At 35.0% G+C, this 72,089-nt stretch overlaps 4 protein-coding genes across 6 annotated transcripts; 3 read left to right on the forward strand and 1 right to left on the reverse strand.

Annotated features, from left to right (window-relative positions):
• The first annotated feature begins 12,894 nt into the window (after positions 1 to 12,894).
• Positions 12,895 to 18,113, forward strand: LOC141622956 (uncharacterized). 3 transcript variants are annotated; one of them, XM_074438992.1, is made up of 3 exons: positions 12,895 to 13,049; positions 16,124 to 16,285; positions 17,359 to 18,113. In XM_074438992.1, the coding sequence occupies exons 2-3, from the start codon at positions 16,202 to 16,204 to the stop codon at positions 17,818 to 17,820; spliced, it is 546 nt and encodes a 181-aa protein (XP_074295093.1). In that variant the 5' UTR covers positions 12,895 to 13,049; positions 16,124 to 16,201; the 3' UTR covers positions 17,821 to 18,113. The 3 variants fall into 3 exon arrangements, with proteins under 3 accessions (XP_074295093.1, XP_074295091.1, XP_074295092.1); XM_074438990.1 differs by lacking the exon at positions 12,895 to 13,049 and adding an exon at positions 15,084 to 15,390; XM_074438991.1 differs by lacking the exon at positions 12,895 to 13,049 and adding an exon at positions 15,084 to 15,299.
• Positions 18,114 to 27,616: 9,503 nt separating this feature from the next.
• LOC141621235 (17.4 kDa class I heat shock protein-like) lies at positions 27,617 to 28,423 on the forward strand. Its single transcript, XM_074437886.1, has one exon. It carries the CDS (start codon positions 27,755 to 27,757, stop codon positions 28,232 to 28,234), a length of 480 nt encoding a protein of 159 aa, XP_074293987.1. The 5' UTR covers positions 27,617 to 27,754; the 3' UTR covers positions 28,235 to 28,423.
• A 3,167-nt stretch (positions 28,424 to 31,590) lies between these two features.
• LOC141622957 (U-box domain-containing protein 13-like) lies at positions 31,591 to 35,851 on the forward strand. Its single transcript, XM_074438993.1, has 4 exons — positions 31,591 to 32,103; positions 32,736 to 32,852; positions 33,406 to 33,858; positions 34,393 to 35,851. The coding sequence occupies exons 1-4, from the start codon at positions 31,822 to 31,824 to the stop codon at positions 35,509 to 35,511; spliced, it is 1,971 nt and encodes a 656-aa protein (XP_074295094.1). The 5' UTR covers positions 31,591 to 31,821; the 3' UTR covers positions 35,512 to 35,851.
• A 387-nt stretch (positions 35,852 to 36,238) lies between these two features.
• LOC141616904 (uncharacterized) lies at positions 36,239 to 36,715 on the reverse strand. The gene has a single exon (XM_074434066.1). The coding sequence runs from the start codon at positions 36,713 to 36,715 to the stop codon at positions 36,239 to 36,241; it is 477 nt and encodes a 158-aa protein (XP_074290167.1).
• Between the last annotated feature and the right edge of the window lie 35,374 nt (positions 36,716 to 72,089).

Raw genomic sequence — 72,089 nt, forward strand, 5'->3', positions numbered from 1 at the left:
CACAAACACTAAGCTAAGAAAAGGGGGCGGGATCATTTGTGGCCTTGTAGCCTATGGGTGTTATTATTGAGTGACAAGAGGATAATAAGTTATGTGGATGATTAAACTTTCATTTAAAAATATATCTAATATGAATGAGACGCATATAAATAGAATATGTAAACAAATGACTACAAATTTGAAACAGAGGAATGAAATATGTAAACAAATAAGTGAAAGGAAGCAATATGCAACTATCTAGGCATGCACTCAATTATTAGAAATGAGAAATAACAATCAATTAAGCATCATATTCATTGACATTATTCTAAGTTTGCATCTAAATTATTAGTAGTATCTTTGACTTTAACATCATGCCTTGTACATCATGTTCAATCACTCCCAAACAAATAATGTGTGCTCCTAATTACATGCATAATATGGTGAACCTAATCATAATAGGAGTTGAAGTATCAACACCATAGTCAATTAGTCATAACGTAAAATCATGACATCTAATTATATTCTTAACCATGCATATAATTAAGTCTTATTAATTTTGTTGTATAACCTAATTAATTATATAGATTTTGAATTTTGCCTAATCTCATCCACCCAACTATTTCACATCACTTTTTTTTTTCTTAATTGTAATTAACACCTACCAACTTAGGCAAACACAAAAGTAATGGAAGATCTTTAATTAATTTTGCATCACAAGTTCACAATAATACCAAACAAGAAGAAGATTATGCACTAATTATTGTGTACGACCGAAGAAAGTGACCCTTTATTATAGTAATAAACAATCACCATTTCATGTTAAAATAAATGTGATCATTTTTTAACATATAATAATCCATCACTTATTAAAAAAAATGGTCATTTTTTATGTCCTCGAATTGTACAATTGCGGTATAGTATAATTTGTGAAGATTATGTAATTAAGTGACTTGATATTACCTTAAATCTTTCCATTTATTACTTTTTTTTACTATTAACGTTCAAATGTAGTAGGCCACCACGTGCATTGTTGCCTCAAAGTGCGTAAAACGCAAGGGTTAGTAGTAAAGGTGATTAAGAGTTGTCACTTGCCTAAAGTTGTTCTTATATACTGTAGCATACTTACCCTCCTTTATAAAGTCATTTTTAAGTTATCTTGTTTATCAATTACAATTGGTCTCCCTTGTGACGGGTTACCATTTGTGGCGGATAATTTGTGAGTAAAAATGGTAACAAAATGAGTTAGTGGAGAAAGGGGACCACATGAACAGTGTTGCAGAGAGAGAAAAAGTGGGTACTTTATGAGGTAAAATGGTATCCGTCACTCCAAAGTGACGGATATTGCATGTCACAAATGAGAATTTGTGTATCAATTAATCAATTTCTATTTACATGAACAATATACTCATTAAGAATAAATTTAATGAGCAATTTGATCATTCACATTCGATTTGATTTACTTGTCATTTAGTAATTGACCAATTTCTCTTTCCTTGGTCTTTGTGCCAAACCAAATGACAATAATTGACCGGGACAGAGGGAGTATTCTAGGATAAATGTTCTTTTTTGTGTATCTCGTTCGATCCGTCTTAGTCTGAAGTTGAGTCGGATAAGACCACTAAGGCAGTAAAACTCTCCCTTATGAATTTTAACACTACCGTATTCTCAGGACTCGAACTCAAGAAGTCGAGATCTTTGATTGAACTAGACTAAGCATTTATCTAATGATCTTATAAAACTTAAATAAAGAGTCATTTCTTTTATTTCGGAGTATTTCTTATCGACAGTTAGAACCGTCTACTTAATCTTTATTGATCTTTAATATGAAAAAGAAGAGAGTAGTAACGTGACAGAATAACTATAAACTCAAGTTAGTTTCTCTTTTGCATTGGATCCATCGCCAAAAGGGTAGTCCTTACTATCCTTCGGGTTTACCAAATCCTCACTCTTTTAATTCCACCTCCTCCTCAGCTTTTCTTTACTTTTTCCTCTTCCTCCTCCATAAATATTACCTTACCAATAATATTAACCGCACCCATTAATTTTCTTCCATTCCTTTCACCTTTCATTTTCCGATATTAAAATCGCATCATATCATTTATCATATCGTATCATAAATCGTATATTACATCATGGGGCATTCCAACAAAATGTTACGTATCTCAGATGATGATCGCGTTTCTGCTACTCCACCGTCAATTCAAGAAGATCAAGAACGTTGTGAATTAGGTAATTTCGAGCTGGTTAAGGTAAAAGCTTTCGTTAATGATGATACTCATGGTAATACGACGGAGAATACTGATGAAGATAACGACGGGTTTAAGACTCCTACGGGTATACAGAACACGATTACGGTGAATCATTCGTCGCCTCCTCCAGCACCAAGAAAACTCATGCCGGTCACGAAGCCAATGAAACGACGTCGTCTTCATGATAATAAGTCGTCGTCATCGATGATGAAGTTTCTTCAAGTGTCTCATGAAGATTTGGAATCGTTGTTTCAACCTCGTTCTGTTGTTCTTCTCAAGGACAAGAATAATGTTCTTGGCGGTTTTGCTAGTTCGTCATCATCGGGTGGTACCAAGAAAGTCGATAAGCCTAAATTCGGCGGTCTTATGTCTTTCAGGTGATTAGTATCATCAAGGATTATCTTTTTTGCTTTTCTTAATTTTGACTTTTAGTTTTCTCTAATAATAATTAGTTTTTTTTAACATACTCCGTATGTTATTTGATCAAATTTGTCAGAATTGTTGAATATAATTCCACTACTGTACTTAATTAGCCTTGAATTTGATAAATTTCTGAATTTTAGATATTTGGTTTTTTTGATATTCGTCTTCATGTATGTTAATATTCTTAATGTTGATTAATATGATGTTGATGTTAAATTTGAGTATAAGTTTAATTATTTTTCTGCGGATTCTATGAATTTTATCTTTTCTTTCACCAAAAAATAAATCGTAAATATATTGTTATGAATGTGAATAATAATGTGTCATCGTGTGATATTGAATTCTTAGCCATATTTGTGTAAACATTGTAATTAATATTGAATTTACCGTATGTGATAACTTGGTAAATATAACTTAATTGGTAGTAAATTAGTAACGCAAGATCTATTTTGTAGATTTTTGTGAGACGTATAGTTCTTTGCAAATGGTCACAACAATTATGCGTATGACAGTATTTAGACAATTAGAAGTCCAATGCATACAATTTTTTTAGTGTATAATCAAGTACACAATATTAGCAGTTCATATACAATATACCATCGTCTTAACGGTTCTATAATCACTTGTGTAATTCACAAGTTCTTTAATATAAAAATTAAGTTTTATTTAAAAATTATGTGTTTTACGTTAAAGTTTATGAGTTCGTTCACTACTTACACATGGACTTAATAGTTCACAAGCACGCTATTTATTTAATCTTAACCACAAGAATAAAACCTCTATGGCTCTGAAAGTATTTAGATGCTGAGAGTATAGTTATACATAGACATATGTAGTTATTTAGTTTGGTGACGTATTAAAATTACCGGCTTAATAATACTTCTTATATGACAGTAGTGAGACTATGTAATTGCAATCGATAGAATTTTAGTTTATATACTTATTCAATATATATGTGAGGTTTATTTTAATTAAATGCATCATGTAATTCAAGAGAACAAAAAAAGTATGGTATTTCGTAGTTGTTAATATAAGATTCTTTGTTTGATGGGTTGGTAATATATGCATGATTGGGAACCAACTTTAGTCTTAGCTAGGCAATAAGAATTGAATTCGTATAATTTTAGCTGGTTGTTACGAAAAAGGCCAAACCAAATGTAATGAACAAGCTATATGACCTAAGCTAAGGTTAAATTAAAGTTGTTCCTTTTCTTTAATATGAAGGTGTATGTTAGGTTTCAGTTTTACGTGATTCATGCATGTGTATGTGACATTGCTTCCATAACAAGATTATTCAGTGATCTCTATGATTCTCTACACATTATTTTCATGTTCTTCGTCTACTAAAGCTCAGCACCATATTAGCCGGGTCTCCTCCATAAATTTATTAAAAGAAAAATTCTCCGAAATTGCAAAAACGCATAATGCGAATCCTCTGTCCCATTTTCATGTTCCAAATGTACATCGCTTATTATTTACGTGTTTTTAAGTTTCGATATACATTATCAACTAGGTAATCTCACCTAAAATATTACTCCATTTTCACGTTAATATTAAGACCGCTCTTATATTTAAACTTACCCTATATACAGAGTATATAACTTCACTAGAACACCTTTCAGAAACTTCAAATACAATTGTTTTGTGCTTTATTGTGTCATTCTGTTCATTTCTTTTCCTCTCTATTTCCTTCCATTATCTCTCAATAGCCAAGATTTAGTCCCAAAACGATCGCAAGGTTAATTATTTTATGAGATGGAGAATGAATAATGATTTATATTCATATTGTAATATAAGAAAAAATAGAGATCGAGAAAAAGAAATCGACAGGATTCATACTCATTGTCATTGCACGTTGCACTGAGTAAACTCCAAGTATTCATAATCACCCTTTTTATTTGGGTGACAGGCTCGAAGTGAAGGCAATATAATAGACATCATAGAGTGGTTATTAAGAAAAATTAAGTTGACTATTTTTTTTTTTGGCAACAAGTTTTACAGATAATCGACTGTCATATTTAAAAGAGATGCACACATGCTTTACTAATTATACTTAATTCTCTGCTGTAAAATTATAAATAACTCAACTTTTACTTTATTTAACTCAAAGGTGAATATACCTTCGGATCATATGGCAGAAACTATGATTCACACACTGAAACATTAGCAATTTTTTTTACCATTAATTAAATCAGTCTAGTACGGAGTACAAATTTTGTGATTATGTTAATTGATCATTTGTAACTTCAAGAAAGAACAACTCTTGGAGTCATCACTACATCCACCCACTTAATTTGGTCCCTTCCACTACAGTTACATTCGATTATTGAAACATTTTTAAAATGACAATATAATTTGAAGACCGTAAAGGCGCAAATTCTTGTTTAAAATGAAGGTATATCTGGCTTAAACCTAGAATATGATAAGATGAATTGTCCAGAAAATATCAAAAGTTTTGTTCTTACTGTTACCATAAGTTACTATTTAAATTTATTTTATAGATAAAACAATACGTTGATCTTAAGCAAGACCTATCGTTTTATAACCTATGAAGTTATGAGTCTATTATTGAGAGTATATAATATACATAAAAAGCAGTAAAATACAGATTATAGATTACTCCGTATTATGTAGCGTGTGCGTGTCTGCTAAAAGTTTATACACGTATGTAGTAAACCTTGTGTTTAAATTTTTTTTATTTTATATAGTTACAAAGTTGTACTCTCTTATATGCAAGCGAAACTCAACAAGATCAATTAGATTATCTTGAAAAATGTTAAGAAGGCACAAAGACATTACAAATTTACAATAGAGTAAATTATCAATTACACCCACGCCAAATACACATTTTTACATTTACTCCCACGTCAAATTTTTTTTTTAAATTACACCCAAATTAATAGCTCCGGTTATAATTTGCACCCAAGGCCATTTTCAGGTGAAAAAATTAATAAAATGACAATTTTGCCCCTGCATCTATTCTATCTTCTTTATGCTTCCCTTTCATTTTCTCAGTAACCACCATCATTTTGTATTTTCGTTGCTCCCTCTACATCACCATGGTTGAACCTCCAATTAGTAGTTGACATGGCTCGCACACCACCATAGTACTATTTGAAATTGGAGTAATCGGTCCACATATATCGGCATGAACAAGCTCGAGTTTCTGAGATGCATGCTCTCCAGGTACTTCTCTTAGGAAAAGAGACGCAATGTTGTTTTCCTTTCAAACAGTCATTTTGTAGGTTGAGAAAGGCGTGTTCCAGACGCAATATTTGAAGAGTTATTAATCATAGCGTTTTACATCCTACAGCTTCGAGTGAAGTTCGTAGATTGAGAAAGGCGTGTTCCAGACAACCCCTTTTTAAATCCAAACAACATTGCGTCTCTTTTCAAACAGTCATTTTACATCCTCTCATCATTTCTTTCGGTTGTAGTGTTTTCAGGCCTTTGTATTCGAGATGGCCATACCTCTTATGCCATAGTTCAGTGACATCTCCATCTTTAGTTGTTGTACGTAGACAAAAGTCTGACTTCAATTGCACTTCCGGCCAATTCCGCCGGTCAATTGCACTTTCGAATTGATTGCTAATTTCTGGGTTTTATAATGGTCTGGCATTAACGGACATTATTTGTAATGTTTATAAATTGCTTGGCATTAAACAATGGGAGACTTACCTTGAGGAGGGGGAGGTCATTAAATTAAATTGGGGAAGATGAGGGAGAAAGATATAGAAGAATGGATGAGAATGAGGAGAAAAAACAAGGTGGGTTCATAGAAGAAGAAAGAGGAAGGAAGGGCAAAATCGTCCTAAAATCAATTTTGTTTAAAAAAAAATTGAATTTTGACGGAAAAGTGGCCGGATTCCGATATTGGGTGCAATTTGTAAACTGAGCTATTAACTTGGGTGTAATTTAATAAAAAAATTTGACGTGGGAGTAAATGGAAAAATGTGTATTTGACGTGGGTGTAATTGATAATTTACTCTTTACAATACCATGAGTAAAAGTTTACGTATCACAAGCCTTTCTACTGTTTGATGTTGACTATGGACCTAGAACCCATCTATCCCCTAACCCGCCCCCCTAATTTGTTGCAGCTAGTCTTACTATAGACGGATAGCTAAAGACGGACCAAATAGTTTAAAAGTTGTGACATTTTTTGCCCCTACCACTCCATTTGTTGCTTGTCATATTAGGAATGTGGCATTGTATTTGACTCGTCTTTAGTTATAGACGAATATGTACCGTCTATAATGAGATTTTGTGAATTTGTTGTTTGAGCTCTCGGTTTTTTAATTTATAATGCACCTCTTTTGCCAAAAAAAAAGCAAAAGAATTTACCTGTTTAAACTAACATCTCCTTACTACTAAGAGAATATCCTTACTGCGTAAGAGAATAAAAATTCTCTTAGTTTTCACGCCTAAAAAACTTTTACTCAGTTGGACCTATTTTTCTGGATACTAACCTCACAACATTACATGAATTGTAACTTGTGGATTCTATAAGTAACCTTTTTTCGAGTCAAGATTCTCTCCATTTCCTATCAACGGATCGGATTGCATGCTGTTAATATCGAACGGTTCAAGATTTATGTAAGGAAATAAAGGTTTAATAGGGTGTAGAGAGGAATATATTATTAAATGGATTGTGAGAGGAAATGGAGATAAAGAAATGGAGAGAATCCTAATTGCCTTTTTTTCTATCTCACATGTCAAAGTAAAAGCTATTAATAGCCCACATTTTTGAATTAGCCCACTGTTTTTACCGATTTTTATTGTAAGGTCAATACGTGTTTTAATTAGATAATGCAACTAACTTAATTGTATTATTAATGTCATAAATTAGTTGATGTAATCATATAACATCATTTTAAATAGTAATAAAATAACTTATTTAAAGTGTTTTTTGATGGTAGTAAACTTTTTATTCTAACTCTCTTATTAATATTATATTTAGTAGATTATAGTATTATTTAATTAAAACTACAGTTTATTTATGCAAATAATTTAATTGAGAACGTCTCTTTATAAAATAAATCTAAAAAATGTCGTGCTTTAGCACGGGAATTACAATAATGATTAAATATATATGTGTATAAATATCGACTCCCTTGGCATTTGAGATTTAACATTATAAAATCCGACTTTTTTTTGGAAAACGAGGGAACCCGTAGCTGGCAGCTCCGTTATCTTTAGTAATAGACTCCAAACTACGTATATCAGGTTAATTAGCCATCGAGAGTAACACGGAAAAAGTCTAAAATGCATAATCTGAAGCTATAAATCCGACTTTTGTTGGTTGTACTTGTTAATGGATAAATTAGTAAATTAAGTATGGAGTATATAGTATAAAGTCAATGGATAAATTAGTGATGTTAGGGTAAGGGAAGCACGCTAATGAGTAATGATCATGGTTGCCACTCTTATGTACATCGACACCATTACCTTTTTAACATCGTGATTCCCAATGGATGGTGCATATGTACTGTTTATCGGCTGCACTTATTAATAATCTAGTATCATTAATTTTATTAATTAAAAAGAAAATATTATTTGAAGGAGATATTTGTTCATCCCTATTAGATTCCAATCACTTTATCAATTCAAAAAAGAATGAACTTACAATAGCATCTTAGGCTTTGTTTGACAAGACATTTAAGGTACTTGATTTGGTCAAAGTAGCTTATTTGACCAAAATTTCAGGTATCTTATTTTTTTTGTAAGCGTTTGACAAGCATTTAACCAAATAAGCTGTCTGAAATGAAATGCTATCTAGAGTAGCATTTGAGATTTCAGGTATCTGATTTGATTTGATTTTCCCTTCTTACCCCTTAAATCTATACTATTAATTAATTATCATATCCTTTTACGTCATTTCATTAAAATCAGTTATCTTTTTAGTTAGTTTGCCAAACATGTTTGTATATAATCAGTTACCTTACCACTTCCTAATTTTCAGCTACCTTATCAGCTACCTTTTCAGTTTTCAATTAGCTTTTCAGTTTTCAGCTACCTTATCCGGTTTCATCTACCTTTTCAGTTAGTTTTATCAAACAAAGCCTTAGAGCCAATAGAGTGAGTGGTTATTTGGATTTTGCAATGTCATTAGGACATGTTCTTCTCGACTTAAATAGAACTGAGTTTGAATTGAAACTGAATTGAGACCCGCTAAGTTTACCTGACCAAAATGAACAGTGTTAAGCTTAATTGAATGGGGCTAATAAACTAATGGTTTAAATTTAATAAAGATGCGCTAAACTAAGCTCAAAAGAAACTTAACTTTATAGAGCTGAGCCGAACTAAAGTAAACTAAAATTGAGCTTGGAAGAAAACTACCTTAATAATTATGAACGATCGATCAGTCACAATCTTGATCAATAATATGTAGATTTTGTATCTATTAGATTAAATTATTATATTTGTGTTGTATCTCTTTGAAACAAGTTTGTGATTATATGCTCTTTTATAAGGTGACTTGAAACTAATAAATATGATTCCATAAATTAGGTAATTAGCTAGCTTGACAATTCGGACAATGCATTAGTCACCCAAATTAGGTATTTCTACCTCGAAAATGGCCCAACAGAAAATAACTAACTAAAATAAACTAGCTATAATAGTACTCAAATAACACATCCCAAAATATCCCGACTCGTATCTGATTCAGATAAACTGTTTGTCTGGATATACTAACTGTTGAATCCTTCGCAACGGGGCTTATCGAAATAGGTGCAATAGTACTACTCAAGCTATGGGTTGAGACCCCTAACAAGACTTCTCAAGGCCCTAGTAGTTCAACCAATACATTCACCAAACTTTGGAATAAATACTCCATTTCTTTTGGTTCTTCTATATCCATCCACATTCAATACCATGCATTTCTTTTGTAAAACTTAAATAAAAATAAGATTTTATTAGAGACATGGAGGAACAAACATAGTACATAACAAAGTAGTGAATCTGTATGATAAAAGAAATAGAAAGAATCATGGCCGGGTCAGACTCAGACGCGTTAATGGATGATCATCATTCATCAACAACATCTGTGCATCATTTTCATCCTCTATTAAAGTTATATGTTCTTTTCTGCACTAGAATATCTTTAATTTGTTGGACCACTAATTATATCCTTCCATAATCGATTCAATATGAACTTGAGTTCTTGATTCGTTCTTTATTTGATATAATAAGTTATTAGTTTAGATTCCGCGCAATGAATGCGCGATATTTATAAAATTACTAATATAGACGACCCCGTGCAATATATGCACGATATTTATAAATTTTTACTTTTTAGTGCATTATTTATAGAATTTAAATTGACAATTCACTTATTTTTCATGTTTTTCCTTAATGTATTTTGATTAGAAAATAAATAAAAATTTAAATCGTAAGAACTAATAAAATGAGCATTTTTTGATTTTTTTTTTTGTTTTTTTACTGAGAAATTAATGATGTTAATTTACAAATATTTACTAATAACATATTTTTTAACTGCAAATTTTTATCATAAAAAAGTCAATGAATTTTAACAAATATTTACTAATACCATATTTTTTAGCCACAACTTTTTCTCATAAAGAGTCAATAAATTTTTATCAATAAGTTCTTTACAAAAAGAATTTCCTTATCGTAAAAAGGTCGAAGATAAATTTATGCATAATGTAAAATATTAAATGTTAAATATAAAAGATTATATCCATTTATAACTTATTATGTCCACACCTATAGTATAATGCTAAAAATACCAACCACTATTCTAGAAAATATGTTTTAGGCGGGAAAAGTTGAAGTTTCGCCTATTCATTTAGTAAATAGGGGATGACTAGTAACTCGTAAAGTCATGAGATGTGGTATTTATTTGGGTGTAAATTTATGTTCTACATTGGTGATATAAGATGGAAGGTCGTTTTTATAAGGTCAAAAATAAATATTTTTGGAAGGAACCTAAGAGTGAATTCGGAAGGGCTTGATACAAGGCGGAAAATATAGTATTATTATAAATACTGGACATGGTGTAGCAGGGGCCCACTCGAGGTATCGACGCTTCCGCATAACAAGTGGTATCAGAGCTCAAGGTTCGACTTGAGTTAGGCACAAGAAGAAAAGCACATTCGGCCCAATACTTGAAGGGTGGCGCACACTAAAAAGCGTGAAACTCCTAAAGCGCAAGGGAGAGCTTATTTGTTTGTGACAGGCGACATGGGTCTCACGGTGATGAGATAGGTCGTCCAAGAGAAGACCGTCAGCCACTCTAGGAGCCCTTTGATGCTTAATGGAGGCAACAAAGGCAGTCCATGCTAAGTTTAAAGGTGGTCTGGAGTGGCGCTCTAAGGCACTGGATGCAGACCCAATCCAGGGTATATCCACTATAAGATCCCCTTGATGCTTAATGAAGGCAACAAAAATGGTTCATGGTAAGTCGAAAGACAGTTTGGAGTGGCGCTCTAAGGTACTGAATGCGGACCAAGTCAAGGTATATTGGAGGCAGAAATGTTTGGCACACATGTGTGTAGTAAGTCCCGTGAAGGGACATATAAACCCTTGGGGAAACACAGGGTGTGTCGGTTAACCAATTTATTTGATCTTTTTTTTCTTTTGTGATGAGGGAATCCGCTGCCGCTATCTTCGGTGCATACTGGGTAAATCCTAGGACATATATGATAGCTTGCAAACTACGTTCACCGAGTAAGACACTTGATGGTCACAGACTCGAAATCTAAAAGGCATAGACTTATGCCATAATCGCTAAATATATTGAGCTAGAACTGGGCTCATATTTGTGCACGCGGCCGACTAGTAATAAGTTCATTGACATAATCGTTGTACTCCCGGCCCATCGATAAATTTTAAAAGCCCATACAAGGATTTTTAAAAGCCCGTAAATGCCTCTCAACTCTCAAGTCTCAACCTGTCGCGCCCAATAAATTAGATATTTCCCGCAATCTCACCGGAGCCAAATCTCCAACGTCCTAAGGTACGTTCCTGTAACTTTTCAAATTCTCACTTCTTTCTTGTTCACGTGCTTTTATTAGTCCCTCCGTTTCCAGTCATTTGTTCATTTATTACATTTTTTTTTGTGTCTTAGTCAATTGTTTACGTTTCTATTTTGAGAATAATTTTGATTGATAATTTGGTGCATTTATCATTAAATAATTGGCCCACTCTTATTTTTTTATTTTTTTTTTTGTGCCAAATCAAAGGTAAACAAATGAACGAGACGGAGGGAGTATTATTTTTCGTTATTATTTGTCATCAATTTTGCACCCGTAATTTCATGATTTATCTTTACCATTGTTTTCACGAACCCTGCTAATAATTGCAAAATTGATTTGGAATGCTTGTGTGCCGAATTGTTTAACTACGATTTTATCGATTCAAAAGTGTTTTGCGCTAGACTTGAGAGTGTTTACTTTGGGTACTTAGCAAAAGTGTATAAGGGTACGTAGTGTAGGGAAATTCGATCTGAATAAAGGTTTATGGTAACATATTTTGCGAAATTAGGTTGATTTTGAAGGTTATTATACACGCGTACGACATGAGAATGTATAGTATAAGAATCGAATGAAATTGTCGGAAAGCATCCTAGCGATAAGGTTCTGCACCCCTAATCTTTGACATGGCCGAATGAGAAGTAGTTAAGTCGGTCAGGACACGGGAAATGGCTAAATCAACACACAGCGAGACATTATATTGGTCCTAGGGTTCTAATGGAGACAATTTAAATCAACACACAGAGAGACATTAGAAAAAAAATAATCTAGTTAATTGATCTATTAGGGGAGAAAATATGAGAGATGATCAGAATGAGAAGGTCCTTAGCAAAACTCGGGTTCTATGAGTTTATGAGCTGATTCTAATACCATACGTCACGTGCCTGGTGGTCAAGAAAGCCAATAATAAATGCTCTACACGGCTTGTGTTGTGAACTAATTTTGAATTGATGGTCACCTAATGCTTCATGGGTTTGAAATATGTTAACAATGGCCTTAAATCTCGATATGGGACTTGATCTCCAAATCATAGTTCAGTCTGATCTTCGTTGGGTACCTTCGAAACCCTGATAACACAATCGTGATTGGGTGTGGAGGCCTAGATTTAAAATTGTCGGTCTATTAGACAAACCTATCTATCTTATTATCTAAAGCGTGAGCCAATGACAATCAACCCATCTCGGATGAGGACAAGAGGTTAATACTATTGTCTGAAACTTATTTTTGCAGTCACTGACTCACTGCTGAAATTCATGCCGCCATGGGGAACAAGCTGCCAAACAGGACGAAGAAAAGGTAGAGGTGGAACAGAGACCAAAGGATAACATACCCAGTGGTCCAAGGATTACGCTATAAATGCTTGCCGATATACTGCCTTAAAAGTTAAAATGCTGTTGAGGTAACCTTCAAAACCTTAATAACTCGGTCATGATTAGGTGTTGAGGCCTAGATTTAATATTGTGGTCTTTGTTGCCTGCATTGTTCTGCACTCTTCAGTTATCAGTAGCTAGCTTCTATTTGCTGTCAATTTCAGTTCCAATTATTCATTTATCTAAAGTCGCATGTTCATTCACTGTGTGTTTGCAACCAGTTCTACCCTGTAAGCATCCTACAGTTCACTGTAATCACAGTACAACTTGATGCTTGCTCTCATTCGACGTGTTTATTGTCCAGAAGAGTAGTCTGATAGTCTGATTAACAACTATGCCATTCTGGACTGGTGCATTTGCAAAGGCAGACATTTTCAAGCATTCTATCACACATGTTATCATGAGTTCATGACCCCTGTGTGTGTAATGTGTACTGTGTACTGTTCAATAGAAATATAGAACTCCATCATTAATGGTTAAGAATAATGGCATGTTTTCAGCTTTCTTGTCGAGCCACGACACTGTAGACCGGTTCTTTGTGATTGTGTTGGTCAAATTTGGGGGTTGGATAATTTACATTCTAATTCTCAATCTTACAAGAAGCTTTTCGGTTTTCCCTCTTTTTTTTGTCATGCAAATAGACCCATCTCAAGTTCTCAACCACCAGCTTTCCGTCTAAAGTGAAATTTTGTGATAACATTAATACAACCCTTTCCGAATTCACAAATTCTTACCTGTTACGGTCACAAGTTATGACAGCACTTACAACCGATTTAAATAATATTAAAAAGTAAACAGGATTGCGATACATCATAACTTGTGACGGTTACAACTCACAAGCAATGCTGTTCCGAATTCTACCCCAACTTTTTGGTTTGTGGCCATATGGGTCCCTTCTTGGTAAAGACTAATCATGCATAGCCATGCCACCCACTTTAATTGGGTCAAACAACAATGGCCCATATGACCCATATCTATTCATTTTACCTACAACTTTTTCTCAACTTCTCACCTGGCTTCAATGCTTAACTTCTGCCTGTTTCATGTGACTTGAAGAAGTGTGTATTAAACAAGCATCAGCATCTAATTCACTTGTATTTATGATTGACAATTTCGTGACACTGTTGTTTCTATTTATTCCCCTATACTTGAGTAATCAACTAATCACCAAATTTGCATGTCCCACATTCCACATTTAATTGATGTGGGAACAGGAACTTTTGACTCCCTTTTCTCATGTACCTTGTTAATCCCTAACCGACACAAAACCAAGATCCCAGTTGAGCTAAACAAACACGGCAACTCTTACTTAAGACCGTCTTAATTTACCACCTCTCATAGCCTTCATTGCATTTTATCTTTATTTTACATGGTTATGAGTGCGTCTTAAGTTAAGACGGTCTTAAGCAAGAAGAGCTTATGAAATTTTTTTTTGATGAATACAACTTAAAAGAGGTTAATATTTAAGGAAGGATTAACTAATTATCCGCCGTTAGCATAAACAAATAAATAACGCTTGTATAATGCCCAACTGCACTTGCATCAGAATGTGTATTTTAATTCGAGTAATTTCTTTCCATGATTACTTTGTTAAAAGCTATTCCCGAGAAGGTCGTGATTTACCTTTAAGTTAGAATGCTACTCACCTATTGTAATTTACTTTCACTTGTATTGTCGTGGCTCATTTTCCTCTGATAATACTTCACTCTAAGCAAAATCAGTTACCCAACACAGCTTTCAATATCGGTTGCACCACCGATACACGACCGAGTCATGAATGGTTTTGAAGTTTACGCGACCGTGCCACAACCGATACCTTAGTGGCGACCAAAACCAAGATTTAAATACAATGTTACCCAAACACAATGAAAGAAACTAACATATGCACTTCTTTATCACTTTTAACAGCATCTGCACTTATGCCTCTTTTTCTTTTAACTCTGTTCAATTAATAAGTTTTTGTCTTGGGTAACCAAATTATTCTGTTTCTTCTTTTCAGTCAACAAATGATTTTGTACATATGCTAATTGGCTACTTACCCTTTTTTTGTTTCCTTTTTTTTTTTTTTTTTTTTTTTTTTTTTTTTTTTTGACTCAAACACTTGTTTTATTTCCCACTCTTCCCTCTTACTTCTTTCTTACTGTAAAGAGCTAAAATAATGTTCTTGAGAGAGTGAAAAATCTGCAGCACCCATACCATCTTCACATTGTTGACTAATAATAAGAAATGAAATGACAAGATCTTCTCCTCTTCTCTTCTCTTGAGCTTCATTCATTGAGGTGACCATTAATTTCATGCATTTTGCTCAAACATTTGCATTTCTCACACTCCATTCTCTACTTGTATTGTGCAGCTATGTCTGCTCCTCAGGTATTTGTTTACATGCCCTTTTCCTTTTTTGTGCTCATTCTAACTCTTTACTCGTGTACTTGTTCCGTCCCAATTATTTGTTTATTAGAATACCTCTTACACAACAACAACATTACCTCAGTGCCTCCTCAATAGTTTCTGCAAATTGGGGGGTAAGGGGGGTCAAATGTACGGAGCCTTACCCTTGTGTTAACAACACAAAGAGGCTGTTTTCGAATCACCCAATATGAAAAAGGTAAACAGATGATTGGAGCGGATTTAGTATTAACTAAAAAGAGGTTCCCCTAATTAGCCATTAAGTATAATCCTTTGATGTTTTTGGGTTCAGGCGGCTGACTGTAGCAAATGGGCTGTATATTTTAATTGGTACTCGAACCCATTTCCTGAATGGAATCAAACACCGAACTATGTAACATTGTTCTAATGTACATGGGCAAATATTTCCTTTATATGCCATTATTGTTCTTAATCTCTTATATTCTCTGATATTTTTATTTTTCTTTAAATGTGAATAATTTTGAGGCAACCTAATAGAGGAGATTACAGTATACTATAATAAGCAAGGCTTGGTTATGACGGTCACAAGTTTGTGACATCTTACAACCCCTTTCTTTTTTAACATTATTCGAGTCAGTTTTAAGTAAGTGTTGTCATAACTTATTGTAATATACCGATACCGGAATAATATCACCGACACAAATTTAGGAGGTTGATAATGATATTGGTGGTGCAGGAAGAAGGTTGGCCTCTAGGATTGCAACCATTGAATGTGAGAATTGGGTTAGGAAGAAATCGTGATTATTTTGGGTCAATGTCATTCAATACAACTCGTACAAATGTGCTTACTGCTTCTCCAACTTCTTCTACAGATTCTTCATCTGATTTAGACACAGAGGTCAGTTAAAACATTTTTTTGACTTTTTCTAGTATTTTTAAGACATGACAGTCTTTAGTTACTATAACTGCATCAATATTCTAACTTTTCTCTAGCTTTCACATGCTAGGTGCAACTTCTATGTACTTTGATTGATGTGATTTGCATGTACCTAAGTTTTTGGTTTCTTGCTCTTTGTTTTCTATTTTCAATATGTTTAAAATTTAAAATTTAGAACTTGAACTAGAACAACTTGTATCTTTCCCGAAAGTGCGAGGTCTACCCTTCTAAACTTCGAGTCTGCCTTTTTGGTAAAAATGGTGATTCACCTGATGTATGTGGTTTACACGTTACAAGCTATAACTATGTTGGAATTTTACCCATTGTGCTCCCGTTAAAAAGCTACTGGTCGCGGATTTCTTCATCCGGGAAAAAAACAAAAAAAAATGTATCTTAAATCTTTTTAATTAGAAATCTAAATCAACTATATTTCTCATTTCTTCAGAGCAAGCAGAACTGACTGAGAGTCATTTCTGCTTGATTGTGATGAAGTTGTGGTGTCTCTGCAATCTCATAGTAATACATTCGCAAAATGTAATCTTAGATGATCTTATTGCAAGAATATACCTCTGCACAAAATTAGAATCCTTGCAGCATACAGCTTGATCTGCACATGTAATAATGTAATATTATATGATCTGTACATGTTAGTTTTCATTTTTACCGGGTCAAAGACTCATTGTTCTTTGGCTGTGGAATATGAATATATGATGGAATACAGTAAAATTGTTCGCAAAATTCCCTATATTTCTTATTAAAGAAGTGCCGGAGTGTATTTTCATCGTGGTTCATTCAAAAACCTTCTCTATGTGTTTTTAAAACAAGGGTACATTCGATTATTCCTTATCCGCCAAAGGTTTGAGCCATTGAGGCACTGGTGTAGTGTAGTAATGTTTTTATATGGGTAAATTTTCATTATATGCTTAAATGAACATTAAGCTTCTTCAGTTCTTACTGTGCAATAGCATTCTGTATAACCTTACACCCAATTTTAAGGTGCACTCTGACATATCTTATGCTGTTATTCCAACCAGTCTACAGGCTCCTTCTTCCATGACAGGAGCATCACACTGGGGAGCCTTATAGGAGTTTCAAGCATTCTAGAATTTTCCAGAAGGTCAATCAGGGGAAGAAGACCCGAACCGCTGAAAGTCAAAAAGCCATGTAAGACAAGACCTTGGATCTTCTCTCTGTGCTCAAGGGACAGTATAGATGTCAAGACTACCACAACTACCACCCCTTCCCTTGCTCAATTTCTAGCAGTCGAGAGGCGGAATCAGGGCCCTCAAGCCTTCGTGCCTGACGAAATTTCTCTAGGTCAGCCTATCTCCGAGCCCAACTCATTGTTCGAGAATGGTCGTGTGGCCCCACCTCAATTAAGCCCATGGCCAGGCTCAGAAGGCGAAAATGGTCATAGTAGAGGAATGGAACCAGGAAATAATGGGTATGGAGTTCCTGTATTGTTTTCATGCATGTGTGGTCAGGATAGTCACTAAGTGAGCTTTATCTACTCAACACTTTGTATAACAACCCGGATTTTCAGGACTTTATTTGATAATTCCAAAATAGGAAACAACGGAAGATAATTACATATCCGAGCCATTACTATTTTTATCTTCCGTTGTTTCCTATTTTGGAATTATCTAATAAAGTCCTGAAAATCCGGGTTGTTACACTTTGTCAGTTGTTTTTGCGTAGTTTTATGTTCAATATGTTGATTGGGAGTTCATGATTAAGCATGCAAGCCTATTCCTCTATATATAAATGCAGCAATATACTTGGTCTTTAACTTTGAGTTTGTATACCAAATTTTGGGTAAGATGGTTCAACAATAAGAGCAGGTGGACATTTAAGATACCGGGAACTGTTTTCAACTCGGAAACATTGAAACTCCACCTCGTCCTCCCATAGTCCCATAGGATTATCTTACACGAGTTTTGTTAAGGGCTTTCTTTCGAGGAAAATGAAAGTCTTCAACTTTTTTTTGGTGTATATTATCCGGTTTACTCCTGATTTGAGCTCGGTAGGACCAAATGCAAGCCTTAGTTAATGGCGGTTGACTTAGATGCATAACTATAAGACATATGACATCAATAGAGTTCATATCCTTCCTTATATCTATTTGACTTTTTGGAGTTTTGGACCACCCTCACTTTACCTTCCAATTTCCATTATACCGTACGATTTTAGGATGTCCTTGTCCGTTGTGAGTTGTGAGTTGTGACCGTCTATGCTAAATCTATAGAGATGGTTGTGGGCTTGTGGCATATCCACAGTGGGGAAAGATAATGGAGAATTTCTAATTTGATACTCCCTAGTCCGTACTAAGCCTTTCGGACAAATTTAAATTTGGTGTTCCGGAGTACCGATAACTTTTATACTTCCCCATTTTCACAATGATCTTTCACATTACTTTTGCGTAGCTTCCAATACTTATTTTGAAATCTTCCAAGTCGGATTACCTGAAGTTATAACTTAATAAGGTAGCCAAATTTACTCATGATCGACATGATATTGAATAAACATGTCACATTGTCACATATAGTAAGACCTTTTCCATGAGCTACATGTAAGATATTTTATCCATGAGCTGTTGTTTTATTGAGGATGCAATCGATAGTAACCGATGAGAATGCAATAATGCATTAGGTATCCAACGAGCAAAAAGCTAGTTTCGCAATGTGTAGTGCTTATCAAAGCAAAAGGCCATCGTCATTCCTTCTCTTGGGTCCTTGTTGAAAGGGAACAAAAACTACTACTGCTTTTTTCTTGACAAAATTTTTCAATCAATCGACTGTATGTGCGAGGAAGACTGTCTCGAACATTTCACTTTCATATGATATTAATTGTTCTCTTTTTTTTGGATACTGATTAGCACGGTTAAGATGGGAGAATTGAGTCTCAAGAATCAAAATCGAGTTGCTGTTTAGTTGCTACATCTTTGCAACTCTAACATGTTCTGAAATATTGACGAGAAAAGATGCAAGTGTTTAGCTATGGCCTATGGATGATAGAGCACATCCTTTTGTTAAATTGTACGAAGTATTATTTATTATAATAATCATAATCATGTTTAAGCTGATACTTTCATGAATAAAACAATGCCTTTGTCCTCTCCTATCAATCAATCAATCAATCAATACTATATATTAATTTTAGAAATCAAGGGACTTCAATGTAATTAAAGAATACTATAGTTTTAAATCGATAGCACTGTGTGATGGACCTGATAAAGGGATCTCAATGTAAATATTATATAGTTTTGGTTAAAAGTATAATATAAATATGCCTTGATGAAGAATATTTATGAAAACTACATTAAATTAAAGTAATTAAATTTAGAAAACACAATTATATAGTAATTTTCCTTAAAATTAACATGCCCCACTTATGGAATTAATTAGTATCATCGTAGAATTATAAATTAAGTTAAATGTAGTAAAAGTAATAGTAGCAGCAACGAGATTAATAAAATTAACGGTATTAATGTGGGAGTAGTGAAAGTTATAAGAATGACAGTGAGAGTAGTGAATGTAACAACGAATGTAGTGAAAATAACAGTGGTAACAATGAGAAAAAAATATGAACAATTAAATAACCAATCGACTCAAGGAAATATTTTTATTTATTTAAATATAGGCCGGATAAAATTAACGGCAATAATGAATTTAACAAAAAAAAAAGAGTAATTAGTAAAAGAAACAATAGTAACCACGGGAGTAGTCAACATAATGATATTAAAAAAAAATGCCGTGAAAGTAATAATATTAATAGCGGGATAGTGAACGTGTCTCATAATTTGAAAATAAATTTTACATTTCATTATAACTAGTATAGAGCCCGTGCTAAAGCACGGTATTTTAGAATGTCATGTGTAGAGAACTTAACAATTAAAGATAATAATAATAATATATAAATAAACTTTGAATTTTATTTGTAATTATCTACAATTACTAATGTGTAAAAATACTAAGAATTAAAATAGAACGAATTTTACATTTTTACTCGGAATAAGTTTATGATTACAAAAAAAGATTGTTAGTTTAATTACAAAAACTTATGCTTATTTTTACGCATTTGAAGCATATAACTATTTTTGTAATTTTTGCTACAATACGCGGAGTAACAATTTAAACGGAGTAAAAAATTTAAAGAATAAAAAAGTGAAAAACACACACTGATTTTAATAATATGAGTAAAATCTGCATATGTTTTAAATATAAAATTTACGACATTTAAAATACATATATTTGACTAATGAGATAATAATGAATGAAATAAAATTGGCCCAACTATAGAAGTTGCAGTGTTTGATAAGATACTTTGAAACATAAAGACCATATATTAGGTCCAATACATATCTAGATAAAATTAGGCCCAATTTATAGTTAAAAGCATTTAGGCGGGAAAATTTTCAGTTTTCTTATTCTTTTAGTATAAGGGGGATTGCAAGATATGTCATAGAAAAATATATTACTAATAGTAAACGTGTGAGTTAGACAACTCCAACATAGTTTATTTCATTGAAAATAAAATTTAACGGTAAATAGAGGTACCCGGGCGAAGCCGGGCACCAAACCTAGTACTATATATTAATTTCAGAAACCAAGGGATTTCGATGTAATTAAATAAATCTATACAAATTAATTATACTATATAGTTTTTAATCATAGCACTGTGTGATGGACCTGGACATGGGATTTCAATGTAAATATTATATAGTTTTTGGTTGAAATATAAATTTAGAAAATATCAGAATATGGTAAGTTTCCTTAAAATAAATAGGCTTCACTTATGGTATTAATTAGTATAAAGATGTTAGTTATTTAACATACACAAATATAATATAAATATGTTATATTTTGGAAACAATTAAAAGGTAAATAAATAAATCTAGATTTTCAAAAAATATAATACTTCATAATTCATTAAATTTGTAATTTAATTAATAAAAAATAATAATTGCTCTTTAATAATACTATAATTTAATATTTCAGATTGATTTAAATATATAAATCTAATAATATTATATTTTTTGAATCGATTGGTAAGCTAATCGACGCATTGTGAGTAGTAAAATCAACAATAATAGCAGCGGGAGTAGTGAAAGTCATACTAGCAATAAGGGAAGTAGTGAAATTAACAATAATAAATGCGGGAGTAGTGAAAACAATAATGACAGCGGGAGAAATGAAAGTAATAGTAGTTACAACACATGTAATGAAAGTAACATAGTAACAACGGGGAAAGCATGAAAAATTAACTAACAATTCGATTTTAAGAAAATACTAGTTGAAAAGCCCGTGCGATGCACGGGGCTCCCATTAGGGTCATCTTTATAAATATATTTTATAGTTGATAAAATAAGTTCGATCAATTATGTTTAAATCATTTATAAACAAAAGTTCGTGGTTGGTATAGTTGATCAATGAACTATTAGTGCTTTTAGCATAGGAGTTTTGTCATTTAGTAGTTATCATTTCAGTTATAAAACATCAAGTAACATAGTAAGAGTATGTAATTAGTTTTTCCATTATTGTCATATAAATCACGGGTTTTAATTAAATACAAAACATTATATCCATAAATATAGTGCAGCTCACCAAATAAACTGCCCTTAATAAGACAGGCCTTTATGAGTTTTGCAAATTATTTTAACCTATAACAACTACGTAAAACTAAATGATGTTAGGTAAAGCAACAAGTATCATAAATAACTATACTTAGTGTGTTTAGAGAAATGTTAGATCTCCTATAGCAAAAGTTTACCTTGACTATCTACAATTAAGAGAGTGTTTTGCTCTTTATATACCTTCTCGTAAAATCAAATTCATACTAAATTCCAATAAAATTAGTAGTCTCTAAACAACAGAACAAAAATATATGTGATTCTGTTACATAGAATGCATGAGGCTCCCATTAGGATCATCTTTAACATTATGCATGTTGAATGTTCTAAGAATTTGTTGAACAACAGATTGCAAACATTGGTTTACATTGTCATGGTTTGATAGTAGACGTCAATTAAGTTGATAAAAGAAAAAGTCCAACTATATTGAAAATTGGAACACAAAAAATTTTTGGGTTGATGATTATTGATGGATCATCAGTCTCTTTAACTTCAAAGCTACTCCTTTTGGTATTAATTATATCAGTTGTATAGCATCCGAAGACACAATTGTGTTATGTAATTACCTATTTTTATTGTTGTACGCGCCACCGATTTTAGTTAATTTAAAATGTCATTCCCAAAAATGTGGTTTAATTCCATAAAATGAACATGTGATAACTGAGGCCGATTTTATAAGATTCACAAATTAGATTAACTTACAACATTTACGAATATTCCATTTTGTAAGCATACAACCGTGTAAATGTTGAATGGTGGTACGCAAAACAACATGTATCTCAATTATATATGTAGCATGTTTGGAGGATTTTTGTTAGATCTCTAAATAATAAAAATTTGTTTTTGACTATTAACCATTAAGGCTGGTTGTTCCCTATGAACTTCATGTAAAATATATAATACGAAATTTAATTTTTTAGATGTGAGATATATTTTTAATTGAATTAACGGTCAAATTTTGCAAAGTTTGAACTCCAAAAAATAAATCACGGGTTTTATGTGAATTCGAGGGAGTAGGATATTATGTTACTACTCTTAAAGTCGATTAATTTTAGATTAATTCTATTAAAGTTATAATATAACTCATTTTTGTTTATTTGAAATGTTATTGTTCCGGGTGTAATTCCAGAGCAGTTATTTGTTACCACCCGTGCTTGTAGAATGACGTCTTTGGTTGAATCATCCTTGCGGTCTCCTGAAACAATGAGCAAACTGAGGGCTCGGCTTTGGGCCGAGCGAACTCACTCCGACGCTCAAGTCAGTAAACTTAGAGAGATAAGTTGTTGTTACTTGGCGAAGTATATATTGTAGAGAGATAAGGAAGAAATTACCAGATGAATAGTGATTCTTAGGTTAAATTGTGGATCCCCTCCTCAATGAGAGTTGAGGAGTATATAGACTTTCACCTTTTGTCACGTAGTGGCCAAGTGGCCAAGTGGCTAGAGTGGAAAGATCGATCTACCCTCGGCCGAGGGACCCATGGCAGGCGGCGGGCCCTGTTGACTCACCGCCGAGGGGTCTTGGATATGAGTTCGCGGATGTGTGCCTCGGTGGCGGATGCCCCGGTGGGCCAAGAGACAGCCGACAGGCTGCGTCGGTTAGGGTTGTCTAAGCCGTTGACTTCTTGTGGATATCTTTGACCTTGCTCAATATGTTGATTGGTCGGGTGCGAATATGCCCCATCAATTTGCCCCAGCGTAGTCATGCCGTGGTATGGGCCCGATGTATGTTGAGCGTATATTCTGCGCAAGTGAAAATTTTGCCCGGCTTCTTCTTCCCGGCATGGCTTCGCTTAGGCCGCACCATATCCCCCTCCACATGGGTGTGTAATGGACATCCGATGTGGAAAAAGGCAATGATTTGGCCGAGACCAGGGTGGAGAGTGCGGTTGTTTCTGATTGCCCCCTGGCCGGTGCTTTCTGGCTTGGTTGATCATGTGGCCGGCGGAGAAACGGATACTTAGGAATTTGTTGAGGAAGATGAACAGGCAGAGAGATATTCACAAAATCAAGTCTCATTATCTTACATTGTTATTCTACTCTTTATTTATAATAACAAAATGAACAAATTTTCAGAAAGAGTTTCAATTTTAAGAAAATTGTTTCAAATTACTAAATATATACGTACATTCGTTTTACTTCTTAACGAATATATATATGCAATTAGGTTTAGTTTGACTTAATTTATTACACTAAGGAGTGCTTTAAATTCAATTAAACCGTTATGGGATACCCACCCCATAGTTAACCATTAACAAAAAAATGATTATTTTCACTTTGGTTCCCTAAGGTTTAGCCTAATTTCACTTTAGTGCCCTGAGGTTTGCATAATTACACTTTGGTGCCTTGAGGTCTACTTCCCACTTAAGTGACCTATACATAACATTCTTAATATTTTATACTCCCTCCATCATCTTTTATCTCCTTGGTCACTTCTCTAATATATGTGAGAGAATTTTATTGAAATGAGAAGATAAAAGATAATGGAGTGAGTACTAAAAAAATATTTTGAACATAACAAATCAAACATTTTTTGCAATATTACTATGTTGCATGCAGTTTAATATCCAATTTTGCACTTCATTTTATTGAAAATATAATTACTTAAGATAAAAGTTGACTATTAAATGTTTTAGGCCACCAAAATGAAATTTTATTCAAAACTCAGGTTAACAAAGTGGAAGTAGTCGAAACCTTAGGACACTAAAGTGGAATTATGCAAACCCCATGGCACTAAAGTGGAATTAACCCAAATCTCAGGGACCAAAATGGAAATTTTCTCAAAAAAAACACCTTTGAAAAGCTACCGTAAAAACTATTGTACTTTTAAATATACAATCAGTACATGAGAAAGTAATAACTAGTCATTCGCAAACCGCGGTAAATAATAAATGAATAAAAACACATATAAGAATTGGAATTTAAAAAGTAAAAGTTGATCTAACCGAATAATTTTGTATATTTGGCAGTTCAATACATTTTTAACGTCTATTATGGATTTGAGATAAATTTGAAACCAGTTTGAAAAAAAATTTCGGTGATATAATAGTAGATTATATATAGTTCTCACAATTTGTATATATATTTACATTGACTTATTCATAGTTAGCTGGTTCTTGAATTATTAGTCCGCATAAAATCGAAATTCTTGACTTTGTTCATTTGTATTTAATTTTTTGGCTCATTTGACATAATCTATATGAGACTTATTTAATATTTTTAAATGGTAGCTCAATTTTTTTTTAATCTTATGTGAATATTATTGGTAATCTAATCATACACATTTGACACGCTATAGAAAGTCAGAGTTAAAACTATTTCATGCCATCGTTGAAGTTGTTTATTTCTACTATTGTCATTGTAGAAAATTTTCTCTGTCAAATGCTAAGTAAATATCATTCTTTACCTCATTTTCCTATTATGACATGTTACTTTTTCATGAAGTATTTTTTTTTTAAATAAAGTTTAGCTTTTTCGTAAGGTTTTTGTGTAAGACAATTACAGGTTTGGTTATAATTACCAACTCGAATCTTTTGTAAATCTTTTAAATATTCAAAAAAGTTTCTAAATAAAATTATCTTTATTACTACACAAATTATTTCACCAAATAGTTAAAATCGAACAACTTAGATTTTTGACAATATTTATATTTGTAAGAGATTAGGATCTCTTTTTTTTTTCTCACAAAGATTAATTATATGTTTATAAAATATACAATTTTAACACTTTTATACGTTTATTATATGATTTTTTTTACTTTATGAATATTTCTAAAATAAATATTTTTATAACATTATTTTTCTATTATTATGTTAGTAAAGAATAATCGATAAATTATTAGATCCACTTCTATTAGTATTTTTTTTCTTATAAAATATTAGATTTACTTCTATTAGGATTACTTTCTCATAAATTATTAGATCTACTTTGATTAGGATAATTTTATCATAAACTATTAAGAGAAAAAAGCTAAATCTACACTTATTAGGAATTCTAAAAAAGTTAGACTCTCTAATATCGCTCGAAAAGTTTCTGCTTTATATATATGTATAGATTAATTTTATTTAAATACTCCCTCCATTCCAATCCAAAGGTAACATTGACCAAAATGGCACTATTAATGGTTGTAGGGAATTTTCGATATTATTCTTAATCTATAAGACAAAATATAGTCATGTGAGATCTTGTTTGATTTATCGTCATGAATGCTATAAGAATATCAATTTTTTATAATTTTTAATAATGTATAACTAAAGATATTCACGTTGCAAAACGTGTCTCGGCAAGTGTGAAAAAGTCAATGTTACTTTTGGATTGGTATAGAGGGAGTATATGAGTTTGACAAAACTAACGGTTAACCGTAAAAATAGCAGGAGTAGTTAAACAAACAACAGTAACCGAAGAAATAGTATTAACAAGGGATGTAGTGAAAGTAATAATATTAACGGCGGGAGTGATGAACATGTCTCATAGTTTGTTGATGATTTTTACATCTCATCATAATTTCAAGATATAAATTGTAGATGTATGTGTTAACCAAATTTAGCGTATCATATTTCATAGAAAATAAAATTTAAATGGTAAATAAAGGTAGCCCAAGCGTAGCCGGACACCAAACCTGAAAACAAGGAAAATAATGATAAAAACTTATAACAAAGACCCACACAAACAGAATAAAGCGGCTCATTATGAACATCAAGTAAGGAGTCGTTTGGTTGATCAAGGAACTTAATTTTCCTAGGAACTTCAATTTCATGGGAATTAAGTTCCTGCATCCAATTCGGGTGAATTTGACAAAAGTGTTTGGTTGCCCATGTTAGAATTAAATTCCATGGGAACTTCCAATGACCAATGAGGGAGTAGGTAAGTCAATTCCTACATCATGTAGGCATTGGAAGTTCCTGGGAACTTCTAATTCCCCCATTTTCCAAAAAATATGGCAACCAAACAACACATGTTTTTACAATTCATGGGATTTTCCAATTCCTGTATTTTTCAAGTGTCAACCAAACAACCCCTAAGTATGGTTTTCTTGCGCATAAATGGCATAATATTGTCAAGGGACCAAAACTCTTGTAGGTTTATTTATCTATCGTTTATTTATCTATCCAACTTTTACACCATAATAAATTGGTGTTTTAAACATTTTAGAGGTAGAATTGCAGAGGTCAAAGACTCAAAGACATGATATTTATAATCTGGATTCAAATAGATCGGTGTCACAAACAACATTACTTCAGTAACTTAATTAAGAGGGTTAAAATTTAAGCAACTTTTTCTCTTGTATTAACAGCACAAAAAGAGTTTCTAAATGAGCGAAGATGAAAATCTATGTTGTTTGGATTCATTTAGAGTATCCGACTTGGGTGCGTGTCTAAGTGTCGAACCTGGCCACCTTTCTGAAATATATGCATATTTTATTTAAAATAAGGGGTTGAACTGCCATCCCTTGTCGAGTGTCGAGTGTCGAATACAAATACATGCCATTAGATAATGAAGTTTCTATTTATGCAGTGTTCACGAATTTTCTAGCACGTACAGGTGGAATGAGAAGAAGCTATTCGAAAAACGTAGAAAAATCTACAAATATCAACAAGGGTCCCACAAAACGCAATCTAGACACTTCAAATTATAGAACTAGCTAGAAAGTCCCACATATCTCTTATTACCTGTATAAATAAGAGCATGTAAATTCACTCTTAGCATCATCAAATAACACACACAAAACTTCAAAGCATCATCCTCATCACAATAACATCCTTCAAGTCCTTCACAAACTCTTAGCATCTTCATTTACCAAACATGTCTCTAATCCCAAGCTTCTTCGGCGGCCGAAAAACCAACGTTTTCGACCCGTTTTCCCTAGACGTCTGGGACCCTTTTGATGGAATCCTGAACTCGACCCTAGCCAATGTACCCGGGACAGCTCGCGACACTGCACAGTTTGCGAGCACCCGGGTGGATTGGAAGGAGACCCCGGAAGCGCATGTGTTTAAGGTGGATTTACCCGGGTTGAAGAAAGAAGAGGTCAAAGTTGAGGTTGAGGAAGGCAGGATTCTACAGATCAGTGGAGAAAGGAGCAGGGAGCAGGAGGAGAAAAATGAGAAATTTCACCGTGTTGAAAGGAGTAGTGGGAACTTCCTTCGTCGGTTTAGGCTTCCGGAGAATACTAAGATGGAAGAGGTCAAGGCTAATATGGAGAATGGTGTGTTAACTGTAACTGTTCCTAAAGTGGAGGAAAAGAAACCCGAGGTCAAGAGTATTGACATTACTGCTGCTTAATATGGGTGTATCTATGTCCGTCATCAGTTCAGTACAATAAAAGTGTGTCGTTCGTTCGTGTCCTGCATGTATTTACAGTCTTTAGTTAAGTGTCGTCGAGTTGTGTGTTAGTAAGGCTATGTAATGTGAAGCTGTAAGAGATGTAACTGGTTTTTAGTATGTAATGAAAGTTTGAGTTTTCCTTTGTTATACTTTTATCCTATATATGTTCCTATGAATGCATGTACTATGGCACTAAGTTACTCTTCCCTTTATATGTAGCAGTACATTGAAAAAATGTTGTCAAAATTGCCCACAAATCAGTAAAATGAATGTACAGTACAGTGAACGTTCAACCAATATAAATTTAAATCGCAAAAGAAGTTGCTGAAGCTAAAATACCTCCTCAATTAAGTTTGCAAACATCTGCATGTTACTGATGACGGAATTTCCTGATAACTGTACACATCATGCCTATTAGGTGTTGTGAATTCTCGAACAAAAGGTCAGTTGACAGTTCCTCTGTACATCCTCTGGCTTAAAACAAATCTTCAGAAAAATCACTGCGAAATTGGGAGAATTACAATCAAGTGATGAACAAACACAGGATCATCCACCAGCATTTTGTTGCTGATCAAAATATTCTCTGTGGTGTCTGGCAGATAACTATACTAGAAGTCGGAAAAATAGCAAACGGATACACAAACATGACAAATTCTATGACAACGAGATCCATCATTGAACGAACAGAACTAAATACAAATACACTGCAAGGATATACCAAGCTACTAACAAACTGAGAAGGCAAAGGCATTGAAATGCATTCAATTACTCCACACTCGACATATTAAGCTTATAGGAATCACTGAGTGCAGTAAACAACAGTCACATTAATAGCCTAAAATTCTTAATATGATCCTTAAGACCTTAATCCTTGACCTAATTATTGAATTAAAGGCCGTGTTAACGCAAATAGTATGATGAAACAACACAAATTCTTGTTTAAGACGGAGGTATCCGTCAATAAATAACTGTAATCATGAGATGATCCTGAAAAACTAATTAATCAGCAAAAAAATAGAAATTGATACAGTCGAATCATTAATCAGCTATCAACTAAACAATTTAAAAATTAACTTCAACTGATAATCAATCAAAATTTCACTTATCCTCGAACGAATTGATCAAAGAAGATAAGGATAACAACTCAACAAGCATAACAACTGAAGAATTTACATAAATTAAATTAAATTGAACCTAAAATTCCGTAAATTTTCAAAAATCGGAGAAGAGTAAGCGAGTAACCTGAGACAAAAAGAGATAAATTCAAAGAATGTGCCGAATATGGATCCTCTTGATTTTTTCTCTCCAATTTATTTCTTGGTTAAGACGGTAATATCCGTTATAGACTTAAAACGGGTTGGATTCGCATACGAAAATGGTCGTCGTCGACTAGCCCAAATATTTTTCGCGCCAAAGTTCACGGTTTTTATCAATGTACTTTCGTAGGCCATTGTTAAATACATAGTGTGTATTTTTAGGAGACGGCCCCAAAGCATGATGGATGTAAAACTATTAGGCCCAGTAAGTGAATAATGTCAAGTGAGATAACTATACACAACAAAGGCCCAAAAACCAAAATATTTTGGGTGAACTCAGAAAATTTGAGCTCAATAATTGTAGATTGGTGGATAGCTACCTTGTGGTGGTCGACGGTAGGCTGAACATCATGGTGGAAGGGAGAGCGGTGGCTGTTAATGGGTGGAGATGTGGTGAGGGGGCGGTTGTACCTTGTAAGGTTACGGGGTGAGGAATATACAAGGGTAATTTGGTCATTTTAAAAAAAATCACTTAATGAATTAGGAAATAAAAGATGATCGTGTTTGAAATACGGTGGGAGATGAGGTATTGTTTGTGTGGAAACAAGCATTGTACTTTAAGGTACTCTGGAGGTCGTAACTACCCTCCTACACTTTGTGATCTATCCTTAGTTGCAAGGGTTCGAGCCACGGTTGTAGATGTGTAATTTAATAAATAACGTTAAATTACTTATATAATTTAGCGCTCAATGATGAATGATAAATTCTCAAACTTCAACAAAAAAAATCTTCAAAGATACTTATATATCAAGAAAAAACAAATAACACAACATCAGTTAGAGTGTTCACAAGTGTACTTATGGATGCTAAATTACAAACTAAGGGATAGATGGCTGATTACCTCCATGCTCAGATGGGCTCGCCGTGCTAAATCTAATGCTAATGCTAATATACGACTAAGAACCTAAGATCTAAGGATATACTAAGTTGTAGACTTGTAGTTGTTGTTGTTTGTTTGAGTTGGGTGTTCTTTACTCAAGTAAATGCCTCTTTTATATAGGCATCTTCACCGACTCTTTGTAACTACTCCTTAGTGCGAAACGGTAAATAACCGCTTGTGTTATTTGGAAACTGCACCCGAGCGCTTGAAGACTTTCCGTAGTCCTGCGTTTTCTTCTTGGGCTCTCAGCTCTTCTCCTGGATGGATTACTTTATATAGGCCCAAGTACTTATTCCTTAAGCAATTGGCCCCCACACCCTTAAAAAAATAAATTGAGTACCCCAACTAAAATGAGCGCTAACATGTATACAGGTTATAAAAGGAGGTGGTAAGTTATAATAAACAAAATAAGTGGTGGTAAGTAGTAAAATACGGTAAATGTGAGGCAATACTTTGTGATTTTCCCTTTTTATTAATCTCTCCGTCCCCGTCATTTGTATTCCATTTATGGAGGTATCAGTCATTTGCTTACCTTTTTATAATAGGAATATTTTTGAAAGATAATTTGATCATTACATAACCTATTGTCCATTTGTCACTCAATAACTATACCCATAAATGATCTCTTCTCCTCTCACTAGTCTTTGTGCTAATATCAAAGGTAGAAAAATAACCGAAACAAAAGAAATATATCGATTCAATAACGCTTCTTCCGTCACAATCATTTCTTTAAATCAAAGGCTAATTTTCTTTACCATATTATTATTTATTTATTTAATTTTTTTTTGTCACCCGAGGGTAACAGACTTGAAGTCTATTAGACATGAACTCCGGCCAAGAATACTCCACAAGATTTTGCTCTTGGGGGGCTTGAACCCGAGTCTCCTGAAAATTTCACCCAAATTTTAACCACTAGACCCCACCTTATGGACAATTTACCATATTATTTACCGCTATTTTATGTAGTAAATTTTTAAAGTAAAATTTAAAATTTGGTTTAAAAAAAATTGCATGAAGTATATTATTTCACGAGTACCATTATCCTTGTATATTTGTATGGAAAAATAAAAAGAAATTATTTTTATCAATTGAAATCCATCAAATGTACGTGATCCAACAAAGCATCATATTTCTTGGAACCGAAAAACAGACTAGCGCATAAATTATGGTTAAAACATGGTATTTATATCTCACGCTTAAACAAGAATTAAGCATTGGAGTTGCTCTTACATGAACAAAAACATCAGTAGCTCCTTCTTCTCTTTCTACATAATCCAATTTCTTCGATTACCCAATAAATTCAACACTTACAATAATTGATTAATCCCAATTTACCTTAATCTTCATCAATGGAGGAAGAAAAAGTGTGTCAAGAATTGTTATTAAACAATATAATCTCAAAAATCAATGAAATTTCACTAATTACTGTATTTCGTCCTTCTGTGAAGAAAGAATACTGTAATTTAGCTAGGAGATTAAAGTTGTTAATCCCAATGTTTGAAGAAATTAAGGAAATTGATCAGCAACCTTTATCAAACGACGCCGTTTCATCTCTTGTTGATTTCAGTCATTCTTTATCTCTTGCTCTTGATTTGCTTCGTTTTGGCTCCCTTGGCAGCAAGATTTACCTGGTTTGGATCCGTCTTTTCCTAATTATTAATTAATTAGTTTAATTTTGTTAATTGCAATTCACATTTTTCTAATTTGAGCTAGATTTTAGTTGTTACAGTTGGTAATTTTGAATCTTGTTTGAAATCGTCGCAGTTTCAGATGTTGATTCATGTTAGCGAACCTGAACACATGTTCGGATGAAGGATATTTGTAGACCTGTAGTAGTAGTAGTAGTAGTAGAGCTCAGAGTTGTTTGATTGAAGTAATTTAATAAGTGTTCTGTTTAATTGATTTGAATTTAGTTATGATTTCGACAATTTAAGGATGTCGGAATTGTACTGAAGATATCTTAGTCTAGTGGTTATGTCGGAATTTGATTGGCTCACTTTGTGGATTACCATGAGTGTTATGTGAGACGGTTGTATGTATAGAGTATACAAGTTTGTTTTTTTATGTGATGAATTTGTAGTTAGGCGGTGTATTTTGGGTGGTAATACAAGGAATTTAGCGATCTCGGTAGCTAAATGTGAGAAAGTTTCGTTGTTTAATGTTCATTGAGCAAGGGTTTAAATGAGTAGTCGTTTGCCATTTTACATGCAACTTCTCTTGGATTTCCTTATCTTGCCAATGTTACCATCCTTGCTATTTCCAGGCCCTGGAGAGGGAGCAGGTTATGGCTAAATTCAATGAAATTACGTCTAATTTGGAGCATGCTTTGGATGGAATCTCATACCAGGATCTTGATATCTCTGATGAAATTAAGGAACAGGTAGAATTACCCACTCTTTTTTTTTTGAAGACTAGAGTACAACAAAGACCAACACCAAGAGTACAAAACTAATCCAACAGCCCGGCAAAGACCAGGCAACTAGGACATTCGAACTCGGAACAAAGAAGAGAAAAAAAATATGGGAATAAGAATCACAATTAATAAAACCCGTAGGTTATCCATCTTGAAGGATTTTCCTAAGCTTCTGGGAATGTACAACGCGCGTCTTCCCTCTGAACCTATTCCGCCTAGTCATTTGAACAACAACATTACCTTGGTGACTCAAGTCAGTCAAGGGCTCCCATAGATGGCTGAGTGTGGGGTGGTCAGCTGGACAGAGGCTTACCCTTGCATTAGGAACTCAAACAGATTGTTTCTGGATTATTCACAGTAAAAGAATTCATCAATTAGGGAATTACGGTTGTTTCAGAATAAAATAAGCGCAACCAGTTTGACAAATACTTCTCCTTTAGACAATCATATTCAAGAATCCAGAATAGTTAGTCTTTTGCTCCACTGGACATGGGTACGAAGATAAGCTCTCTCTTTTCAGGTTGAGCTCGTGATAACACAATTTAGAAGAGCCAAGGGAAGGGTTGATGTGCTTGATGCGGGACTCCATGAAGATCTGTTGTCTCTCCATGAGAGCAATGATGCAACTATTGACCCGACTCTATTAAAGAGAGTAAGTGAAAAGCTGCAGCTTCTGAAACTTGATGATCTGACACAAGAGTCTGTCGCTCTAACCGAGTTGATTGCTCCAACTGGTGGAGATCCTGATGAGAAGATAGAGAAAATGTGTAATCTATTGAAGAAAGTTAAAGACTTTGCTCAGACTGAAAACCCAAACATGGGATCTTCTTCAAAAGAGAAGAATCCTTCACCTGGTTGTTCTGGACTAACACTTGCTGATGGGAGTCCCAAGTCTCTTGCTATACCAGTTGACTTCCGCTGCCCAATTTCATTAGAGATAATGAAAGATCCAGTTATCGTTTCTACTGGGCAGGTATAAAGCTTTTTACCGAGTAATTTTCTTTTGTAATGTGTGATCCCCTTTCTATCTAACTATTCATTTTTGTTTGGTTCCAAAGTATGATGAAGTAAAGTGAAGTGTCTAACCAAACTGCTTGTGCTGTTATTGTGAGGTAGCAATTCTTGACGCAGTTTTCCTTACGAGTCATCCAGAAACAATCTCTTTGGGGTAAGGGTATATACATCCAACCTACCCTTTCCGGCTATTTACGGGACCCCTTGACCGTACTGATGTTTGTTAAGCGTGAAACAATGTTGGGGCCTTGGGGGTTATTAATTAATTGCAACTTACTCCGTACAACAGAACCTGTAGGTTATCTCCACATTTCTGATGAAATCAAAAAATTGTTTTCTGCAGTAGCTTTTATGCACTTGGCTATATAAAGCTTTATCCTTTTGCCTATCTCCTGAATGCTTCTTATTGCAATTGTGTCATAGTTCTCCACTGAATGTTGTTCGTGGACACTATCTTCTCATCTTCTTCAGGCTAAATTTTCCTCTTCTGCAGACATATGAACGTTCGTGCATTGAGAAATGGATGAATTTTGGTCATAACACTTGCCCAAAGACACAACAGACCCTCCTGAACTCTTCTCTCACGCCCAACTATGTTCTCAGAAGTCTTATATCCCAGTGGTGTGAAGCAAATGAGATCGACCCACCCAAGCGACCTGGCCTGACCCCACCCGGCAAAGATACATCGGCGAGCTCTGTAACTGAACGTTCAAAGATTGAGGAACTCCTTCACAAGCTCCACTCCGGCAACCCTGAAGACCAAAGATCAGCCGCCGGCGAAATCCGACTTCTTGCAAAGCGAAATGCCGATAACCGTGTCGCAATCGCCGAGGCCGGCGCTATCCCGCTACTCGTGCACCTTCTTTCAATCCCCGATTCCCGGACTCAAGAACACGCCGTGACTGCCCTTCTTAATCTCTCCATATGCGACGATAACAAAGGAAGCATCATCAACTCAGGGGCTGTGCCGGGAATAGTACACGTGTTGAAGAAAGGTAGCATGGAGGCGAGAGAAAACGCAGCCGCTACCCTTTTCAGCCTATCGGTTGTGGATGAAAATAAGGTGACCATTGGTTCTTCGGGTGCAATCACACCTCTTGTAATGTTACTAAGTGAGGGTAACCAAAGAGGAAAGAAAGATGCCGCGACTGCCCTTTTCAACCTATGCATATACCAAGGAAATAAAGGCAAGGCTATAAGAGCCGGAATAGTGCCTATATTAATGAGGCTATTAATGGAGCCAGGTGGTGGGATGTTGGATGAGGCATTGGCGATTCTAGCTATACTGTCGAGCCATCCTGAAGGAAAAGCAGCCATAGGATCGGCTGACGCTTTACCTGTTTTGGTGGATGTGATTGGGAATGGATCTCCCAGAAACAAAGAGAATGCATGTGCAGTTTTAGTGCATCTTTCCTCAGGAGATAATAGCTACTTTGTAGCAGCCCAGGATCTTGGAGTTACGGGTTATTTGCAGGAAATGGCGCAAAACGGCACTGAACGAGGCAGAAGAAAAGCCCAACAATTACTTGAGCGGATAAATCTGTACAACGAGCTGCAGGCCTTGATGCCAGTTATGGATGAAGGGCATGAGCCAACTGTGGCTGAGGGCTGAAAGCTTTTGCTATTGTTGTTATTATTTTGAAGGTGGAAAATCACCTTCCTGTCTTCATGGGCTTTATCTAGAAAGACAAAAGAAAGCCATCATGCAGGAATATTATTATGCTGGAAATCTGTTCATTCACAAATCTGTTATAAAAGTTATAAATTTGTAATACGTAGTCTATATGTTGGTCGTGAAAAGAGTAGTCATCGTTGATGACAGTCATAATAACTAATAAGCCCAATAGAATGAGAAATTGCTCTATTCAAAAGTAATTACTTGGTGTTTATTCAAGGTGGTATTATATGTTGACAATTTGAATTGATATAAAGTATATACACATTTCTTTAAATAGGTTGGTTATCAATATAAAAGTTAGATTAATTAATTAGGTGAAGTATATATATATATATATATATATATTTTTTTTTTTTTTTTTGAAAAAAAACATTTATAAGCATTAATATTAAGGAGGTAAATCAAATGAGTCCAATAATACAAGTGCTGCAATAGTCTCAGGAATTATCCCAACCCAAAACCGTGTTGAGTACGATAATAGGTGAGCTAATCCATGTGCCACCGCATTCCCATTTCTACGAGTAAAATTAAACTTAATGCAAGTAAAAGAATTAGCAATATCCAGGACCGTTCTACCAATTCTACCAAAGTAATTTAAGGGAAAAGTCTTCGCCCTCAGCATATTAATCAAAGTCGTTGAATCAGACTCCAACTCAACATTCTAAAGACCCATTTGTCGAGCCGTACGCAATCCAAATTCAGACGCTTTAGCTTCAGTAATTTCCGGAGTCCACTTTTCATATACTTGAACAACACCCGCTCTTTCAACTTTACCCTCAAAGTCTCGAATAACCATGCCCATTCCGCTCCCCATCTCACCCATAATAGCGGCGTCAACATTAATTTTCCAAAATCCCCTTTGAGGCGGTTTCCACTTCACAATTTCTTCAATATGTACACTCTTATCAATCTCACATTCTAATTGTGTTTTCTTCCATTCCTCCCAATAGCTCAACGCTTTGTCCGCAACACAACGTGCTATGTCTAAGACGTTAGTCCTACCATCTCCATAATATTGCTCATTCCTACCATTCCAACAAGCCCATAGAATGACCATCCTCTTCCCCACTTCGTCCCCTTTCATTCTCATCATAACCCTTTTAACCCAATCCGCAACATTACCCACACACCGCTCCATTTCATGTTCATCGAATCCCGCACAATTCCAAATATTTTGAGCACATGAACAATGAAACAGCGCATGAACATCAGTTTCGACATGTCTAGAGCACCGCTGGCAATTAGAATCCGCGTCTTTAATCCGTAATTTAAAATTATAGCCACAAGGAAGGACGCCTCTACAAGCTCTCCAAATACATTTTGATACTTGTTATAGGCCGGTCTTTCATAAGAGAGGCTTGTAAAACAACTTATTAAAAATCGGTCCTTTAACTATTGCACCTAAGAAATATTGAGTTTAAGACACGTAATTATCAACTAATCTTTCCTATATTTAGTTTACCTTAATGTAAACATAAAGTTAATCATTTCTGCAAGGAAATTGCGACCAATTAGTTTGAAAAAGATAAAAAGAAATTGAAATACCATTAAAATAATTTGTTTATTACATATACTCTTATATAAGACGTATTAACACGATAATTTAATTTGTATGCTTTTTTTATTTAAGCACGATATTTAATATTATTTTCATTTTTATTTATATTGTTCACATTCAAGCGAGAGATCAAATATTTCAGATTTATTGATATATATAATTCACCCCTTGACTTCCAAAAGTTGTATCTTTCTTAATTAAATACTCCCTGCATTTCTTTCATTTGTTTATTTTTTTTATTCTTTGTGAGAAATTTATATGAGGTAAATAACCGATTGAGACGAAGGGAGTTATGTGTTTTCGATCATTAGTTAATCATTATTATTGTTGAATAATAATGATCATGATAGTCATGTATAAGATAATTTGAGAACCAAACTTCATGGAGTTTTGTATGAATGAGGTATATATGATTTTTTCAATTCCTTGATGCCAACTTGTACACCTTTATCATCGTATGAGATTATTATTGATTAGCATCTTGATTTCAAGCATTTCAGACTCATAGAAGGATATAATTCAGCAATCCCTTAAATTTATACTCGCATAATACGGCGTTAAATTATTAAAGTAAGTGAAAGATGGAAAACTATGCATGAATTTCATTATTTATTTAATGAAATTTCACGTTAAATTCTGATTTAATCAGTCGAATAAAATTTAGGTTTGTTAAACCATGAAAACAATAATGCATTCATATTTCATATACTGTACGTACGTAGTAGAAAACAATGCATGATTGTACTAATTCAAAGACTATTACATACAGCTAGCCTCAAACATACTCCTTCCGTCCCGGTCAATTGTTGTCCTTTGGTTTTGGCCAGGGGCGGAACCAGGGGTAGGCTACTTGGGCTAAAGCCCGAGTAGTTTCTGAGGAGGAAAACAATATATACTGTTTGAATTAGTAGAGAATCACTAGTAGCCCTGTGTTCTGGTGGTATTCTACTTGGTTTTCACACAATCACCCCAGGTTCGATTTTCCATAAAGAATATTTTTTCCCATTTCTTTACAAAGTGTTTTTGTTTGTGATTATTTTGTACATCTGTTGTTCTTTCTTTTATTTTTTGTTTCCCATCAATTATCAACCATTTTAAGGCTATAACAAGTGAGATATGAGATGAAAAATGTTAATTATATACTTTTCTCATGATAAAAACGGTACGGAGTATACAATTTTCAAAATTTATCTCATAATTTAAAAAAAATGTACATTCTTTTGGAAGGGAATATGAGTACATTATTTTAATTTAATTTCACTAAAATTGTTTACAAGCGCAATTTTAATAGTTCTCTATCAAAATTGTTAGAATAATTATAAATTAGCTCAATTCAACATAAGTAATATAATATCGATGATAGTTAATAGCTTGTACTTATTAGTGGCTGTTTATATTTGGCTCAAAGGCTAGAAAACTGATACGTAAAATGTATATCCATAAAACCTTTTTATAAGTATTGACTTACGTACCAAGCCTATATTGTACTATTGTATTAGAAATCTCGGGAGAATAATAGCATTTTGTATATTTTAAAATTTAGCCCTAGAATCTGACAAAAAAAAAAAAAAAAATTTAGCCCTAGATAGACGGAATTCCTGGTTCCGCCCCTGGTTTTGGCACAAAGACCAAGGAAAGAGGAGAGGACTAATAACCAAATAACAAGTGGAACAAAGTGAATGAGAATGATCAAATTACGTTCATTCTTAAAATAGAAAGGACAATAAATGATTGAGACACCCCAAAATGGAAAAGGACAACAAATAATCGGGACAGAGGGAGTACGTTTATACGAGAATTAGCCCAAACATTTGCATTAGTACGGAGTATTTATCATTTAGTTTAATTAGAAATTAAAATCATGAATACGGTGTCTATCGTCCATGCATGATAAATCATATATAGGTGAGGATGAAATGCATTACGTCGATGTACTATAGTACGGACTATGGAGCAGCTAGTACTTCGTATTAACATGTAGATGTAAGCTAACTTTGTTGGTAAAGTGAAACTCATGGCCTGATTCAAATCCCGTTAGAAACATATATATCAGTCATTGTGACTCCCTTTAACTAAAAACAAACAAAAAAGCTGTATAGTATTAGTAACATGATGTTTCCCACAGACTGTCGGTTTTTTTTGTTCTTTTTTGTCGTCGTTTGTGTGATGCGTTGGTGTCCGTCTTGGTCGGGTGGTGTGAGGTCTTGAGTTTGGGGTTCTTTTCGTGTGAGAAGCTTGGTAGGTGGAGTTCGGTTTTGGCTGTGTTTTGGGTTGGGAGGGTTGCGGTGGTTTTCACCACTGTTTAATGGCTTTCTCCTGTTTTTCATATCTTCGAATAAATTTAGCCCTTAGTTCAAGGATATTTTGGGTGTCCTGTCTCATTATCCTCGGGAGGTTGGCTAAAGATTGGTGTCTGGTTCGGGTTGGATCCGTCGGTAGACGGTGCTTTAATGCATTTATGGACAGAAGATTGGTCGAGGAGAATCCTATGATGTGGTTTGTGTACACGCTGGGTTTGTTGGTCCGTCGTTCGTGTGACTGTAGAGTCCGTTTGTCTTGGTGTAGGAGCTCATGCTCCATCGGATGCAGCCTGTTGTCTGTCATCCACCATCCCTTTCTACGCTCTTGTGGCGTAAGTGCACCACGCTCTCGTCACTCCGCAACTCACAGGTATCGGAGGCTTCCAGGGAATGTTAGCTGCTGGCACAACGACGATAAGGCGTCTTGCGCCAATTATTTCGTACTCCACCAACTTGTTTTTGCTACCAGACATGGTCTTTTGCTAGTCTTAAATTTTCGCATAGTAGTGTTGTGTACTTACAAGTGTAATAACGGCGTAGTTTGCCTGAACTTTATGTAGGTGTACCTTTCTTTACCGCTGCCAAAAAAAAAAAAAAAAAAAAAAAAAGATGTTTCCCACAATGAGTTGATAGTTTGTATTGATGTATTAAGATGCATAGTACTCCGTATATTTCAGTTAACGAGTTTTTTTTTGAATTTTTTTTAGTAAATCGTACATACTACTCCGTATTGGTACGACCGTACGACTAAATAAAACTAATTCGGAGTACAATGTTACCTATGCACATTAATTTAATGATTTTCGTATAAATTACTTGGAAGAATAGTTATCTTTCTCTAGTTAACTCTTTATAGTAAGTAGTCTTTATTAACAAGTAAAAAGCGAAATCACTTAATAAACTCGTTTACTTACGTTCAATCATGCATGAATTGTCTTGCACGATATTAATCGCACAAATTAAAACTTAACTGTTAGTCTTGTGTAAAACACTAAAACCCTTATATATTACTAACATACAATGTAATCATATTACTAACATACAATTAAAAATGAAGTTCGCAGTCATTATATAATTTACGTGTTAGTCTTACAAGCGAGATCGTCTTTTTTTAAGCAATGGATTGATACGCTAAAGGTTAGTTATCTAGATTCTAAAGACATACATGCTTTAAAGTTTTGTTTGATGAAGTTAATAAGAAATGGGTGAAAATGGTGATTAAAAGAGCCAACTAATAAACAGCTTTACTTCATTTAACTCCGTGTTTTTTTCTGGAATAAAGATCCATTTTTTCTCGAAATTAAAGAAAACAAACAAACACATGCTTAAATTGCATTGATTAACAGTAAACACGATTGGTTAATTGAGTAGCTCAAGATATATTTTGTTACGTGATCACTCGATTATGTGAGGGTGTTATTAATTAGGCGTCTTTTGCTATTCCAACTTCAGAAAACCATGTACATTAATCAACACACCACCCACCAAGTAATTATTATGTGAGACGGTTTTACGTTGCTCGCTGTGAGACAATTTCATCATTTAAAAACACAATTAATTTATAGAAATGGATTGAATTGTCACATATATATGAATATATAATATCGTCTTACTTTATAATTTTTATCACCCATAATATTCGGAATGTCGTTAATTTAATATTAAATACTCCGTATTTCATACTACTATGTGACTAACTCAAATACTCATATATACGTCGTTCGATCAATTATACATATCATTGTGTTAGTCTTGTTAGAAACGGTTTTAAATAGAATTTGCAAATTAATAGTCCGTTATTTCGAGTTTCTTACAATTATTTCTTCCAAAACAATCGAATTATTATACTCTTTTTATCCAGTTCAATTCAACCTACATGATTTTTGCACAACCTACATACATGGCTACATACAACAAAGCCATCACATATTACTTTCTTTAATTTAATTGAAAATATAATGTTACGAGCATATTTTCATTTTTGTATACTCTGTATTCTTTTAACATATTCACGGTCAAGCTCGAAAACTGAAAAGTGAAGTGAGTAGAATAAATTTTATAAAATAAAGTACTTTTAATTTGCTAAAATTTCCTTGGATCAACTAATTCTGTAATTACTACTAGCTCGTAAATACTTGTAACAACTAATTCTTGAAAAACTATACAAACTACAAAGCAATTAAATTAAATCTTACACACACAAAACCCTTTAAACTTCTTTTTATCTCTCTAGGATATAAATAATTATAATTACTCCGTATTAATTAATCGTATAATAATTATAATCTGCAATGTAAAATGTGATACGTAAAACTTAAATTCCCAAAGTCATAGGCCTTAACACCTACATACTACATCATCATATAGCACCTATATTTTTGGACGCATCTACCCTTCCTTTGTCTCTAACCTTTTGTATCTCCTCTTCTTTCTTTCATTCCCAAGACACCCACCTTCCTTCCTATGCATTTTCCCAAGGGCATTTTCGTCTTTTCACTCCAATACACCTCCCTATATATATACCCACAACAAAAACTCACACCCACATAACTATAAAACCCTTAGACCAAAAAAACTCAAAAATGGACGATAATAGTAACAACAAGAGTAATGAACGACATCGTTCTGATCACGATAATCGTGGTGACGATGAGGAGATGATGAGGGAGGAGGGATCGGGTGTCGGAGGGTCGAGGTGGAATCCAACAAAAGAACAAATTGAAATGTTAGAAAGAATGTATAGTAATGAAGGTGTACGTACACCAACTGCGGAGCAAATACAACAAATTACAGCACGTCTTAGAGTGTACGGTCATATTGAAGGAAAGAATGTTTTTTATTGGTTTCAGAATCATAAGGCTAGACAACGTCAAAAACAAAGACAAGAACGTCTTGCCGCTGCTGCTGCTTCTGCTAATAATAATCGTAATCATCATTTTAATCTTAATGTTAATCTTAATTACCATCATAATCATGGGATGATTAATCAGTTTGATAGTAATAGGTTTCTTGGGCCTCCTACTCCTCCACCGTTACATCATTATATTAATCTTAATAATAATAATAATTCTAATAATAATGGTTTTAGTAATAATAATAATAATGGTGTTAATCTTCATCATCCTAACCCGATACTTCCTGCTCCTCCAATTGCTCATCACTCTTATCCCAATGGTACGTACTCTTCTACCTTTTATTTTCCGGGTTTTATATATGTCGTTTTTTACTTTTTGAGATAAACCATTTACTTTAATTTTCAATTACACCAAGAATAATTGAAAAACTTGTACTAGTAGACCTTTTTTTTTTCCTTTTCTTTTTTGCAACGAAAACATAATTTTATTTGTTTTTACGAGTATTTTTTGTTAGTGGATAGTTATACATGAAGCATAATGTTATTAAGTCTTAAAATATTTATTTTCAATGGAAATTGGGAATTTGTATTGTCATACTAAAACATTAATGCTATGAGTATTTTTCTTTATTGTGTGAAAATTAATCTCCTTTTTTTTAATTAACTTGCATACATTATGAACATTATAAATTTTTAATAATGTCTAGAAAATGTTGTAGTCGTGTGTGTTTATTTTTCGTTTTAACACAAATTATATAATCTTACTAGTACGTCTAATGATAATACTAGTAACAAAATACTTACTACACACACACGTAGTAAGATTATACTCCCTTCAGCGCATTCATTTGTTTACTTTTTTCTTATTCTTTGAGAGGAGTATTTTATTAAAGGGACGGAGGAAGTATCACTGTTTTAGATCACCAATGGTTTAGCTGCACAAACGATTCTTAGCTAATAATGTAATTCATTGTAGCTTCTCCAAAATATTTGAGTGATATTGTCATATTTACAACATTTTCTCATATCGTAAATAATGTCTCATTTTATTTTAATAAAGTCGTATTATTTTTGAATTTGTGTTGTATCGATTATAATTTGATAATTTTTTTTTGTGATTGGCAGTTATTCCAAGCCCATATTACAAGCTTCCACCAACAACCAATGACCTAAGTTACAATCATCATCATCATAATGCCCTAATGAAGAGATCATCATTATCAACAAATAATTATAATAATGTCCATAACCCTATTATGGAACTGCCACCTGGCAATGGAAGGGTCCCACATGGGTCAACGTTGACTGGTTATTGTTCTGCTATGATGAATTGTCACTATGAAAATAATCAAGGTCGTGAAACGATGATCAATTGTATGGGGACGAGAACTCTTGATCTTTTTCCGGTACATCCTACCGGAATTTTGGAGCATAAGCTTGGTATGAGTAGTACTAACAATTCGACCGTGAATTCTCCTCGCGATAGCTCTTCTTCGGATACTAATACCTTTGGAGATGATAAGCACCAAAGGTTGTTTGATTTCTTTTCTAGTGGACATGCTTCTTGTGAGAGCAATTAAGGTCGTTATCGACTTAGTTAAGTATCTTAGGTCTTTTGGGGATTAGAATTTATTTAGTTTTTCGTGGTGCTTTATTGTTGGCTTTTCGAGTTTTGATTTGTTCACGACTCACGGTGAACGGGTGATAATTATTGGTATACTTGTTAAAATCAACTAACTTTGGTTATTTTGGTGTAATGATAATTACGCGACTTTGTCTTTTGGGATACATCTATTAATTTCATGCTCTTAATTAGGGTTTTATAATTTAATTGTTATTCAATATTGCATTTGAGTTTAATTTTATTGTTTGCAAATTAAACTTGTTATGTTATTATATTCAATTTTATTTACTTTTCTTAACTCATTTCATAATGTTAGCGACTTCAATATTTAAGTGATTTAATTTGTGAATTATGAAATATAATATGTAATAACACAAATAATAGAAATCATTGACTTACAATAAGACGATCCATGTACAAGAATTTGTGCTTCAAATTAATGTTTTCTCTATTAGCACACAAATTCTTATTTGTGACCGTTAGAAGCTTGTGATTACTCACTGTTAAATTGAATAATGTAAAAAAAAAATGTTAAAAACGTTACAAGCATGTGACTATCACAAATAAGAAGCATGTAACTATCACAAATAAGAAGCGAAAGATCATGGACAACATGACTATCACAGTTAGCTTTGACTAACGTGCATGTTGATCAAAATGGGGATTTGTCAAAATTGCAATCTTTGGAAAATGGAGCTAAAATAGGTATAGCTCACACAAAGAATGGCGAATAGCAAAGGCTCCTTCTGAAATTGGCTGCACATTTGCATGGTGTTTTGGTTTTCTTGTTAATACGTATTCTCTTTAAGCAATTGGAAGCGTGTCAGAAAAGAAACAACATGAATGGCCATAGCATTTTGAAATACCCAAAATGTTATTTATACTCTTATAGACTTGTAAAAAGTGTTTTCATCTTTGATTCTTTTATGGAAATTGTAACATACTTAGATAATAAAGTGATTGAGCACAAATTGCATAATGAAAAATCAGTAATTATTATGTGAAATGATCTTATTTTGTGAGACGATTTCATTGTGTAAGAAAACAAATCATTTATTAACAATAAATGAATGTTTTTTTCTACAAAAATAAATTGTCTCATATATAAGACCGTCTTACTTTATAATTTGTGATTTTTTTATTCGTATCATGGTTTATTTTGACGTTGTTAGAATATATTGTCTGAATTTGCCTAATGTACACGTCTTCAATTTTTTAATACATATTTATTCTCATTTTTTTTGTGATAATTTTTTGATTTGAGTTTATAAAAGTTTCCATTTTTTAAAAGTACACCATTACATTAATGAAGCTCGCTACTAGTCAATTACATGGCCCGAGCTGAGATGAATGAGATTATATACGGAGTATAATAGTTTCAAATTACGGATATTTCAGATAATATTTATTTGGTATTTATTTATAATTTAATTTTTCATTTTCTTACCGAACTAATAATAATTTGATTCATTACTTTAGTTCTATCAAAAAAGGATAAAGTAATTTATCTCATTTGTGTGAAAATAGGCGTATTTACTACATTACTACACACTCTTAAAAACATCATCTCAGCTCGCATAATTTAAGTGTCGTTTTCTCAAAAACAACTCTAGTTATATTTAATAAGGAAAACGGACCAATAGTTAACAAGTAGCTCAAAGACTAGCTACATCATCATATCATATCATATCATAATTTTGTTGTTTACGATTAGATATGGTGCATGATTATAGATTTATACAAGTAATGTGTATAACCAACCTATGCTTTAAAACTGACAAATACAAACAAGCAAAATATAATGTCAGTGATAGCTCTAAGCTGTGACCTAATTTAAAGCAACCACTAGTAGTTCACGCTTTACGTAGTTGGAAATTGTGTTCAATTCTGCATGCTTTTTTTACTTAATTTTCTTATTAATTTTTGGAAAATGAGTTGGCATCACCGGATGACACTCAATCTTGGCGCCATTCTCTCACATGCAATAAGTAAGAACCTCTATAATAATAGATGTATGTGAGAGGATGACACTCAATCTTGACACCACCGTCCACCCGATAACGCTTATCATTTGGTACTATTTTACATGGTATGAGTGTATGACTTTCTATGTTGAGAAATGATAAGGAAATCAGGAGGGTGTTTGTTTTGTTTGTATTGTCCTTTAATGTCAGTTGTGTGAAATTTATGTAACCTAATCTATCTACTGTCAAATGTGACAATTTTATCACATTTCTCAATGGTGACTTATATTGTTATGTGGTTGACTTAAATAGCTATTTTATACTATAATAACACAAATTACTCTGTATAATATAACTGGCACAAGCTTATACCATAACACGGTCCTTCCTTTATGTAAAAACCCATTTATTTATTACAATATATTAATGGATGTTTTTTTTACAAGGAGACCATCTCACAATGTAAAATTGTCTCACACTATAATTATTATTGGTTTTGTGAAGATATCCACTTCAAATTTGGCTAATTTTAAACATAGGCAAGCTTAAGGCTTAAGCTAATGAAAAGTTTGTTATTTATCCCAAGGGATTTGTGTGCTTACTGGTTAACTATACGGAGTATTTAATAGGGAGTAACTTAACTGATTCATTTTTGATAGAGTTGATAACATCAGCTGTTCAATTAAAACTGTTTTTTTTTTCAAATGAGGGAAGATGATACCAATTCTTTTATCCTACACCCATGTGTAGGATACTACATACTCCCTCCAACCCCCCACTCCCCACTCCCCACTCATCCTCAACTTCCTCCTTTTTTTTTTCTTTTTTTTGCTTTTAAAATTTTAAAACAAAAAACTAACTTCCTCTTTTAAGAAAAGTTACCACAGTCATATTCAAAGTGTTACGTAATGTTACATTCACGACAGGGTCGGCCCAATGGGTGTTCAACCCGTGCGGCGGAACAGGGCCCCCAAATTTAGGGGGCTCAATATGACGCTGAGTTATTTAATAACAATACTATATTATAGTTGCGCGTTAATTGTTCATCAAATCATTGCCGTCTCAGTGGTAGAATTGTTTCCACATTTCCTAACAACCATGGTTCGAGCCCTTATACTGCAATTTTCAATTTTAATTTTTTATTTAAAAATTAATAAAACCGCTGCCACCAAGGATCGAACCTGCATCTTTATGTGAAATTTTGTACACTCAACCACGATTACTACGGGTGTTTAGTGATGTGCTATAGAAGTATAACATTATTTAACATTATCAACTATTTTTAGTATTTATTAAGAATTAAATAAATTCTATAAATTTATGTAGGTCTATTATTAATATATAAGTCAATTAATAACTACTCTCTTTTACGTACTAGGTTTCAAAAATAAGTCCCTTTTAATTATTTTTTCTAAAATTACTCCCTTAAGATATACTTTTATCAAATATTGTTTCAAAACTCAAATTAGGTTACTTATTCCATCTGTTTTTGAACTTATTATCCATTATTATAGCTTTCAAAGTATAAATTGACTGAGTCACAAACGTAATAAGTTCATAAACAGACGGAATAAATGGCTGAAGTTGGAGTTTGAAGCAATTTGACATGCATCTTAATCTTAAGAGAGTAATTTAGAAAAAAAATTATAAAAGGGGCCTATTTTAGAAACTGGTAAGTAATAAAAGCGGTAATTTTTAATTTACTCTTAATATATAGGGGCCTATATTTTCTATATCGCACAGGGCCCCCAAAATGCCAGGGACGGCCCTGATTCACGATATGACACTATTATATTCATTTTAAATTTAGTGAATATGAAAATATTGTTTAATGAATATGTGCTTTAAAGTGCGATATTCACAATAGGGCACTATCATATTCACTTTCATTTTAGTGAATATGACAGTGTAGTTTGATGAATATGTATTATGTGGTGTGATATTCATCCCATGGTTATATTACATTCACTTTCACTTTAGTGAATATGACATTTATAGTTTAGTGAATATGACATTTATAGTTTAGTGAATATGACTTTATTTGTTCAAATATATTGAACAATAATCATGAACGCTTAATTTCATACCAAAACCGCATAATACAAAATAATTTAAGGAAAAAAAATTTATGTGATACGATATGAATATGTCAATTACGTTGTGTGAATATGTGAGGAAAAATAAAATAAATAACAAAATATATAAAATATGATCTCTATTTGTAGAGGAATAAAAATTATAAATAATAACATATTTTTTATTATTTTCTAATTTATTAAATTTATAATTTATTTATTATAAGAAAAAAGTTAAGAAAAGGGAGTACCATGCACCATACTCCTGGGTGCATGGTATAATTTACCAGATGATACACTTACACATGTTGTATAGAATTTTCATACACAAATGAATAGCAATATGACACATGGCAAACCATAGTTATCTATATTTGATTAATTTAGGGTTAGGTTAGTCATTTTACAATTATAGTTAATTCATTAACTAGCCTTGTTTACATCATTTAAGGTTAGTTTTTTTTTTTTTGATTTATTTTTCACTTTTAGCAATTGTAATTAATAAAAAACGAATTCCTAATTTGTCTAAATATTTTAATTTAAATTAGGGTTCATCCAAAAATTGAATTAGTATTAAAAATAATGAATTTCATCAAACTTTTTTCCCCTAATTTAATTCGTTCCAAAATACGACTAAAATTTTTAAGCCGTTCAAACATAGCCATAATTTACCCATAGTTCAATTACTTAGAAAAATCGATTCATCAATTGATGATGATCGATAATTGAATTCGTGAATTTGATGATTAACCCTAATTGATATCGAATTTTTGTATCAATAATGATGAACCCTAATTCAATTTTTGGGTGAACTGCATATGTTAGCGTGGAATTAGGGTAAAAATGAAGAAAATTGAAATCTTTAAAAAATGTCGTGAATCTGATGATTAACCCTAATTGAATTCTAATTTTTTATCGGTAATGATGAACCCTAATTCGAATTGTGGGGAAAATGAAGGGAAAAAAAAGAATTTAAAAAATATGTTGTTAGTAAGGTTCGAACACACGATGTATTAGTAGGGAGTAAGTCTTTGCATTTATATGCGTAACCAATTAAGCAAGGGGTATCAGCACAATTACTAACCAATTTCATTTTATTATATAACTTCTTAAATAATTTTTGTTTATAAAAAGTCAAAGTTTCCTATTTAGAGGCCCTAATTTTCGGCCAAATTTGTTTCCATTATGGTGATGATTTTATTTTCCGTATTTAAGGAAAATAAATATCAAGTTATTTAAGGAATATTTTTTAATACCATATTTTTAAATTTATTCTTAATTGATTGGAAATCTCATATTTATATTATAATTATTAATTCTTTATTTTGAGATATCAAATCCGTATCTTTATTTTTGAAAATTTAATATTTCTAAATAATTCTGTTTTAAAAATCTTATTTTTTTGCTGAGAGTTTAGGTAATAGGTTTCAAAAAATATTTTATTTGATTGTAGTTGAACGTGGAAGTTGAAACAGACATACAAAAAGATAATATTTTTTATAAAAAAAAACCAATCGTTAACTAAAAGATGAATTTCGATCTTAATATGCCGTGGGAAGACGAAATTCATGATGACAACGATATTGAAGATGATCTTGATAATATTAGGTTAGATGATGTTGATAATAACAGGGAAGATAAACAGGACGGGAATGACGAAGAGGAGGTTGTTAGCTTTAATGACTTTAGCTTAGATGATTTTTTATATGACGACGGTGCTCGTGTGAATAATCAAGCTCACGTCAACGATGAGGTTGTCGGCGGCGATGTGGTTGTTGAAGATGAGTTGCAGGAACCTCCTGTTGTTGAAGGGGAGGGGGGGGGGTTGTGCATAAGATCCCTAAGTTGCTAAACAGTGGATACACCGACACTGTGGAAGTTGATCCTCGGACAAAAGGAATGCAGTTTGCCAATGGTGATGAGTTTGGTGCATATTGTTACCTACATGCCTATAACCATGGCTTTCAGTTTTATACTAGGACTAGCAAAATTTTGGATTACTATTCGGGGAAAGGGGCAAAGCGTAATGATTCAGGGAAGAATGAACCTCGTTTCTACGTGTATAAACGAGTCAGACTATGTTGCACAAGAGCGGCTAAACCGACCAAAAAGAACGGTGTCATGAACGTTTCCTCATATACGCAATATGAATGTGTCATAGAAGCCACGTTACTAAATGATTTCATTGTCATCAAGCAGGCTAGATTTGAGCACAATCATTATGATCTCGATCCTGCAAATAGTAGTCATATGGTCGGATACAGATTATGGGATGATTATTTTAAAAGATGAGCTATGATGAATGATGAAGTCGGCATCCCAATTGCTAAAAACTTCACACTTTGGTTAGAGAAGTTGGTGGTCATGGGAATTTACCTATCATTGAGCGTGATTTGAGGAACTTGCTCAATCAAGAACGACGACGTAGTAGTAGAATTCAAGGTGATGCTAATGCTCTTGAAGAAAGATTTTATTAAGTTGAAAAAAGTCGATCCCGATTTTTACTATGCCATCAAGACAGATCAAAATAGGATGTTGGTTAATGTATTTTGGGTCGATGGAAGTTGCAGGGCTATGGCAAAGGTATTTGGTGATGCGGTTTCTTATGACGCTACATTCCTAATTTGTAACACGTAACAATACTATCTTGAGTTACCATTTCATTTAAGCATAAGAGAGTAATATGTTCTTATTTCATTTTAACATAGTAAATTATACGTAGTCACTTCAATTTAATATGTTTACATCTGAGTAATGCATTTTACCACATCAATAGATTTTTGGCAAAAAAACATATCTAATATCATTCAATTTAATTATTTTAGCATTGCACTAAAATATGTGAGTACATCAATGTATCATGTTACCACATAAATACAATATTGTAGAAATCAACATTTTTCATATTTTTTTATATCTAAACTATTTCAATTCACTATGGTATCATTTTAGTATATGATGTCGCCATTCTAGAGGTATATATTATCATTTTTCAATCACTAATCATCAACATAAAATAATGTAATAAATATGTTATCATTCAATCAAAACAATGTTACCATTCACAAAACAAATGAGAAATTAAAATTAATGGAACGAAGACAACCACAAAAACAAATGTTTTCATACCTTCAACAAGAGTTTTTCAATTTTTTTTCATACTTTCAACAAATGTAATTCTTTTATGTATGGATCTGAATAATAATGAATGAATCTCTATCAAATTTGATGGACCAAAAAAAATAAGATTTTTTTTTGTATTGATTTTTTCTTACCTTCAACAAATGTAAATAAAATAAATTATGATTCTTCTTTTGTATTGATTTTTTCATACCTTCAATAAATGTAATATTTTAAGGTATGAATTTTAATAATAATGTTAACAATAAAAATAAGAATACCTTTTGGGTGGGGGTAAAGTATCCATCGGCTTCCTTGCCATCGGAATGTTGATTTTTAACAGAAAATTAGATGAAGATGATGATTAGTTGAAGATGAAAGGGAAGTTATTTGTGTAACACCCCCTCATACCAAGGTGCCTTACCAGGACCACCCTACCATGAGAGTGCGTTACCATCTCGGTTGCCCGAGGTTAGTACATATCAAAAGCGTCTGAACTGAGCACATTTATTAAGGTAATGTAAAAGTAAAGTTTACAATATCCAAAAACCAAATACTGTTTACTGAACTACAACATCAAGGTCTTAATAACAAAAGAAAACTCGCTAAGAACTCAGACAGTGATGCTAAGACTCGTGATGGCGATTCTCCCAAGATAATCCCCAAGCTCTCACTAGCAAAACTGTCAAGCCCGCTCACCATCCCCGAATGGATCACCGCAGATTACACAAACAACAACGGGGTCAGTGTTATGCAACAACAAGACAAACAAATGCAATACTCGTCCGATCATCGTCAACTCCCAATCACCCTGTCTCACATAGTAACCGACTACACCCTAAAGTGTGTAGCCCTGCCAGATTACCCATCGCAACAGGTAATCCTCGCCGCCAGTGGGTGACCGCAGCCGATCCCACCTAGTCCAGCTCCTCAACGAGCGACAATAATCCCTGTCCCTTAATGTGCACATCCCCTCCCGTGGCGGGTTCCACGGAGGGCGAACTAGGGTGTGAAGCCACTCCCGCAAGTGACTCCACCACAATCACAATCACATGACATTACTGTCATCTCAATCCTCTCACACCAACACTGTCACAACAATCTCCATATTACGATGATCAATAGACAACGATAAATACAATAATATGTCATGTAAAGCACAACAACTGAGTAGGGAAACCCTACCTTAGCAATCACAGCAGTAAGCAACACGGACAATCAAAAAGGCTCCTCTACGAAGTCTTCTCCTATACAAAGATCATACAACACAATTACACTTTGAACAATTCCCAACATCCCCTTCCATATAAATGTATAGCAACCCGAAACGATGCAATAATTACAAAGATGTACTTACCAACAGTGCAACAAGAACCTTTACGCAAGAATCACCGCAAATTATCGACACAAAGATGCTACGAAATGCTCAAAAGGGATGATTAGGGAATGATTTGGGTAGGATTAGGGTAACGAAGCAATGATAACGCTGTGAAATATGATATTAGAAACTGACGCGGAATATAAAAATACCCTAATCATTCCTTAATCAAACCGTCGAAATATAACTTCGCCAAACCGGACACTCGGTCGAGTGTAAGGACACTCGGCCGAGTGACCTACACTCGGTCGAGTATTCACTATACTCGGCCGAGTGTTCTTCGGCAGAACCGAAATAACACGCATTCAGAGCACTACTCGGCCGAGTAGGCTCTACTCGGTCGAGTAGGCTCCAAAGGAAATCCGTAGTGTTACAATCTTTCCCCCTAAAAAGAACTTCGTCCCGAAGTTCACACCCTACTATCAGCAAGCACAACACCACGACACAAGACTCTAACAATTACATGAGACAACTCCAAGGAACTATACACACATCACAACAAGTTACCCCAAACGCATCTCCCGACTCGAATCAAACAAAGCAAAGAAAACACAAAACACTATCGCGACCATCTCCTACCCCCTAAAAAGACAACGGTTACGTCCCCGTAACCAAACATACCTGATCAAAAAGGTTAGGAAAGCGGTCTCGCATAGCCTCCTCGGGTTCCCATGTTGCTTCCTCCACATTATGATTAGACCAAAGGACCTTGAGTAAGACCGTCTCACCATTCTGGGTCTTACGAACCTTGCGATCAAGAATCTCCTTAGGAATCTCGGCATAGGACAAGGATTCATCAAGTTCGATGTTCTCCATCTCGAGGATGTGCGACGGGTCACTCACATATTTCCGGAGTTGAGACACATGAAAAACATTGTGAACTCTATCCAAAGCTGGTGGTAAAGCTAACCTGTAGGCTACCTCGCCAACACGGTCCAGAATTTCATAAGGACCTATAAACTTTTGGCTTAGCTTACCCTTTTTCCCAAACCTCATAACACCTCGCATAGGTGACACTTTCAAAAGCACCTTGTCACCCACCGCGAACTCAATGTCCCTGCGGTGTAAGTCGGCGTAGCTCTTTTGACGATCTTGAGCTGCTCTCATCTTTTGGCGAATCAACTGGATTTGCTCAACCATATCCTGAACCAATTGTGGCCCTAAAACCACTGTCTCGGAACTATCATCCCAACAAACTGGACTTCGGCATTTCCGGCCATACAAAGCTTCAAATGGTGCCATCCCAATACTTGTATGATAACTATTATTGTATGAAGACTCGATCAAATCAAGTCTATCTTCCCAACTGCCTCCAAAGTCCATAACACATGCCCTTAGCATGTCTTCTAAGGTCTTGATGGTCCGCTCTGTCTGACCATCGGTTGCCGGATGAAAAGCTGTACTCATCTTCAGTGTTGTACCCATCAACTCTTGCAGTTCTTGCCAAAACTTTGATATGAACCTCGCATCACGATCGGAAACAATATCTTTCGGAATACCATGTAACCGAACCACATGCTTTCTGTAACCCAAAGCCAGCTGCATCTTAGACCAGGTATCTTTCATTGGAACAAAATGGGCTGAGTTGGTTAACCGATCCACAATCACCCAAATCATGTTGTTACCTTGCTGTGACCTAGGTAACCCCACAATAAAGTCCATAGAGATCGACTCCCATTTCCACTCGGGCACTGTCAGGGACTGAATCTTACCTTGAGGTCTCCTTTGTTCACCTTTGACCCTTTGGCAAGTCAAACATCTAGCCACAAACTCAGCTACATCCCTCTTCATGTTCGGCCACCAAAAAGTCTTCTTAAGGTCTTTGTAAAGCTTGTCACCACCCGGGTGAACTGAATAAGGAGTGCAATGAGCCTCAGACAAGATCATTCTCCTTAACTCGCATCGTCAGAACACACCATCTCCCATCAAAACGAACACTCCCATCGGGATGTATAGAGAACCGGAAGTCGCTCCACTTTCTACCTTTGACTTCCACTCCGGATCTTAGGATCAAGCTCTTGCTTACTTTTGATGTTTTCATACAACTCTGGCTCGATCGTCAAATCCCCGATGGTATTCCCTTCTCGAATCATAAAGATCCCCAACCTAGACATCTCATCTCTCAACTTCAGCAAGGACATAGCTGTACATAGCGAATGAACGCTCTTCCTACTCAAAGCATCTGCGACAACATTAGCTTTACCCTCGTGATAGATGATCTCCATATCATAATCTCCAATCAGCTCCATCCACCGCCTCTGTCGCATGTTAAGCTCCTTCTGAGTGTAGATATACTTTAGACTCTTATGATCGGAGAACACCTTAAAAGTTGCGCCATAAAGGTAGTGCCTCCAAATCTTAAGTGCGAACACAACCGCACCTGACTCTAAATCATGAGTAGGGTAGTTCTCCTCATATTGCTTCACCGCCTCGAAGCATAGGCTATCACTCTTCCTCCCTGCATCAAGACACAACCCAAACCGTTCTTTGAAGCGTCGGTATAGACCTCAAAGTTCTCACAACCCTCTGGCAAGGCTAGGATAGGAGCTGTGGTCAAGCGTTCTTTTAAGGTCTGAAACGCCGTTTCACAACTCTCATCCCAAACAAATCCGACTTCTTTCCTCATCAAGGATGTCATAGGCTGTGCTATGGTAGAGAAATCCTTCACAAATCTCCGGTAGTAGCCGGCAAGGCCTAAGAAACTCCGAATCTCAGCAACATTCTTCGGCGATTCCCACTTAGTAACGGCCTCAATCTTACTAGGATCCACAGATACCCCCTTCTTGGATATTACATGGCCTAGAAAAGCCACTTCCTCTAACCAGAACTCACACTTGGATAACTTGGCATAGAGCTGATTTGCTCTCAAGGTCTGCAAAACTATCCTCAAGTGCTCTTCGTGCTCTTCTTTAGTCTTGGAATAAACCAGGATATCGTCGATGAAAACAACTACAAACTTATCCAAAAACGGTGTGAAGATCCGGTTCATCAAATCCATAAAAGCGGCTGGCGCATTAGTCAACCCAAAAGGCATCACTACATACTCGTAGTGACCATAGCGAGATCGGAACGCTGTTTTAGGAATATCTTCGTCTGCTATCCTCAGTTGATGATACCCCGACCTCAGATCAATCTTAGAGAATACACCAGCTCCACTTAGCTGATCGAACAAATCATCAATCCTCGGCAACGGGTACTTGTTCTTCACTGTAACCCGATTGAGCTCTCTGTAGTCAATGCACAATCTCATACTCCCATCTTTCTTCTTTACAAAAAGAACTGGAGCTCCCCACGGTGACACGCTAGGCCTGATATAACCCTTGTCTAACAACTCATGTAATCGCTTCTTCAACTCTCCAACTCTTTAGGCCATACGATAAGGTGCTTTAGATATAGGACCCGTTCCGGCTTAAGCTCCACGCTGAAATCGACATCCCTCTTGGGAGGCAAACTCGGTATTTCCTCAGGAAATACATCTTCAAATTCTTTCACCACAGAAATCTCAGAAGTTGTCGGCGGCTCTACTCGGTGATCTCTCACATGACAAAGGATTAAGGGACACTTTTTCCTTAAACATGACTTTAAAGTCATAACCGCTATAAACCTACACTTAGGCTTTACCACAAACCCTCTATAGGACACCTTAACACCCTTGGGACTCTTTAAAGACACTCTCTTCTCTCTACAATCTATCCTGGCATCATACCTACCTAGCCAATCCATCCCAACGATCACCTCAAACCCATCCTTAGGAAACTCTAACAAGTTTCTTGGTAAATCTACCCCTCCAATCACCATGGATATACCCTTATATAACTTGAGACACGACACAGACTCCCCGGAAGGTATGAACACATCATCTTTTACAACCTCAAACTTCCCCAAACCCATAGACACAAAGATGACTTTTAGACACAAAAGAATGTGTAGCCCGGAATCAAACAAAACAAAGGACGGTACATTATTAACAAGAAAGGTACCGGTAACTACATGAGCATCATCCTGTGCTTCCTGCTTATCCATCATGAAGAGCTTTCCACTATTCTTCCGTCCTCCACCCCGAATGAAGCATTGGAGGTACTAGGCTTAGCTGCGGAATCCTGGGTGACACTGTTATTCTCGACGCCGATAAGATCCACCACCACCGCGGTTGTAACCGCCCTGGTTACCCTGTCCACCTCTGTTGCCCCATGAACCTCCCGGTCGGCTACTAGCAAAACTCTGAGTCGGCCCCTGAGAGAAATTTCCGATCGAGCTCCTGAACCATTAGGGCTTGTAGCTCGTGCATTCCCGCCTTTTGTGGCCTATACCACCACAGTTGAAGCACGTAAGGTTGGTGTTGTCACTTACAACCCGACCTCCATTCTTTCCCACCATGAGAACCTCCAGAGAAACCGGCTCCAATAGAGAAAGCTTTAGCATGGTTGAAATTCCCTTTCTTGTTGGTTGGTCCGATTGTTGTTCCCACTATCACCCTTCCTCTTTCGGTAGCAGTCCTCTCCTCAATCTCCCTTGAGAGATCCACCATTCTCTCGGCTTGACCCGCTCTCAGATACACTTCCTTGAGGTCGGTAGCAACCCCAGCCGGCATACGACTCACGATCTTAGCAGACAAACCCCTCTCAAATCGGAGAGCCAAACCTCTCCGTCCGAGCCGCAAATCTTCCACATAACGAGATAGCTCCATAAACCGATGATAGTAATCGGTGGACTGTCATCTCCTCGACATAGTGAAAGATTCAAAGTCGGATCTCATCTTGTGTCGGATATGCTCCGGCACAAACTGTTCCCTCATAGCACTCTTCAACAGGACCACGGAATGGCCCCTTCCTCTTGGTAGTAAGCTCTAGCATCGTCCTTGACATTCTGCCACCAAACCGCAGCTTCTCCTCTTAGGTAGTACACTACCTGCTCAACAATCATATCCTCGGGGCACTTAACCATTTCCATGAGAGCTTCAATCTCACGGTGCCACTTCTCGAGCAACTTTGGTTCACCTACCCCTTCATATGTGGGAGGGTTGAAACGAGCAATGTTGATGCTAAGCTGGGTTGCATCCATCGTCTTCTCGTTTCCTTTTCCCACATTTTTGAGAGCTTCAAGGAGAGCCTCTTGTTGCTCAATCATGCGAGCAACCTCATCAATAGACATCTCCGAAGCTTGGATTTGTGCGGGAGTTCTTTTGGGCGGCATTTTGGTGATAAGAATGAAAGAAACGTAAACACATGCTCAAAATATAATACTCTTCCGCCATAAGAACACTCGGCCGAGTATACATCATACTCGGTCGAGTATAGAGCACTCGGTCGAGTATCCTCTCAGATACTCGGTCGAGTGTCGACTCCAGAGACAAACATCAAAACACAAAAAGAAGCACTCGGTCGAGTGTAGCAACACTCGGCCGAGTGGACCATACTCGGTCGAGTATACCCCCATACTCGGTCGAGTTATCATAAACAGTAGCGATGGCTACTTTCTGTCAAACAACACTCGGTCGAGTTCTTGTCTGCTCGGCCGAGTACTCCATACTCGGTCGAGTGCCTACCTGGCTCGGCCGAGTAACACTATAAACAGGTTAGCAGTTTACGATTCCTCTATCATGCTCACTATTCTCATAACAATACGTAAGGAAGCAAAAGCCATGTTATAAACATATCAACATGCAATGCATATATCAAAATTTTAATGCCACATTGTAAACATATCAGCATACTATTCATGCTTATTCGATTTCTAACATAACAATCATTTACAATCCATCTCTTCTATCATTTCTCCCTTCATCACCTTCACAACTTTAACACATATATATATATTCAACTATCAACTTTTACTAGCCTTCATCATCACATACATGTACATACAAAACCTACTCTCACCACTTTTCCCCATGTTACCGGTTTGAGTTAGTGAGGGCCAAGTTGCGACTCCGGGACGTCTCCCGAGTCTTTGCGGTAGCTCCAGATAACTCTCCCCGGGTTCATTTTATTTAGACTCCCTAGGTTCATTAATCCATTTTGTTTAGGTGCCGGAATCTTCGGCTCTGATACCACTTTGTAACACCCCCTCATACCAAGGTGCCTTACCAGGACCACCCTACCATGAGAGTGCGTTACCATCTCGGTTGCCCGAGGTTAGTACATATCAAAAGCGTACAATCGAGCACATTTATTAAGGTAATGTAAAAGTAAAGTTTACAATATCCAAAAACCAAATACATTTCTTGAACTACAACATCAAGGTCTTAATAACAAAAGAAAACTCGCTAAGAACTCGACAAAGTGATGCTAAGACTCGTGATGGCGATTCTCCCAAGATAATCCCCAAGCTCTCACTAGCAAAACTGTCAAGCCCGCTCACCATCCCCGAATGGATCACCGCAGATTCCACAAACAACAACGGGTCGGTGTTATGCAACAACAAGACAAACAAATGCAATACTCGTCCGATCATCGTCAACTCCCAATCACCCTGTCTCACATAGTAACCGACTACACCCTAAAGTGTGTAGCCCTGCCAGATTACCCATCGCAACAGGTAATCCTCGCCGCCAGTGGGTGACCATAGCCGATCCCACCTAGTCCAGCTCCTCAACGAGCGACAATAATCCCTGTCCCTTAATGTGCACATCCCCTCCGGTGGCGGGTTCCACGGAGGGCGAACTAGGGTGTGAAGCCACTCCCGCAAGTGACTCCACCACAATCACAATCACATGACATTATTTGTCATCTCAATCCTCTCACACCAACATCACAACAATCTCCATATTACGATGATCAATAGACAACGATAAATACAATAATATGTCATGTAAAGCACGGAAGAATCGAGTAGGGAAACCCTACCTTAGCAATCACAGATAAGAAGCAAACACGGACAATCAAAAAGGCTCCTCTACGAAGTCTTCTCCTATACAAAGATCATACAACACAATTACACTTTGAACAATTCCCAACATCCCCTTCCATATAAATGTATAGCAACCCGAAACGATGCAATAATTACAAAGATGTACTTACCAACAGTGCAACAAGAACCTTTACGCAAGAATCACCGCAAATTATCGACACAAAGATGCTACGAAATGCTCAAAAGGGATGATTAGGGAATGATTTGGGTAGGATTAGGGTAACGTAGCAATGATAATATTTGTGAAATATGATATTAGAAAGCGACGCGGAATATAAAAATACCTAATCATTCCTTAATCAAACCGTCGAAATATAACTTCGCCAAACCGGACACTCGGTCGAGTGTAAGGACACTCGGCCGAGTGACCTACACTCGGTCGAGTATTCACTATACTCGGCCGAGTGTTCTTCGGCAGAACCGAAATAACACGCATTCAGAGCACTACTCGGCCGAGTAGGCTCTACTCGGTCGAGTAGGCTCCAAAGGAAATCCGTAGTGTTACAATTTGTGTTTTCAAGGACGGTTATTTGTGTTTTTGGAAAAAAAAAAGTTAAAAAGAGGAATTTGGGAGGATGATGAGAATTAGCTGATGAATACTATAAATTGAGAACAATTTGTAAGATGAATATAAAATTTTGGAAGTTAGAGAGGGAAGAAATTGAATTTTAGATCTCATGCAAGGATGAGAGAAAGAAAGAGCAGCAATGAAGCAGATGAAGGACGAAGGGCATTAAATGGTGGCATGTTTATTGCCTATCTATAAATACTATTAAAAGGCTACCCTAAAATGTTCAATTAAGTCCACGTAGACAATGCCACGTAGGATAAAAAACGCCACGCAGACATTTGAAGCCCACCTCAGCCCCATAACCCAAATGCCACATACACATTCATACCCAATTACCCCGTCTCTTATCATCACTGTTCCTACCGACAACGACAATCCCCCTTTTTCCGCTCATTTTGTTAACCGGCATTAATTTATTATTACATGACATTAATTTAATTCATTTATCTATAAATTAATTTAGTTCACTTATCTATAATATTAAAAGATATTATCTATATTCTTAAATGATTTTTGTATATTAAATATATTGTTTTCCCAAATTTATGTAAACCTTAGAAATTACATCAAAATTTCATAATTTATAGTTAATATTGACATTTTAATTGAAATTTTTGTGATAAAACATAGAGGTGGCAAATAATGACACGACACGAAAACACGACACGAACCCGACACGAAATTAACGGGTTTGGGTTGAGACTTAATGACCCATTTATGTAAGTGGGTCGACACGAACACGACACGATATTTAATTGGGTTGGGTTAGGGTTGACCTCTCTAAACACGAACCTGACACGAATGACCTGTTTACTAAATTAATCCTAATTTTTCTTGATCCTGCATCATATAAATATACTTAAACTTTCAAAATATGGACGTGACACGAAAACACGACACGAACCCGACACGAAATTAACGGGTTAGGGTTGAGGCCTTATGGACCATTTATGTAAGTGGGTCGACACGGACATGACCCGTTTACATGTGACACCAACACGAACCCGACACGACCCGATCTGTTTGCCAGGTCTAAATTAAAACATGTTAATAAAATTTATAATTTATAATTAAAATTGAAATTTTTATAATAAAATATGTTAATAAATTAATTAAAACTCTTCATATTACTTACCACCCACCATTTTTATTAACATTTTTTCCTATTTAATTCATTTTTTTTAATTAAACACGGAAATAAATTGATTAAAACTCTTCATAATACTTAACACCCACCAAATTAATTAAAATTTTTTCTTATTTAATTAATTTTTATAATATAATATGTTAATAAATTGATTAAAACTCTTTATATTACTTAACAGTTAACACCAATAATTTTCATTAACATTCTTTCCTATTTAATTCACCTCTTGAGTTTCTCGGCAATCAATTATCTAATTAAATAATACCACAAAATAAATTAAAAATAAAATTAAAATATTGGATTTTATGGTTGTATAATGGCTATAAAACCTATAAAACCTATAATAGTTTCTATCTATAAAATCTTATTAAAAGGCTAACAAAAAAATGTGACATTGCAAGTTTAATTGTGATGTGACAACTTTTAATGTGACATGGTAAAAAAAAGTGATATGGATTACCAATTTAAGAAAATTAAAAAATATAAGGTAAAAAAAGTTAAAAAAAATATAAGGGATAAACACACACACACACACAAAAAAAAAAAAAAAAATTGTAAACCATTGATCTCCTCTCATAATTTTATTTATTTATTTACCTTATTTATTTAATAACCATTATTTCCTTTATTTAATGAAATGACCTTTTAACTTTCCCTTCATCATTACTATATATACTCCGTATTTATGTACCATATTTTTTTATTTTTCTTTCATTCATAAAATTTTGAGAGAATTTGTAATAGAATTTTTCATATATATAACTATTATATTCACCCTAATTTTCAATTTTATTCAAAAAATAGCACCTAAAGTATACATAGAAAAGTAAACTAATTGTTTCATTTTTTATTTTTCTTATGTTTTGTATTAATTTGTTATTATTTTTTTGTGTTTGTATTAATATTGCAGGAGAATGAATTTCCAACTTTATTCAAAAAATTGGTAGGTAAGGTATAGCTAAAGAACTAAATTAATTATTTCGCTTTTTATTTTTATTATGTTTTGAATTAATTAGAATCTTATTAGTTACTTTTTTGTGTTTATATTAATATTGCAGGAGAATGAATTTCCAACTTTATTCAAAAAATTGGTAGGTAAGGTCCCCCAGTCGTGTTTATTTATTTACTTTTTTTTTTTTTAATTATTTGTGAGTGGTTTTTAAATTAAAATTAAACAAATGATTGAGAGGGGGACTACTCCATATAAGTTATTCACAAATTAAACACTTAAACACAATCAATTATTAACGATCCCGTGATTTTCACGGGCTCCAAAACTAGTTATTAGAATTAAATATGTGGGTTTAGTACTATTAGATATACAAAAATCTCAATTGTACATCACTCTCATTAATGAATGCAGGGAAATGTCGGCTCCATGTTTAGCCGACCCGGGTAGAAAATGGGATGTATTTGGCCCGTCGCAAGCTTGCGACGGGTATCTGCGTCACAAGCAAGAATTTGTGCATTGCAAGATATGGTTTGAACTTTATCTTTTGTTGGTTATTGTAACGCCCCGTAATTTCGGACCGTTAATATATTTCGAAAATAATTTATTAATCAAATAAAATTTGATATTTAAGTATTTAAAGTAAAAATAATTCAAAGAAATATAATTTTATTATATTTTGAAGAAAAGTATTTATTTTGATAGTTTCGAAATGTTTAAAAATAATTTAAACCGTGTAAAACATTTTATTTCGAAATAAGGGCGTATCGAGGGGGAAATGACAATTCTTTTGAACGTAGGGTAAACGAATTTGGAAATGGGTAGTATGAATACTCAGTTTTATTGTAATCTCGTGTTTAAAAACTTTGGTCTTGACGGAATTTGCATTTGACTTACGGATTTAATTATTATTGAAACGAGTCAAACCCGACTCGTAAAAATCCCGACTAAAAATCCCGCTCTTCTCCTTTCCTCTTCCCTTTCCCGCGTGACCAGCCCCCTTCCCCTTCTATTTTTCTGGTTTTCTCATATTCTTCAATCCTCTAAAACAAAAAGACACCATTTTCACCATTTCAAGCTATTTTGGCCATAAATTCTTCGTTACTAGTCCGTTTTTCGCATAATTTACCTTTCCGGAATCCCCTCGCCACGATCTACAACTTAGTATGTTCTAATTTCAATTTTCATTAAGTTGTTTTAAGACCAATTTTCGGAAATTCGGTTTATATACTTAATTATTGTGTTTTAATTGTTTATTTAGGTGAAGAATTGGAAGACGAGTTCGGGGACTCGTATAGTATCGAAGATAGCGGATAGTTGCTAGTTAGGGTTTGGGTTTGAGGTGCTAATTGCTCTTTTTTCTAGCTTAAGGTAACATATTTCGAGTTACTCGACGAAAGATCGTTACATGTTTTTGATTTTTGTATGTTTGGTGATTTTTACTTGAGTAGTAGTTTTCACATGATAAATTTGTTGTATGCATGTTTAATTTGTGCCTTTTGTTAGTTTAAATTATTAAAGTTGAATTGGGGACGATTAATTAATTTTCAGACGGTCTCTTACTAAACAAAAATGGAAAAATAAGGTGGTGTAGGGGGACGGGCAGCAGGCCCGTGGCAGGCCCACGGCTGCCCGGGTTGGTCCGTGCTTGTTTTGCGGTTTTCGTACAATATTGGTCATTTTAGGTTGAGTAATGTTATAACTAATATAAGTAACAAAGGGGTAGTATTTTGAATTGATTCATACTAGTAATAAAAAGTATGTTAATGATAAAACTATGCTTATGTTAATAGTTATCACATGTTAGGATAGTTTACAAAATGAATTTTATAGCGATAATTGTAATGTTTTGTTGATTGTGCCGAAAACTGAGCCTTAGTCCCTTTGACTGATGCGATGTCAGTTAATTGAGTGATTGGTCAGCCGCAATTTGACCCGCACTGCCGCAGCAGGTGAGATTGCGGGTAAAAATTCGGTTGAATGAATTAGATAATCGGCCTTTTTCTTGTTTTAGGCCATTTATTATCTCTATTTCACATGTGTAGTTAGTTGAATTTAAATAGCTTCTTATTTAGTTAGTTGAATTTAAATAGCTTCTTATTTTGTAGTAATGGCCCTAGTTTCCCCTAAAGCCTTAAATATTGTTATAATTGCTAGGATTGGAAATTAGTATTGAATACTTATTGAGGAACTGTTGGTTTATCTGCTGTAAATAGACATTTATATAGCCTTTCACATGATAGAATGTTAGAATTTAGGTTGGTAAGTAGGACTTTTTGCCCTCTTAAGGTTAAGTGGGTGTCTTACTTGACTTGTGTGGTGAGTCTTGTGTGGTGTGGGCTAAAGTATTCAAGCTGGGACTAGCTGTGACTAGGTCCTAGGTGAGTATTTCGGCCTTCATCATAGATAGGTCTTTATAATCTCTGACGAGTATATGTTCACTGCTTGATAGCCTTTGTGTTCCTGACTAGTGGATTTATATCCAAGTTGGGGCATGACCTCAGGTACTTATTTTGATAGTATGGGGTCAGCTTAAGTACTAGCCAACCCTTCGGTGGTGTCCTTAGGGTACTCACTTCACTTTGTTTTTAAAAAAAAGTTGTGGGTCTTGGGTGCGATGGTGTGTATCCGCATGTCTAGGTCTGCGCAGATTTTAGGCTAGGGTTGTGTTGTCTCTTGGCCATGTTTTCTTAATAGTAACCGCTGAGCCAAGATACCGGTTCGATTACCTTCCCTACCTCGTGGTATAGACTCGAGTTACAAAGTGACTATTGACCGTGCTAAGAACTTATGTCTGTCTTTGATATATTGCCCTTTCTTGTATGGTGATTTTATGAACTGTAATAGGTGAGATGTAAGTCGGTTACAGTTGATAAAGTTTGGATTACTATTTGTTATATGATTCACATGATAGTTTAGTTTGGTCAGTTTAGGGGTCATTTGTTAGAATACATGATAAGTAAATGGTTTATCAAATTGTTTACATGTTACATTTCATGTTACATTAATTTTGACGATTCGTGGCTGGGAGGACTCGAAGTTACTCCCCACTGAATTGTGGCTTTCGTGTTTGTATAAAATGCGATTGACAGGTTGTTGATGCTTTGTTGGGGGTCACAGACGAGCTAGTGAGCAAGGAACCTTGGACCTAGTTTGGTTTTCTTTTGTAGAACCCTTTTATCTTTTGGTTTGTATATTATTTGAAGGGACATATGTCTCCCTTTTCAATTTTGGGTTTGTATCATTTTACTTTCTTATTTAGCTTTGGCATGTAAAGTAGTTCATCAGCTTTCGCAGGGTCTTGGCACCCGCTTCTGGGAATGTTGGACTTCTTGAGTTGGATTGGTTGTGAATGGTTTAGTTAGAAAATTTTTTGAAATTGCAGGTTTTATCTAGTTGAACCATTTACAAACATATCCTACCAGTTTTTCCGTAGAATTTACGTCTTTAAGTAATTAGATAACACTATTTTTTTTAAGGGTGTCACAGTTATTGTGAATATGAGTGAATAAGTGTTGATATTTGTAGACGAGGAAAACCAAGAGGCATAATTTATTTAAATTTATTGCAAATATTATTATACGGAGTAAGTATGGATTTGCAAAAAAAGTAAAACACAAACTGTTTAGATGTGTAGTCCGATCTCTAGGATTAATCGATGTAGATGTAGATGTAGATTGAGCTAATCCCTTTTTGGAGTTCAAATCTGAGCCAGTAAGCAAGACAAAGGGAGACATACAACGTGGGGTCAAAATCTTGATAGCTAGACCTGGATGGATTGAGCATAGCCACCCAAGAATGCTCCACAAGATTTTGCTCTTGGGGAGGTTTGAATCTGGGTCTCCTGGGAATTTCACCCAAGTTTTAACCACGTATACCAGCTAAGCCACCCAAGTTTCTTGATTTTGCTTGAAGTCGGTTTGCCTTCTTTACGGTTAACCCTATTCGTCTTCCTCTGATAAACCCAATATTTATTACTGCTACCATTCATTCTTCTTCAAATCAATTTCAACTCAAAATTCTATTGCATCTACCTCCAAAATCTGTAAGTCAAATCACTTCTCAGATTCTTAACTCGGCGCCTCATCTTTTTAACTGAAAATTGTGTTCAATGAATTGAACAAACACTTTCTGGAATACCGTACCAACAGCAACGGGGATGACGGGGTTCACTAATCTTTAATAATGATAATGATTTGGATGATGGAATCCGAATCATTTGTTTGCCTTTTTTACTTTCTGTAAGGGATATTTTAATCAAATGCATACTAATGATTGGGACGGAGCTACGGAGAGAGTATTATTTGTAAATTTCAGGAATCCATCTAAGGTAATACGGACTAATTGATTGATTGATCTCTCATGTGCTTTGCATATATTTGTTTGACATGTTTGTTCAAGGTCTGCCAATTGCATATGGAGTATTTTGAACATACAACTATTGTTGTTTCTTATTTTTGAATCTTCATGTGTAAATTTTACTATTATATTTTTCTTTCTGAGATACATTACGAAAATCCTTGTAGTGGGAAAGACTACCACCTCGAAGTTGAGTCGGCTAACACCAATATGATCCAAGCGGAGGTAGGTGCATCCGTGCATCTACTAATTTAAATATAGTTCAATCTTTATTATTGTTACCAGTAGTTATCTTTTAGTATAGATTTTTTTTGGTGATGAGATTTTCTACTATGATTTATGCATATGGTGATTTCATTTTTAGATTGGGGTTGTTTGAATTGTTGGTATAATGGCTTTTAATTGAGATTTACTAATTCCTAACTTTTTTATGTGTGCAAATGTAATTTTGAAGTTTTTAAATTTGACGTAGATAACTACTTGTGTACATTTTTTAACAGTAGTTCTATGGTGTGATGATCCAAGCGGAGGTAGGTACCATAATCGTATATCTTGTAAATATTATTGATCTCGTAATTATTCCTTTCTTTATTGTCAAGATATGTTGAGATGTATATATATCGCATTGTAATAGCTTGAGTCATTCATCGAATAAGAATTCATCTTCACAATCTTTGTCTGTCGATTTCTTTATGGTATCTCGAGCTAGGTTATACAAATAAATAAATAAATAAATAAATAAAAACAAGCAGAGAAACACAATGACGAAAGGAGATGAAACCACAAAAATCAAAAACATACCATCAAATCATCCACTCTATATTCATCCATCTGATAACCCTAATTTATCTCTCACACAAATCATCTTTGATGGCGATAATTATGATTTGTGGGTTGCGGCAGTCAGAAACGGCTTAGACGCAAAGAAGAAATTAACTTTCGTCGAAGGAAAAATTAAAAGACCGTCTGATGCCGGAGGAGAAGAGAGTGTTGAGGGAGCAGCATGGAGACAGTGCAATGCAATGGTGAAGGTATGGTTACGGAATGTAATCGACCCAAAATTACACCTTAGCATTGCGTTTGAATCATCGACCGTTTCAGAAATTTAGGAAGAACTGAAGGATCGATACTCTGTTGGAAACGCACCAAGAGTGCATCAATTGAAAGGTGATTTGGCGGAATGTAAGCAAGGGCGTTTATCAGTGGTCAAGTACTACACAAAACTCAAGACAATTTGGGACGAACTTGCAAATTACAGTAAGGTCCAGTCTTGTACTTGTGGAGCGGCCATAGCAATAGCGAAGGAAAGGGAAGAAGAAAAGGTCCATCAATTTTTAATGGGCCTCGACAGAACCGCGTATGGACAGGTTCGCACGAATTTATTGATGGAGGATCCCATCACTACTCTACCTCGTGCATATGCTGTAATTTTGCGCGAGGAAAGACATTCGAAGATGGAGAAAATTAAGGAGGAGACCAATGAAGCTGCCATGGTCGCAAGGTCTTACACAGGAAGAGGAAAGGGAACGTATTCAAGGCCAGATGGAGAAGAGGAGTCGGAACCAGTACCGTGTGGTCATTGTGGAAAATATTACCACACGGAAGAAAACTGTTACGACAAACACGGGTATGAAACCGTGAAGGCTAGAGAAAGAGCAAGCGGCAGAGGACGCGACCGTGGTGGCTATGGCCGAGGACGAGGCCGTGGGAGATCACAGCGACGCGAACATCAAGCGAATGCAATAGGGAGTTCATCGTCAGGAAATAAGGAGGGAGAAGCTGTGAAATTACCCTTCACAAATGACGAAATTGAAAAATTACGCATTCTCTTGAATTCGAGTCCTGAAGGTAGTGATAAATTATCGGGTATGCATACTAAAATTTATGGTGAATGGTTAATTGACAGTGGTGCATCGCACCACATGACAAGAAGACGGGAGTGTCTCACAAATATTTGGACCGAGGAACCGTCTCTTATTGGATTACCTGATGGCCGAAAAATTAGAACAAAGGAGCATGGTGAAGTCGTTTTAAACGACAATTTTATTTTAAAGGACGTGATATATGTGCCTACTTTAACTTGTGACTTAATTTCGGTTCAACAATTAATTAGTGAAAGCAATTGTGTGGTGACATTTTTTCCCGACTTTTGTATCATGCAGGATCGGGTTTCGAGGATGGAGATTGGACGGGGTGAGCAACGTGATGGGGTTTACTATTTTGGGTCAAGCAACATTCAGTCCGTGGGAAAGGTGTCGATGAACAAGACCGATGAACTATGGTACAAGAGACTCGGCCACCCGTCGAATAGTAAATCGTTATCTTTTTCTAAGTTAATTGGTTGCAATTTGAATTGGAATTCTAGCATTGTGTGTGACCCTTGTTGTCGTGCCAAACAAACAAGGAACTCTTTTCATCTTAATAATAAGCGTAGTAATGATTTATTCGGTTTGATTCACGTTGATATTTGGGGTAAATATCACATTGCTAGTTTGTCTCGTGCCCAATATTTTTTTACTATTGTCGATGACCACAGTCGGGGAGTATGGGTTTATCTTATGAAAGAAAAATGTGAGGCCAGTGAGTTAATGAAAGCCTTCTGTCAAATGGTTAAAATTCAATTCGGCACCTGTGTCAAAGTCATTCAAAGTGATAATGGAACCGAACTCTTGTCAGGAGTCATGCAATATTACTACAAGGATAACGGAATATTATTTCAAATTAGCAACGTAGATACACCCCAACAAAACGGGAGAGTAGAGAGAAAACACCATCACATTCTTGAGAAAGCTAGGGCCTTGCGTTTTGCGGGACATTTACCAATTCAATTTTGGGGAAAGTGTGTTTTAACAGCAGCTTATCTAATTAATCAAATACCCACTCCATTACTAGACAATCGAACTCCTTTTGAAATATTGTATAAAAAGAAGCCTATCGAACCTCAAAGTTCTCGGCTGCTTGTGCTATGCTCATAATAAAGATAAACCTCGTGACAAATTCGGGGAACGGGGAAAAATGTGTGTTTTTCTAGGCTATCCTCATGGAAAAAAGGGATGGAAGGTTTATGATTTAAATGCCAAACGTATTTTTGTCTCTAGAGATGTCCTATTCTTCGAACACATGTTTCCTTATTTCGAACCCAACGACACAAATCCACCCATTCGAAATTCAGAGGAACCCGTCACATACATTGATGATGATTTAGCAATAAGCACCGAGCCTGACATTGAGTCAGAATTAGAAACGGGAGAGCAAGAACCGTCTGGTACACACGAATTGAGTAGCCCAGAAATTCGTGACTCAAGTAATGCAGAAGAACAACAGCATACGGTGCATACTGAGGTTGAAGAAGGGCGAGTTGGTCGAGGAGCTAGAGACAAACGAGAACCTTATTGGCGGAAGGACTATGTATGCAAATCCACGAGAGTTGTAAAACCCATCACAGCAGCTCATCACGGCCATTCGAACTCCGCGAAACCAGGTACTCGTTATCCATTAGTCAATTATGTCGTTACAAATTGTTTTTCTAATACCCACAAATCTTTCTTGGCTAAAATTGATGGCATTCGAGAGCCTGTGTGTTTTCGTGAAGCAACTAGAGATGCAAAGTGGCGTGATGCAATGAATAAGGAGATTAATGCACTAGAGGAAAATGGTACTTGGAAGATCGTTCAATTACCAAAAGGCAAGAAACCCATTGGATGTAAATGGGTATACAAAGTAAAATACAAGGCTGACGGTTCAGTTGAGCGCTATAAAGCACGACTGGTGGCACAAGGCTTCACACAAGTTGAAGGTATTGATTACCATGAGACTTACGCACCGGTGGCAAAAATGACAAGTGTTCGTACATTGTTAGCCGTGGCAGTGGCGAAACAATGGAATATCGAACAATTGGATGTCAATAATGCGTTTTTGCACGGAGAATTGGATGAGGAAGTGTACATGAGAATCCCTCAAGGGTTTGAACGAAAGGGGGAGAATAAAGTCTACAAGCTATTGAAGTCTATATATGGTTTAAAACAAGCCTCGCAAAATTGGTTTGCAAAGCTTACAACCTCGTTAAAAGGGTATGGTTTCGTTCAATCCTTGGCCGATTACTCCTTGTTCACTTATAATAATGACAAAGTCTTTATTGGTGTCTTGGTCTATGTCGATGACATGATCATTGTTCGCAATAATGAAGAAGCGAGCAAAAAATTCAAGAGCAATCTTCATGAGAATTTCGGCATAAAAGACTTAGGAAAGCTTAAGTACTTCTTGGGAATTGAGATAGCACATGGTTCGAAGGGATTATTTCTTAATAAACGAAAGTATGCATTGGGAATAATTGAAGAAGAAGGAATGACCGGAGCAAAACCGGTAAGCACACCCATGCTACAGCATCATCATTTGGAATCGACAAAGGGAGATTTGTTGAAAGATGTCATGAAATATCGAAGATTGGTCGGAAGGTTAGTCTATTTAACCATCACGAGGCCTGAACTCGTTTATTCTGTTCATATGCTATCTCGTTTTGTTAGTGAGCCAAGAAAGGAACATTGGGATGCGGCTTTAAGAGTTGTACGATACATCAAAATGAACCCGAGCAAAGGGATTTTTTTGAAGAAAGAATCGGACTTGGAGCTGCGAGGGTACTGCGATTCAGATTATAGAAGGTGTTCGATTACGCGGCGGTCTTTGAGCGGATATTATGTATCATTAGGATCATCGCCAGTGTCTTGGAGAGCAAAAAGGCAAGCTACGGTGTCAAAATCGACAGTTGAGGCAGAGTACCGAGCAATGGGGAGTGCAACCAGAGAGCTAATCTGGTTGAAATCATTCTTAGCTTTGTTGGGAGTTTTTCATGTGAAGCCAATGACTTTATATTGCGATAATAAAGCGGCTATTCACATAGCTAAGAATCCGGTGTTTCACGATAGGACGAAACATATAGAAATAGATTGTCATTTCATTAGACAACATATTATCAATAATACTATCAAGACGATGCACGTTCGGAGCCAAGAACAAATCGCTGATTTGTTCACTAAGCCGTTAGGAGGGGAAGTGTTTGAGTATTTGCAGTGCAAGTTGGGTCTCGGTCTACCACGAGCTCCAACTTGAGGGGGAGTGTGAAAGTATATGGAAAATATCTCAAGATATTTTGCCATACCATAATCGTATATCTTGTAAATATTATTGATCTCGTAATTATTCCTTTCCGTATTGTCAAGATATGTTGAGATGTATATATATCGTATTGTAATAGCTTGAGTCATTCATTGAATAAGAATTCATCTTCACAATCTTTGTCTGTCGATTTCTTTAAAATGTGACCACTTTTGGGTACTAAGACAAATTTATACCCTTTGAACTACGACTGCAACATTGTGAAAGGGAAGCGACTAATGACACAACATTTTCTGCCATATGAATGCTTTTAGCATCTTTAAGTTAGATTTATTCAATGATTTGCTCTATTTTGCAGTTGGAAGCTCCGTAGCCAAATTGGACTATTTTATATAATGATTGTTTAAATTTCAGTTAGAATGATGTAAGTTTTTATTGAACATTTCGGATTATATTCTAGGAATATTAATTTATTAAACAACATTTGACTTATATAGTCTTTGTACTTTCGCTCTACCTCTACTTACAAGAGTAGTATCCTGCGTGGTATGAGTAGAGACTGATGAAAAAAAATATTCTTAACAACTATTTT

The sequence above is a fragment of the Silene latifolia genome, chromosome X (genome assembly GCF_048544455.1).
Source record: "Silene latifolia isolate original U9 population chromosome X, ASM4854445v1, whole genome shotgun sequence".
Classification (NCBI taxonomy): Eukaryota; Viridiplantae; Streptophyta; class Magnoliopsida; order Caryophyllales; family Caryophyllaceae; genus Silene; species Silene latifolia.

Excerpts from the sequence above, each read along its gene's own strand:
- LOC141616904 (XM_074434066.1), bottom strand. The coding sequence starts at position 36,715 with ATGGAGCGGTGTGTGGGTAATGTTGCGGATTGGGTTAAAAGGGTTATG.
- LOC141622957 (XM_074438993.1), top strand. The coding sequence starts at position 31,822 with ATGGAGGAAGAAAAAGTGTGTCAAGAATTGTTATTAAACAATATAATC. Across the intron at positions 32,104-32,735 it reads TTGGCAGCAAGATTTACCTG|GCCCTGGAGAGGGAGCAGGT; the intron begins GTTTGGATCCGT and ends TGCTATTTCCAG. Across the intron at positions 32,853-33,405 it reads CTGATGAAATTAAGGAACAG|GTTGAGCTCGTGATAACACA; the intron begins GTAGAATTACCC and ends CTCTCTTTTCAG.
- LOC141622956 (XM_074438990.1), top strand. Across the intron at positions 16,286-17,358 it reads CATCTGATTTAGACACAGAG|TCTACAGGCTCCTTCTTCCA; the intron begins GTCAGTTAAAAC and ends TATTCCAACCAG.
- LOC141621235 (XM_074437886.1), top strand. The coding sequence starts at position 27,755 with ATGTCTCTAATCCCAAGCTTCTTCGGCGGCCGAAAAACCAACGTTTTC.